The 72,089-nt window shown below is 34.3% G+C and overlaps 1 protein-coding gene across 1 annotated transcript; it reads right to left on the bottom strand.

Moving 5' to 3' along the window:
* Window positions 1-30,164: 30,164 nt before the first annotated feature.
* On the bottom strand, window positions 30,165-58,986 carry LOC127860394 (uncharacterized). The gene is made up of 3 exons (XM_052398448.1): window positions 58,546-58,986; window positions 32,668-32,936; window positions 30,165-31,975 (listed from the first exon to the last, which is right to left on the bottom strand). Exons 1-3 carry the CDS (start codon window positions 58,844-58,846, stop codon window positions 30,512-30,514), a joined length of 2,034 nt encoding a protein of 677 aa, XP_052254408.1. The 5' UTR covers window positions 58,847-58,986; the 3' UTR covers window positions 30,165-30,511.
* Between the last annotated feature and the right edge of the window lie 13,103 nt (window positions 58,987-72,089).

Below are 72,089 nucleotides of genomic sequence, written 5' to 3'. Positions count from 1 at the left end.
TTCGGTCACCCTTCCGAACGAATATTCGGATATTCGGTCAACATCTGTTGGAAAAAAGTCAACTTTGTTTACCGTACCATTACTCCATGAATTCTACTTTCGTTTTTACCGGAAGTTCACCGGAAGTGTTAAATATTGACACAGCGTTGCCGTCGTTAATTCGAGGCTGATGTTGTTGATTACTTTTTATTGTTAAAATTGAATGACAAAAAATGTTTTTAAACTATTAATATCGTACATCAACAATAGAACGAGAAACATATTATTACATGACGACAAAATAATTACATGACAAAACAGTTAGATCTACATATAATTAAAGCTGAACTTAAACGAATTACTTAGTATGTACATAGCCACAACACACTTTGAACCTGTTTAAAAGACTAAACAGTCAGTCTTTTAAAATTGCCACATTGACACTTGGATCGGCGACTTCTTATCGGATGATGTCGTGAAATACTTCCAAGCAGCGGAAGGCGTAGGTGGCATTTTGCTTGGACAGATATTTACTTTATGCGTGTAGCAATAATAATATTTTCAATTAAATGAGGGTGAAATACCAAAAACATTTCTTTAAGTATAAGACCTGATTGAATATTGAGTAATTAATTAATGTTTGGACCATACGATACGCAAATACTCATTAGAGGTTGAGTAAATTATTTTCTAAAAGCTTTTTTGATTGGACAACGTGATTATAACCATACGATCTAATTTGTTTTTCACACCAAGTCGGCTCTTTTTTAACTCGTGTAATCTTTGATAATTTTAAATGTAGTTCGAGTTATTAGATCAATACGTGTCGGTGTTGTCCCGTAATCGTTCATAGTTCATGGACGACACATAGTTACTGGCAATGTTCATTACTCTAAAATTACCGGTATGTAGCCTATCATTCGATATCTCGTCATGCGCGAATTGCCAAGATGACGAGATTTGTATTAACTCCCATTTTCTCGTGCCGCGCATGGGACGAGTCGGCCCTTCTCTAGTAATATTAATTTCTCTGCATAATGAAGGATAACATATTCAGCAACACCATATATCAGTTTCTAGTCCAATTTAATGTCTAACATACTTAATATTTTCGGTTTTACAAATACAGTCTGATAGCTACATGATCGTATCTTTCTCGATCCGTACACCTCCAAGTCTAAACGCTAACTCTACCGCGGAGTGCCCTCTCCTTCCAAACATCCCCATTTTGTCCCCAAATTAATTTGCATATTTTTCCTTTAAATTTTTGATTGGTCCTCAGCTAGTATGGTTATTATTCATTGGTTGATTCGTCAGAATATTCTAGAAGGAACACTTTTTCATGTATTCACTTGCTTGGCGGATATACTAAAATTTAATCAATATATATTGGTACTAATCAATTTTTATTGATATAGAGTAATTCTGTTACTTTCGTCAGTACTATAACTTTTGTACCCCAGACAATAGGTGACCTTTTCATCTGTGCTGTTTATTGACCATGAGTGTTACTTATAATCTCGTATATATATGCCGACTCTGGACTCAATGTGTTCTTATTTGAAATTTAATCAGGTCTGACTTTCCATGTTATTGATTCCAATTATACCCCACCCTGAGTGTGTTTGCTACTTTAAATAAATCTTAACCAGGTCTTAGTTTTGTAAATACCTCCCATTATTAATTGTTCAGACTTTATCTTAACATTGCATATATACATTATTTGAATATACATATTATCCTTTTTAATTTCTATCGTAAGAATAAAGTCATAAGAATAAACGATAAACGATATGTTTGCATACTCGCTACTGATATACTTGTCAATATTTCGTACATAAAGAAAACCCAAATATTTCACCCAATTTCTCATCATTATTTGACACAACTTATCCTCTCAATTTGATTTTTATGTATTTTAGGATACAGAAAAATCTTTAAGAATGTAAGTATGGAAGTAAACGAAAACATATTAACACATACGATGTAGAAAATCAAACACGCAAACATGAAAACATCAGTGACTAAAACATATATATGATGAAAATCTGCAAATTATTAATGAAATTTTTATCGAATGTTTCTGCTGAAATAATAAAACGTCGGAATATTTAAATAGTCAATGTCAATCACAATGACGTGGAATGCGTCACTGATTTGGGAAATCCGATACGAATAGTGTCCATTTTTGACATCTTTGCTGGAGGCGATGTGGCGTCTAGGTGAAGAGATGAGACGTCCGGTATGTGACATCTGGTTGTAGATGGTAACATGCCGTCGATTGAAGACGTCGGCTTCCGAATGAAGACGATGATGGTCGGTCGGAGAAGCTGTTGGTCCTCGGCTGTTGCACGATTTAGAATACTTCAAACGTTTATTATATATAGTTCTGGAGAATGTCTGCATTCATGACTGTAGTATTATAATTAGTGTTTATTTACATGTAATAAAGGTAACACACATATATATATAAGTTCATAGACGATAAAATGTTCACCTAATATATGTACAAAGTACGCGCGATTTTTCATCATCAAGTCCATTCATATCATCGTATCTTTAAAAATCATTTTCGACGACGCGTGAAATGTCCATTAACAGTCCACTCGTTGTATGGTACTGATGCTGGTTCACAATTTGGATCCATGTCGACAATGTTGGATCCTAATTGAAGTCGTCTGTTAAGTCATCTGATTCTCGACGGATACATCGTCGTCGAAGATATCTGCATGTCGATGACATATTCGTCTTCTGTGTCGGGGTGTTAAGATCTGATCACGATCTCAAATGCGTTATGAACGCATGTTGCTGCAGGCAAACCACGCCAACGATGTCAGGAGCGCTGCTTTTCTCCTTAACTTGTATCGCATTGGCAAATCTTATAGGGTCAATTACATGAAATGATAAACGGGCCTTTTATTTACATATTAATGGAATTTGCTATATAAGCACTCAGATTACTATTCACACCTATTATAAGATATACCCAAATAAAATTAATGTGCTAAAGGAAAAACTATACGCTTTTGTCTATTCAATGAAATGCATTGTGCTTTATTATGTTTTATTTACTTTGAGAACAAAAATTTACAAACAAAATCCCTTGTCTTAATGTAGTTATTCTTATAAAGAAACGAAAAAGAATAAACTACATATTCGATCAGTATCAAATTTGTAATGAATCATAGCAATATAGTTGTATCTTTTACATTATACTAATAAAAGGTACACTGCTTTGCTTTTAAGGATATTTACAAACTGTATTAAAATGTTATTTATGCCTAAAATGTTGTTTACTTGAGCGCTGTAGGGCATAAGCTAGCGTTGGTTAATGTCGTTGTCAAGTGCGTTGTCATAAGCTTGTCATGTAATCGAACGTACTTAGTGAGTCCGCCTATTTTGAGGGTTATTTATACTAATTTCGTTACGCACTCGTCTAATTCGTGGCCCACGCCTGTCATCAAGTAATGGGCGTCAAACGTGTGTATCTTTTCGTTGATAGACAGATGACAGACCATCCCTACGTATTGTACGCTTTCGGTATTCGCGGGTCTCCATTTAATTTGACAAGCCAATTTGTATTAACACCTGGAAAACGTATCGGAATGTCGCTCTTTCTCACTTAATGTACGTACTAATTGTTTATGTGCATTTTGCGAGTCACGATTCTTATATTTTCTGTTTGTTACATATTACTGAAATATATCTATTATATCACCCGTAGACTTAAATATGACATTTTCATTTCATTCTAAACCCGTAAATCAATGCTAATGACGATACATTATCAAAATCGGACGATACCGTCCTATATAATCCTGTTTTTACATATATACTACATATACATTCCAAACATATTTCTCTATATACAAAATTTTTGGGGTCTTTAAGTCTCGACATCTATCTCGCTTTATTTTGTAGTCCATTCATTTACATGTGTTCAGCCATTGTCTGAAGGCACGTGAAAATTGCTTTCTTCATTGCGTTATTTGAACGTGAAGTCCTTTTTGTCAATTTTCGTTTTTTGTGTTTTAACGCTACCGCGTCAATTTGCATCTGATCGTCTGAAGAATCATTTTCAAACCTACGTACAGGTGAGTTTTGTGAATTACCGTTATTGTAATGCATCGTATCTGATTCACTGGAGCTTGACTGTATATCCGCGAATTGTTTGTTTCTCAAATGTTTTTGCAATTCAGCGAGCGGTATGTTTTCCTCGTCATCCGTGTTATCTCTAATCTGTCGGGTCTGTTGCGTAATTACAGGTAACCCATGTACTGACGTATTTGAATCGCTATCAGAAGATAATGTGTCGTCCGCAAAGGCTAAATTTGCTTTTCTAATCGGGCGCGCTAACGGTTGATTTATCACTGGCCATTCATCGATATTTGCGTGTCTTATTTGATCAGCGTGAACTTTAATAGTTGAGTTGTCTAACTGATTTTTTATTACGTATGTTAACGGCGACTTTTGTTCGATTATACGATAATATGGCCTCCATTTACTGTCTAATTTATTTGTTCGTTGAAAGTTTTTGTAGTAAACGGGGTCATTGATTTCGAATTTAATATCTTTCGTATTTTTATTCGCATAATCAGCTTGTCTACGTTTCGATTTTTGAATTTGGGCACATACCTTTTTAAATGATTTGTGTTGTTCTTCTAATATTATTTTATGATAATCTTCACCGTGATATTTACGTCTAGGCTTTAACAAGTTGTCTATTGGAAGAATAGGGTCTCTATTAAAAAGTAAGAAGAACGGTGTGTGCTTCGAAGTCTCGGATGTACAAAATCTCATTGCCGCTAAAGACATGTTTAAATGTACGTCCCATTGTTGTACATTTTCTTGAACCCGTTTTGATAGTATATTATTCATAGTCCCATGTGAACGCTCGTTCATGCCATTAGACGCGGGATGATATATTGTCGTCTTTACGTGGTCAATGTTCATTGATTTTAATGTTTCCGTGAAAGCTGTGCTTGTGAATTCTTTTCCGTTATCAGTTATAATTCTTATAGGACAACTATGACGGCAATAAATCTCGTTCATTAACAGGTGTATTACGCTATCAGACGACTTATCAGGCGAAGCGAAAGCTTCTATGTATCCTGAGAATTGATCTACGAAACATATTATATATCTATTTCCGGAAAGCGTTTTCGGATATGGACCGCATATATCTATGGAAACAACTGAAAACGGAAAGGGAGGTATTGAGGTATCCGACGATATGGGAGCTTTAATTGCTTTTAAATTTCTACTTTGACATATAATGCACTTAGATACATAATCATTCAATTCTTTGAACATTTTAGGCCAGTAATATTTCTCTTTTAGTGTCTGGAAAAGCCTTTGAGACCCGGGATGTCCGTTTTCATCATGGTATTGCTTGACAACTGAATCAGTCAGGTGTTTAGGTACAAACAGCCTGAGAGTAGGTTCCTCATCTACGTTTGATATGTAGTACAGTATGTCATCAACCGTTAAATATCTATCATCTTCACTCTTGTTCTGTTTCCCTAATCTTAATCTCGCTTTAATCTCAGATATATGAGGGTCTTTTTCTTGTTCTATTTGCATATTAAGCCCTGATATGTTATCATTCGACGCTGTGTCGTCGACTGGAAGTGGCCGCGGGGTAATAATATTATCGATTATTTGCTTGTGGTCAATGTTTGTAGAGTCGATTACGTTAATTTCGCGTGTTTGGTCTTGTTCATTTATTTGCGAATTGATCGTAAAATGTTTATCGTTAATATCTAATTCTATTTCTGTTTGATCGCATTGATTATTCCTTATTTTGGTTTTTGGAGGTCGGCTTAAAAAGTCGGCAATAATATTCTTTTTTCCCGGTATGTATTCAATTTTGCAGTTGTAACCCGCTATACTTAAGGCCCATAATTGTATTTTCTTGTTTTGCATCGGACTTTCCAAAAGAAATTTCAACGGCCTATGATCCGTCTTGATAACAAATTCGGCGTTGTGTAAATAATGGTGCAATTTACTTAGACTGTAAAATATGCTGTAACATTCTTTTTCAATGGTACTATATTTGCATTGCGTGGGGCTTAATCTGTGCGATATGAAAAATATCGGCTTTTCGTCCACATAATCCCCGGTCTCGTTACTGTCGCATTTTTGAGTCAAACAGGCTCCGACGCATTTATCAGATGCATCCGTATACAGAATATAACCTTTTTTTTGGATCAGGGTATGAAAGATAAGGGATTTGCGTAAATGAGTCTTTTAATTGTAGGAAACTATCTTCGCATTGTTTTGACCATTTAAATGGGACATTCTTTCTCGTGAGATTAATGAGTGGCTCGACTACTTCTGAATACGACGGACAGAATCTCCTATAAAATCCTGCAGCACCTAAGATAGATCGTACATCGCGCACGCACTTTGGCCTAGGGAATTGTCGGATCGCTTCTACCTTTAACGGATCCGGCCTTATACCATTTTGATCTATGATGAAGCCTAGGTATCTAGTCTCTCTTTGTAAGAATTGACATTTTGATAGTTTTAGCTTTAGGTTATGTTTACTGAGACTCTGTAGTACTGTATCTACGTGTGATAAATGAGATTGCAAGTCAGGTGAAAATATTAGAATATCGTCTAGATACGCCACAGCGAAGCTCTCACAACCTTTGAGTACTTTATTAGCCAATTCTTGAAATATAGCACCGGCGGAGGAGGCACCGAAGGGCATAACATTAAATTGAAATAGACCCCTGAATCCCGAAGCGAAAGCCGTTTTTTCTCTGTCCTCTTCCTTTATAGGTATTTGCCAATATCCCGATATCAAATCTAAACTGGTGAAATATTTACTTTTACCTAATAACGCCAATATATCATCTATTAATGGTAATGGATAGGCAATTGGTTTTGTAATTTTGTTTAATTGTCTAAAATCAACACAGAACCTTTTCTCATCTTTATTATCTTTATTTGAATCATGGTTATTTTTCTTTTTATCTACTAAAACAATAGGGAAGCTCCACGGACTTCTTGATGGACTTATTATGTTTGCGTCTAGCATTTCGTCGATGGCTTTATCTATGAATACCTTATTGTTTAATGGTGTTCGATACGGCCTTAATTTAATGGGTGGATGATCCCCTGTGTCTATGGTAAATTCTATTGCTGAAGTTTGTGTTAATTCTAAATTATTTCTTGCGAAGAGAGTTCTGTGTTTTAAGAGTATCGGTAGAATATTTTCTTTTTGATTTTCATCTACACGTAAATCTGATAAGATTTCATCTTTAGATAAACCTGATTTCGGCTGATTATTTTTAATAACTTCTTGTACTGAGCATATTTCATTATCATTTACCGATTTTATTCGCCCTATGGCACAGTGTCGTCTAAGCCTTATTGTTTTGTGCGTATTGTTTATAATTAAAATGGGAAATTGTCTATCACGCGTTGTCTTGACGACTGAATTAACAATTGTTAAACCGGGTTCATTATCAAAGAAAGAATTGCTTATTCCATTGAATTCATAATTCGTATTTGAACGTATGCAGTTTCTTTTAGCTTGAGCAAAGAGTCTATATGCAGTTTGCGGTTTTAACACAGTATGCCTAGTTAATCTCGCTATCGTTGAAAGATGTACATCTTCTTCTAGAGGTACATAACAGTTATCAATCCTCAAACATCCTAAATCAAAGTATAAACGGACACCATTATCTTGTAAAAAGTCTCTTCCTAAAATAACATTTCTATTAACGTTACTTACTACAAAAAACATGTGCTCTTTATATATGCTCCCTATTTTGAATCTCAATTTTACACTTCCGTGGACATGTAATGAATTTCCATTTACCGACTTTAGATTTACTTTTTGAAATATCAGTGCGGGTTTTTGTTTTAACATATCATAAGTACGTTTACTCACGATGCTGACTTGAGCGCCCGAGTCTATCAAGCTCCTAAATTGATAACCACCTGTTGAAATAACACAAGAATTTGGACTACCACACAAAGCAATATTATATGTCTCGACTTTTTCATTCTTACCATAGACCCCTTTTTGGTAAGAATTTCCTAGTTTTTTCGATTAATGTACGTTTTTCTTTGAGTACATTCTCTACTAAAGTGTCCTAATTTACCACAATTCCAACAATCAATTTTATCTTTCCAATTTTTGTCATATTCGTTATTGCGCCCGTTACCGTTTTGATCTATCGTATGACCCTTCCGCCCTACCGTATATGCACTTATCTCGCGTTGCCTACGGCGACAGATTTCAATAGAATGACCGTGTTTCTTGCAATATGTGCAAACAATAGATGACCTAATATAATCGATATCTGTCTGAATATTATCGGTCGTAATGTTATAAAGTCTATTTACCTGTGATCGCAACTCAAACCTAGCTCTGACACTTTGCTCATGTATAGCGCTTTTTAAAGCATTTGATAACGTTGCATGATTTTCGCGCATTAATTTAAGTCTCAAATAATCGTTTGATAATCCGTCGATAAAAATTTCTACTAACTGTTTTTCTTTACAGTCTAAATTTCCTTCAATATTTTCGTATGCGTCAGTCGCAAGAGATAAAAGTCGCTCAGCGTATATTTGAACATTTTCGTCGGTCCTTTGTTTAGTCGTCTTTAATAATGAGAAAGCGTATTGTGAGTCTTGAATTTCTGCAAATCTTAATTTAAGCTGTTCCTTTAAATCAGTCCATGTCCCTGTCGGGTCATCAGTCAAAAAACGATGTATGTAATCACTAACAAGCCCTTTACTAGATTGGTAAGCAACAAATTTTAATTTATTCTCATCTAAATTGGTAAGTGTTCCATATTTTTCTACATTTTTAATCCAATTTTTAAATTCTTTTGAATTTCCATCAAATGATTGTACCACCTGTGAAATAGTCTGAGTGCTTATGGCGGTTTTAACATCTTTAATTTGTTCATTTAAATTTTGAAATAATTCAGGGATTATTTGATTTGCCATTTTGATACAAGCGTTAGGAAATAAAACAGTCACTCACCGGAAGTTGCAGAATGTGTGCGGTCTGATGTCGTTGTTCCCGGCTCACGGTTGTTGTTACTGGTTACAGAAGTTGCCGAAACGGAGTTTCTTCGCGTTGTTTTCCATGGCTTCGTAATTGTAAGTGGTAGTATTTCTTTGTTCGAATCCTTGGTTCACGAGCACCATTTAACGTCCTGTGTCCCGTAATCGTTCATAGTTCATGGACGACACATAGTTACTGGCAATGTTCATTACTCTAAAATTACCGGTATGTAGCCTATCATTCGATATCTCGTCATGCGCGAATTGCCAAGATGACGAGATTTGTATTAACTCCCATTTTCTCGTGCCGCGCATGGGACGAGTCGGCCCTTCTCTAGTAATATTAATTTCTCTGCATAATGAAGGATAACATATTCAGCAACACCATATATCAGTTTCTAGTCCAATTTAATGTCTAACATACTTAATATTTTCGGTTTTACAAATACAGTCTGATAGCTACATGATCGTATCTTTCTCGATCCGTACACCTCCAAGTCTAAACGCTAACTCTACCGCGGAGTGCCCTCTCCTTCCAAACATCCCCATTTTGTCCCCAAATTAATTTGCATATTTTTCCTTTAAATTTTTGATTGGTCCTCAGCTAGTATGGTTATTATTCATTGGTTGATTCGTCAGAATATTCTAGAAGGAACACTTTTTCATGTATTCACTTGCTTGGCGGATATACTAAAATTTAATCAATATATATTGGTACTAATCAATTTTTATTGATATAGAGTAATTCTGTTACTTTCGTCAGTACTATAACTTTTGTACCCCAGACAATAGGTGACCTTTTCATCTGTGCTGTTTATTGACCATGAGTGTTACTTATAATCTCGTATATATATGCCGACTCTGGACTCAATGTGTTCTTATTTGAAATTTAATCAGGTCTGACTTTCCATGTTATTGATTCCAATTATACCCCACCCTGAGTGTGTTTGCTACTTTAAATAAATCTTAACCAGGTCTTAGTTTTGTAAATACCTCCCATTATTAATTGTTCAGACTTTATCTTAACATTGCATATATACATTATTTGAATATACATATTATCCTTTTTAATTTCTATCGTAAGAATAAAGTCATAAGAATAAACGATAAACGATATGTTTGCATACTCGCTACTGATATACTTGTCAATATTTCGTACATAAAGAAAACCCAAATATTTCACCCAATTTCTCATCATTATTTGACAGTGTTTTAATTGCCATACGGTCTTATTTTTTTTTACACAAAGTTGGCTTTTCCTTTACTCATTTAATCTTTGATAATTTTAATTGTAATTCGAGTCATTGGATCAAGTGCAGGTCGGTGTTTTGATTGCCGACGCGATTTGCACCTATCATAATTTTGACACAAAGTGTCCGGCTTTGTTAGCGGGATTTATGACCGGTATACTGTCATCACCATAGCGACGCATTAACGCGCCTACCGGAATAAACATTATGACACGAGGAACAACTTTTTTGACAATGTTTGAAGCAAATTTTACGAATACAAAGTCTTTGAAATTACTCGATTTTTTATTTTTTTCTGCCGAATATTCGATTCGGAAAACAGTATCCGAATATTCGGTCCGGGACCGAATATTCGGATATTCGGATATTCGTTGATATCTCTATTAATAACTTATGTATTATGCTTATTCATTCATCATCATCAATCCTTTGATCGATTAGTCCATTGGAGGGAAATGAGTGACGACGATACAGAAATCCTCCTCCAGTAAGGTCTATTGTGTGCTGCTGAGAGTAATTCATAAATGGGAATGGATGTCAACTCTTTTATATAGTCCTTCCAACTTTCCTTCTGATCGCCTCGACGTCGGCCTCCCTTTGATTGAGAACTGTCTTGCACAGAGGGTCGTGACTAATGACTTGTCAAAACCAAACCAGCTTTCGTCGTTTGACGGTCGCCAGTAGGGGCTCCTGTGGACCAACAAGTGTTGCAGCCGTGCTCCAGACGTACTCGTTGGTCGTTTGCTCCGTGTATGAGATGCGTAACAGTCTTCTGAGACATGTTTGTTCAAATGCCTGTATCCTGAGTTCTGTGTCCACAACCCGTTGGTCGTGCTGTTCACCATGATTCTCCGTACTGACTTCCATCCCGCATGCACCTGCTCATTCATAGAAACTGTTGGTGAGATCTGGAAGTTCACTGCTTGTGCCACCTATGAGGTCAATGTCATAAGCGAATCTAAAGTTGGAGATGGGTCTTCTACCGATGGAGAGGTGCTGTGGTCATTGAGAGTCTCCTGCATTAGCGTCTCAAGGAGAAGTCCCCCTTCTGCCCGTTGAGAAGTAATGCACTGCTGGCGTTTCCGTATAGTTATTGAATGACTTGCACAAGTCCTTCGTCAATGTTGAATCCTCTCATAACATGTCATAGGCCATCATGCCATACGCGGTCGAAAGCTTTCTTAAAGTCAATTAAGTCATGTAAAAGTTCGCGTTGATGTTGCAGTTGTTTCTCAATTATGATTCTGCACTTGAAGTTGAAGATCTGTTCCACTGTGCCCTGAATCCAGCCTGCTCTTCGGCCAGCAGTTCCTCGGCCTTACTTTTCAATCGATTAAAGATGATGCGTATCATGACTTTGCTGGGATGACTAATGAGGCTGATGGTGGGGCAATTCTCGCACAACATGAGGTGAACCTTTTTCGGTAGGGGTATGACCAAAGACTGGATCCACTCATTGCGCCACTTCTTGTCCTCTCATCCCAGATCTTCTGGCATAGTGCCGTCATTGCCTTAGTCGTTTCCTCTCTTCTTAGCTACATCAGCTCGGAAGGGACGTTGTCCACTCCCGGAGATTTTCCTGTCTTAAGACTACGCACTGCCTACCCCGCTTCTGCCTTAAGTGCGCATGGACTTTCGTCGTCCGCTTCTGGTCTGGGATCGTTCTGAAAGAGACTCAAGTCTGATCGAAGCGGGTAGTTGTAGAAATCACTGCAGTATGCAGTCGACCGGGTGTAGGACTGCGGCAATCTCGGTGAGAAGATTTGCGTCTGATCTAACACTGGACTTGGGCTGACTGTTCTTCGTGAGGGTCTTGGGGTGTTGTAGGCCTTATTACTGCTGCCTGCAGGCATCTCTTTGTCGATGATGATACATCGTTCCTCAATCCATTCCTCCTTGGCCACTTTCATCTTCTTCCTTGCCTCCCGGTTCGTTTTCTGGTAAATTTTCCTAGATTCCAGGCCGGTGTACTTCTCATGCCACAGCTCTCTTCTTTCGTCACATGATTGTGGTCGTCACACACGGCTTGTTCGTCCTTCTCTCTCTCCCAAGCACTTCTTCGGCCGATGACAGTAGGACAGCATTGATCCTGTTGGTTATGTCGATGCCATGGTCTAACATTTTGAGGGCTGCAAACATTAATTTAAAAGATATTGAGTCGTTTTAGAATATGTATACATTATAATCGTTGATTACTACTAGAAGATTATAAATGTACATTTAATGCTTGTATAAATTTGATGGTGTAATTTCAAAAAACATAAATACAGATATTTCTGTAACTTAAGATCATGTTAATATATGTCTTTTGGTATGGCAAAACTGGTTCAGTCAAAAGATAACAAAGTGCGGTATGGGGACTGAAATTATGTATGTCGAAATCGAACTTAAATGCTTCTGGAATATAATTGTGTTTCATGTGTTCTTACCGCTAGAATGCATACATTAAAACTGTAAAATACACTTGTATATTTGTCAACATTTATTTGGATACGATTTGATTAACTCAATAATAACAACAAAATAGATTTCAGTAATAGTCGAACTAGTATCTTACAAAGTTATTCAGTATCGTTAACACAAACGTTGGGTATTGATTCACGTAAAAGCAATAAAAAACAATAGCACTTTTGTTCGACTGACTTAAATACAATAGTCACGTGCTTCATTTGAGACCTTGAACATTGAATTGAAATATTTCATATAATAGCAGGTAAAAAATGTCATGATTCCGTGGAACATGTGAAATTTGTTAAAAATTATCTTATTATTTATCATTTAATTGATTTTCTGTACCCATACAGATAAGAAAAATTCAAGCGATATCGTCATAGTAACAACAGGGAAATAAAACTTCAGTGCTCACATTATGAACTAGTTAATTGAGTTTCTTCCCTTTGTTCAATATTGCATGTATAGAATGAAGAATTTCATAGTAGAAATAATAGTTATATTTACGTCCTTTTTACATAAAAATAATAAATTATGTGTTTAATCTTGATGTCGTTTCATCCTACTGCACACAAGTTAAATATACGGGTATGTTTTACCAGCTTCAATTATAAAAATACACATTGAAATATAAATATGAGGGAAAAAATATCATGTGATCAAATATTCGATTGACCTCTGCTATTTTGACAGAAGAGATCGAAATGAGAGGTATTTACTGACGTTTTCTACATTGAACATTTTGCAATTTACAAAAAGAGATAGCGCACCGATATTTCAACTTTTTATCGGTATGTTAGTTGTGTTCTTATGTACTATACTTACTATTCTAAGGAACTGTTTAAATTTAACGATGTTAAACGACCACACTTTTGAGCATGTATGCATGTATTGCTTTTGACCTTGCAGTCAAGGATAACCCATGAAAGTGCAAGCACTTATTTCCAATGGGGTCCTTTGGTTTATGCTGAAGACACAGCAAGCAGAAGAGACAGTATTGAGATACAAGGAATCCGGGTGCGATACCCTAGCTCTTTGCGAATAGATCCCTTGGTTCTTTTACGTGCTCAGTGTATAGCACCGATACACGCGAGAATTACCTGGGTTTCATACCGGCACATATCTAGTTGGGTAGGAAACACTTGAAGCATTTCTTAAATTGCCCAGTGCCCCGGCCAGGAATTGAACCGGGGACCTCTTGAATGGTAAACCAGTGTGTTATCACTCGACTACCACACCACCCTAGCATATTTGTTGGATTTTTCCACGTGATTGATTACATATATAGAGCAAACGCTTCAAAACGTCAATTTTGGATCCAATAAGACAAACATAAATAGTACCATGACTGTCTAGTTTGTCTTTTGAAATATGTGAACCACCACACTCTGACGTTTCCTGCGAACAACCTCATGTTTCACCTTAAATGTACAAGCCATTCTTATTAAAAGAAAGAAAATTACATGTTTCAGATGGAGCATTCCAATCCGCATACTTTATATGTCAGTTTGGTGACAAAAATGTCTTGCAAAAACGATACTGCGTAAGTATGAAATCAATTTAAAAGGGACACTCGTTGGTTACTGTTGCACTCATAACCACGAAGGCAAAGCCGAATACCGATGGGTAAAGGTACGCATATTCTGCAAGAGCTGTGCTGATATTTTTCTCAAAAATATGATTAATACAAATTGTCTTAATAGTTTGTTTAAAAAATAATTTTACAGCAACATACTTTTTGTTTGACGTAAAAGTTGTCGTACTTTTATGTATTTTAAATAAATAGTTTAAAAACACAGTGCAATTGTTCTTTCGTGTAATACACTTCCTAATCGGTTTAATAATGAATAAAATATCAAGAACGGAAAATTCCATGGCATTATTACTGATAAAGATATTTTTCAAGTCTATATTACATACAACTCGTATAATGTTATGTACGTGGTTTTCAACAGCTGCAGAAACCAATTGCATTCCCGCCGTATTATCAATGCCGTTCGTTAAAGGCAAATGCGTCAGGAAAGTGAACAAAATGGATCGCTCTATGATATATAAGCTTAACGTTTGCACAGAGAAGAATAATGTATAAATATGATTATATATAGTAGGGAAACATTGATGATTGCAGCTACAAACACATTTTTTTGTCTTTCATGTTTTTTACAAAATTAAAGCATTTCAACCCGATCGGCATTTTTTAGTTTTTTTTAACTGTAATACATATGTGTCATTTATTGCATGTTTCGAATGAATTTGTTTAGAAATCTGACAATTGCATCGAATGACTTGATTTCTACATCTAGGCCCATAAACTTCGCACACGTTGTTCAAGTGCATTTGAATGCATTGTGTGCGATATAATTATAAAACACACACACACATGCACTTAAAAGATATGGAGAGAATCAGTATTGAAGAATGCGATAGAGATGTCGGAATGCTTGATTCGAGCACTTCCTGTGAGATGGCATTATAACATTTTATTTTTAAATAGGATTGCAAATAAGTTTTGAAATAATATTTTTTATCGAATTCCTATATTGATCAAAGTCAACTTGAAATATAAATAGCAAACATTTAGACCAATAGTATTTTCTGTATTTCGAGTATCCTTAGCTTCATTGTTTGACACAAAATCAATTTTGAATTTAATGTACTAGTTTAAGTTTCCAGCCGACATTACATATTTATCAAAACACACGTGCTAATAAGGGCAACATGTTTTGAAATGTATCATAGTTAATAACATAACGATGTGTGTGGCCAAACACTTACGTAAAAGGTTTCAAAATTAGTTATTTATCAATTCAAACAAGTGTTTGTTTTTTAAGGCTTGTTTTACGCGAAGTTTCAATCGGATTGAGTCAACTTTACATCGAGCTTTCTTCGAGAATGTTCTCGAACGCGTTAACCCATTTATGCATAGCATGTAAATAAAAAAAGGCATTGACAAACAGCGTAGACCCAGATGAGACGCCGCATGATGCTAATGCTAATTAAAACACAAAAATAAAAATGTGCAGGAAAAAATCAATAACATAAGGCTTTATAATACAATAAAAATCTAGCTAATACTATTCAAAAATAAGAAAACATAATAAAAGTTATATTGGTTACCATGGAAACCCCATAACTATTCAAATTATTGAAATTCTGTGCATACAAAGAAAATTTAAATAGTTTTGTGTTAAATAACTGATATAAGAAAAAAATACTTCTAATCCAAATGCAGATACAAAGTCAAATTGTCTCAATAGATATTGACCCTTGTGTTAATTTGCTCTAAATTAGTGTGCAGTACATTTGGATCAGATAAGATAACAAACAATTACCTCATTTTAGCAAAGGTGATGACAATGCAAAATATAACATAACATAATATAACATAACTTTATTCTGGCATAAAATAACACAATGCATACTTATAGCCAACAATACAATTATAGCGTGAAAAGTGTACATGTATGTAGGAACATGAAATATTATAAACATTAATCTGAGAAAGATTAACAGAGATGTAAGTGTCGTGCAAACAGAATTTGCATGGTAAATAGTATATTTATTCACAACAATAACAACAACATTTATTTGCAAGTAGGTGACTTTGAATTTCAAAACATTTTAACAGTATGTATTCTTGTGTGAAATAATATACGTATACAACATCATATAGGGGTCCAAAATAAACTTAAATATTCTTTGTAAGGTTAGAACTTAAATGGAGTAAAATTTAGATAAATCAAAACAATAATTATGGAGACAAAATGTTGTAGTATAGATATAAAAGGAGCTACAAATAGTTTATTACACATCAATTAGAGCTAATTGTTTGCGTTAAAGGTAATGTGATCTTAAGAAAAATATGTAAGTTAGTTGCACATATCAATGACGGGTTTATTATAAATAAATACGTATATTCTTATACATGATGTAAGAGACAATAATGCGCTATTAACTAGGGTACATTCGATGAAAAAAGAGTTCGTGATCTTGTTGCATAATATATGTATTCCGATAGATTTATAGTTTATTACGTTAGTGGATTTTGACGACATAAGTGAACGGAACTTGTTAATTGATGGCCAGTGACAGTAATATGGTTTCAAATATTGTTTTCTCATTGTGGTATAAGCTGGACATACAAGTAAGAAGTGGTATTCACTTTCGATTACTTTTATATTACAATATGTGCACAATCTATTTTCTTTTGGGATATTTTCATGTCGTCCTTTCTCAATCGCAAGATTGTGTGCGGATATTCTGAACTGAGTTAAGGCGATTCTAAATTGTGTTACGTTTATGCGATTAATATATGCCTCAAATACAAAATCTTCCTTATAGGTGCTATAGGAGGCTAGTCGATTCGAATTATTAATGTTTGAGCACCACGACTGTTTAAAGATATCATATATTCGATTTGATATCATTTTAAGGTCGTAATCATTTGGTAAAACTTCATTTTGATTCCACCAGATATGTGCTAATCCGATATTTTCTAAAAGAGATTTTATTTCAAAGGCCCAATTTTTATTTCCGTATGTGATATTTTCATCAGCGTCCTCTTTTAACATATGATACATATTTCTTGTTAATAATTTGTTATTCGGATTTATTGTTTTTATCCAGTATTTAATTACTTTTAGTTTTTGTTTTATAATCATAGGGAACCTTCCTAATTCTCCATATAGACCATCTGAATTTGTTTATTTTCTAACTGTAAGAATTTTTCTGGGAAATTTTCGGTGTAGTTGTTCTATATCGTTACTTTCTTTTAAACCCCATATTTCCGCTGAATATGTTATTTTTTTACCTACTAAACTATCAAATAAATTGCATTTTTCTTTAGTGCTTAGTCATAACTGATTAAAAACGATAAATAGGTAATGGAGCGCTGAATGTAGTTGTTTTGCAATAGTTTTCTGTGTTCTATTCCAAATGCCGTTTTTGAAGAGCTGTACACCGAGATATTTGAATGAGGTGACAGTTTCTAGTGTAACATTATGTCTAAAATACAGTACCATTATATTCCAAAGTTTGCATTTACTTTTTTCCAAATATGATCATTTATTGTTTACAAGATATCTCAAGGTGTAAGTTGTCCTGTAACCATGGAAACCAATGCAAATACACACAAAAATTTATTTCAAAGAGGCGAAACGAAAATAATTTATTTAAAAGAGATGAAAGTAAAATAATTTATTTAAAAGAGATGAAACTTAAATAATTTATTTGAAGGATGTGAAACTTAAATGTAATGTTGATTAAACCTTGCAAACAATAATACACAACCTAATTGTACATTGCCTTTTTCAATCTCGCAGCAATTCAGATAATCATAAAATAGTAATTTAATGATACTATAAATTTATCAAGAATTCAAAACAGATCCCAAAATTAAGTACATATATAGACAAACATACTTTTCTCAGTTGTGTTCAATTTTTATTTAATTGTTCAGTTGATGTTACACATTGCTGTCTTAAAACCTATCACACAACACTATATTCAGGAATCATTTATGTTAATAAGTTGGTTACATAATAATTATGAACTGCGTGGTTACCATGGTAACCATTTTACAATATGAAACAATAATGAAGTTATTTAAAGTCCCTTTTGCACACTTGATTATAAATTATTAAAATAAAACTGCATAATAAAATAAGTGTAGGTAAAATGTATTCTATATTCAAACATAAATACGAGGTTTTGTGGAATTTAACTCTAAAATTCGTCATGGTTAAATCTATCATGGTATAGCACATTATCATATGACTGCTCAGGATTTTAGTATGTTACAGCACCTGGCTGTAATATGAGCTGTTATTAGTCACACATTGTTGGAAATGTTACATCTGCAAATATGATAGACGGGAACTGTTTTTTGCACAGGGTTCTAATTATTCCTCTAATATCAAGGCATGGGGCAGGGAGGCTAAGTATTTTCAGTTAAGGTAGCGCACCCGTAATGGGCACCTATCCAAATATAATCGAATGTATTATTTTCTTAATCAGCATATTTCACTGAACTACATGCAAATTTTTAGGTAGGTTTTCCGTGCTTTTTCAAAACAATATACTGATTTTTTCAAAACCACCCCATGCTCTGCTTTTGTCCAGTTTATTTGCACCCCTGGGGTATATGAAACTTCCATAATTCATCAAGATTTCCAAATATGGGCACGCAGTTGGTGTGTACAGATGCAGTAAAGATGCTTCAAGATTAAACAAGATGAAATAATTATTTTTTTTATAGACATTTACTTTTTATAACTTCTTATCTATGGAAGAGCGCCATGAAATGGAAGTGGTTTCAGCCAAGTAGAAATTGGGTTTGTTGAGAACAAAGTGTCATAAAATTCAAAATGGTATCACATAAGTAATAGTTTGAACTTAGTTTTTATAGATACACTATTTACAGAAAACATACCAAGAAAAAGACAGATTTACCGTTTACTTTTTGAAATGAAAATAAAAATGCAACATGCATGATTCGTATTTTCAGAAGTTAATCACCCAATTTAGCCATAATGTTGTTTTAATTTTAAAAATGGAATAATGTGCATAAAAATTGCAACATATTTAACAAAAAGCATAGCTTATATGCTATATTAAATCAAATTACTTTAGAAAAGAAATAAAAGGCGTCGCAAAAAGTATGCGTTGTCCGCAGGATTCGAACCTGCGCGGGAAAATCCCAAAAGATTTCAAGTCTATCGCCTTAACCACTCAGCCACGGCTACTTTTCACAGGCTCTTCAATCTTCAAAGAAATCGCGGGAAATCATTATGGGTGCGCTACCTTAAATCTTCAAGCTGGCATGTCTAATGTTATTTTGTTTTTAAAACAAAGGTGTAATCAGTTGTCATGAAGTTAAGCAAATTGAGGTAATTATACTGACAGACAATGACTGATTTATAATTTCCCTATAAGAATTTCTCCAAAACAAAATTGTGATTTATTGGAGAAAAATTTGGTAAATGTATTTAATTAACAGACGGAATTTCTCTTTCAATCATAAGAAACTTTGACAAACTTAATTTATTAAATTAAAATGCAAACAAACTATAAAAGGAACTGAGAAAGGTCACGGTTGCCATTTTTACATTAGGTTTTAGTTGTTTTTGTAATTATGTTGGGAATTTGAAAATAAAAAGTAAAATTTATTAAAATAATAACACTGACCTTGTTGAAAGACAAGTTCAATCCAAAAACCTAAAATCAGTATCAGCATGTGTTTAAGTATTGTGTGTGGCTATATATCAGCCATGGCCAACTTTGGTAACAGGGGAGTAATAAGTCAGCTAATTGAAATTTAAAGGTCAAAATCAACTATTTGTGTGATAGAAAATACTTTCGATGACCAGTCTATGTCCATTTTATATCACTTAAATACGATAAACGGTAATATCACAGAAAACATAAAGCAATTTAATCAAAATTAAGCGCTAGTTAAGCGACGTCATTTCAATGAGTTTTCTCATTATGAGGCTTGCCGAATTAGCACCAAAAGTCTTAGAACACGCCACAATGATATTGTACTATATTTGTATGCGATATACATATATTATCAACTGCAAACCTACTGTTACATGGAAATTTATGTTCTACATTTAAAAAAAAGTAGATTATGTGAACGAGCCGCTGACAATGATAAGTTTGTTATTAATATAACTTAATTAGTCAAACTGGGATAAGATAAACGGCTAATCGGTAAGGCATTTTTCACGTTTTTATCAGGATGTCTTTAATATGGTAATTTACATTGTGAACAATTTATCAATGAAATAAAATAAGTTCGTAACAAAATAATCAGACAGTATTTCTTTTGCATCACGCTGTTTTTAATATAAGAAAACATTGTTAAATAAATTTATATATGCGCCTATTCCTAATTTTGCAAAAGTAGCTACAAGTCGTAGTCCGTTTGTATATTTCTCTTTCATTGCATGACGACACATTGTTGTGTGGTATGGTGTGAAAGACCCTAGCCACAATATAAGAGCATTAAAATACTACATCTGAAAACACAAAATAGTGTAACATTAGTTTTCTTTTCTTTACACACATGACAATAATGTGTGGACGTTTTTAACATTTCAGAGTGTGCTAATTAACGTATTAAAATTAGTCCCCATCACAATAAAATTGCAGTATTGCTTAGACGAGTTTATTAACATGTCCACACTTTAGTCATTTAGTTTGTTATTTAGTTAGTTGTAATAAAGTCATCTTCAAGTTGGCATTTATATCAAAACATACACATTTAAACAAAATATGTAGTTGTTGACATTGTCAAAGGGAAATGTGTTATTGAATGTTTGTAAAATGTGTATTATCGAAGGACACAAACAATATACCGATAGATATTGGAGATAAAGATGCAGTCGGTGCATAGGTCTGTTGTTACATTTTTAGGTTCAATGTGTTCAATGTAGTAAACGTAAATAAATATCTGTTTTAGGTCACAATACTTTTGTCGGGAGCATTTACGGTAACGTGAGATTTTTTCTCTCGAATTGAATATACAACATGGCCTTATTAATATGTCGATTCTTTCGATAGCTTTGCTTTCGCCTAAAAGGAAATGAACATGAATCCCTTCTTGCCATAAAAAAGCACCGATGCCAAAACTGACGGATAATGTTTCAGATTAAAATTAAAATGATATTTCCCTACACATTGTATTTCACTTGCTTCTGTATAACACTTGTTTACGTTTATATTTTCTATTGTCATGCAAGAATGCATGCAGTATTAAGCAATCGAATTTGGTACATGTAAAATAAGACCATGTAGACATACTGACCTTGTTTAACGTGTCTTAATAACTGATGAATTCCTGCATAGGATGACAATTCAAAAAGTCGATAACATTTATCTGTTCAAAAAAACATATATTGTTATCTATAACACACACCTTAACATTTAACCTGATTTCGCTCAATTGTACTTATTTTGTACTTTTTATCAGAATGTGACATATGGTCATACAGTCAAATAACTATTTTATTGGCCCATGTAATTGCGGTACGAACAATAATATCGTTGCTGGCAGACAGCCTCAGTTCGATCATAACATTTGTTTTTTCACAGTGAGAATACTATTCATTTCCTGTCCATTACAAGACAAAACCTTTGGGCAACCAGGGTAGGCAAGTCAGTGAATGCTATGCCTTGGCCAGTAAATTTGCCGCCAACCACGGAATAAAACGTGAAATGTGCTCACATACTATGCATTTTAAATTTGTTAAAATACCAAAATGTATAAGGTAGATCTTGTAATGACCGAGCTTTGTGAAGGGAGCCTTGGTCTACGTAAACAAGATTTTGTGTGATTATGAAATAAAATATTGACTTTTTTTTTCGTTGACTTTGTGAAAACCAACTTGCTATAGAAAATAATAAGTACAATATGCTCCACGACATTCATTTAAGTTCTATATGTTTAAAAAAACAAAAACATAATGTCTAAGGTAGTTAAGAGCCTTACAACAAGAGCCGTTGCATCTGTAAATTGGATTAAAGATGATTAAATAAAAAGAACAATATGTGCAATTTTAATAAATTAGGTAGATATTGTTATGAATAAGATGTTATGAATAAGACAAATGACAAGTGCTAATGATTGAGCCTTATGAAAAGAGCGAAAACGTACGATTTAGATTATGTGAGGCATATTGATGCATCATCAATAAAATATGCCTCACATAATCTAAATCGTACGTTTTCGCTCTTTTCATAAGGCTCAATTATTAACACAATGTTTTTTATGAAACATAAAAATGGCAGCATAATAATTAAAATAACAAAATAATTCGGGCGGTCAATAGCCTTGTATATGAAAATGCGATTCAAGTACACCTAAACACACTCCATATCAAAACACGCGGACAACAAAACAATATATTCAATTAGAATCAGATGGGGACTATCATATTTTAATATATTTTGTTTAAACTGCTATCTTTAAACAATTTTAATTTAGCTTTAAGTGGGAACGCATGTTGGACTATTCTCCATCCGCCGACGATTGATTGTAATAAAGACCGTCACAAAATATTTAATAAGAAATCTTATAACCCCAAACATGTGTGTTTAATAGTTTGCCATGTGAGAATATCGGATATTTAGTTTCCGTTTACGTTGCAAACAAGTGTCCAATGCCCCTCATACACTAATGTTCTTTGCAAAATAGTCATCTCTAGGTTCTCTGTGTTCTCTTTCGTACCTGTGCATAGGCAGTATTTTTGGTTGATATGTTACCTTGATACGGTCACAAGTTAGGAAAATCGGAAGAAACATATTTGAACCATTCTGAGGTTCAGTTTGTTAGCCTTCAAACCTGTTAAAACCCCTTTGCTTTGCATTTACTGTTCCAATGCGGTGAACCCAGCTTAAATAAGGTATGTCTCGTGTTGTGCTGTGTGTATTGACCTTAATTGTTTGGGCAATGAGAACATGTCTTAAATAAACGAGTAACGGATTTTGGAGGTTCATTATTCATACTTTCCCCTATAACGTTAACACAAATGAAAATATGTGTGTAAAACAGTAAGAATAACAAATATATGGAGTATAAAAAAATATCCATACAATGTTTGTATTATATTCTTTAATCTGTTTTAAATTTATGTTCGTTTCACAGACAAAAATAACGATGCGGTTTACTGGTACCATTATTTTCTGATCGTTTAAAACAATAGTTATTTCCATCATGTACATCTGGATAAACTAACTAACTAAACCAACAACAGTAATTTTAGTCTTCAAAAATAAATTTCAAATAGAAGCAAGTTGTATAAAGACAAGAATAAGACTTACCTGTAGTTTAGAGACGATTTTCATAGAAAGAGTGTGCATTTCGGGCCATGTAATGACTTTTGTCAGGACTGGTTCTAATTACTAGTTAAGTGGTGTGTTGGTAGTTTTTGTCGTGTATTTCGTTTGTTTCCTTTTCCACTTGTATATCTGCCGGCAAAAAGGTGCCTCTTTTTTATGTGTTCCATAAAGAGGAACATGTATTTTAATCTCAATAAAAAAAGATGTCATACTATCTTTGATAATTGCTACAAATGTGGTGATAGGTGCATAGCACTGAAGTAGAAAAATTAAACAGGTTAGTGAACGTGATATCTTGTTACTGCCTTAACCAGATGGAAGGCTTTGCAATCGCTAGGGGCCTATATAGCATTGCTCTATTTGTTCGTTGCAAAGCAAGCGGATCTTTTAATGTTCCTCAGTCTATACTGGGTCTATACTTGTATTTGCACTGCCTGTCTGTTGGTTTGTTTGTTGGTTTGTTGGTTTGTTTGCGTCAAACTTTAACATTGGCCTTAATATTTGCAATATTGAAGATAGCAACTTGATATTTGGCATGCATGTGTAGATCTATCTCATGGAGCTGCACATTTTGAGTGGTGAAAGGTCAAGGCCATCCTTCAAGGTCAAAGGTCAAATACATGGGGGGGACATAGTGTTTCACATACACATCTAGTTTTAATCTGTAATGCGCTAATTGAATGCAAAAATGTTAACTTTACTGTAACACAGGTGTGTAGATAACGGCCAACTTGGGATACATAGTTGTATTGCTGCGTCTTTATATTATGTTTCCTACTTTGTAGACAGATGTTTTCCTAATTTTTAGACAGGAATGTACATACAATACAAAACAATACCGAAACTAAGTGTTTAAAATGTTGTGCCACTGTCATTGATATGTTGGGAGGATTTATCCAGTTAAAATGCAAAGAACAAAATAATTTTTTTTTAAATGAACGCATTTTAAATGAACTTCAACTGTCTAGAAATATAATTCAATTAAAAAAATATGATATAAAAATGTAATCGTTTGCTTAATTAACTTAGCTGTTTAATGTGTGACACAAACCTTGGATACTCATGCATAATTGAAAGTGAAAGAATTTCTAATCGCATTCACGTACATTTAATAAGTATTTGGTAAGTATGTAAGTAAAGCTAGCTTACTTAGATATTATAAGAAATGAATTTGTATGTCTACGAAGCCATTTTGTACATGTTATGAGTAGTGTATGTATATGTCAACAAAGCTTATTATCTTTTCTTTAAAGTTGTTAGCAGTGTAAATGTATGTCAGTGAAGTTTATTTATAATACGGACATGTAAAAAGTAGTGTATATGTAGCTAAGTTACTTTATATCGTTACAAGCAGTTAATACGCATATCAGTTAAGTAAATTGTATTTACTGTATTTATGTTTAAAGTGCTAAACATTTATTGGTAAACAAATTAGAGTTCCTTAACTTACGTTTTAAGTAGTTTAGGTGTATGTCAAAGTAGCTAATTTCCATTACGTATAATATTATGTTATAAGAGGTGTATATGTATGCCAGTGAATCTATTCTACTCCAAGTAATGTGAAGAGTATATGAGGATCAATGTCGCTAATTTAATTACATTATATGTATACCACATTAATTCTAACAGATCAAATATTTTAACTGCATTAAGATAAGTGAACATGTATTTCATCAAATAGATTTAACTTACATAAAATAGATATCGTGTAAACTTCGTTGCACACATATGACTTGTACCGGGTTAATATTTGACTGTTACCGGGTTAATATTTGACTGTTCCGGTTTAATATTTGACTGGTACCGGTTTAATATTTGACTTGTACCGGGTTAATATTTGACTGGTACCGGTTACAGCTCGTTGTCGACTTACGTTTGGTAAATATTGGATTGAGGTTCTTTGGTATTCAAACATATATGGATACTTTAATATGATTGTATTTTGTTCAAAACGTGCATGTCCATATAGAATTTCTTTAACAGCGGTACTAGACTTCAATGTGGTCAAACAAATAACAACTGCAAGGTAAAAACGTACTAACACATGTGTAATAGAAGTAGTGTTTTTTCCGCATATTATTACTATACCACAAGCTTAATATATAGTTAAGAAATGAAAAACGGCGAAAAGTTTATTTGTGACTCGGTTTTTAATACCTTATTCTAATACAAAAGCATTCAATTACAAAATACGAACGATTTTAAGTCGGATAAATATCTGCCCTAAAATAGGCATCTTCTTTGAGTGGTACTAAATTGCACAAGCAATTACACATTTGAAAACACGTGTGCACTAGATAAAAAACACTTGCATTATCGTCATTTCGTACAAAGATTACTTTTACCCCATCGCTATATTTGTTGTTATTAATGACATTACCCTTTATTTTGACATAGATGTGTCAATAGAAGATACATTAAGTTAACATTTGCCTCAGTCGCTTTATACTGTTTATCTCCCTTTGATTATGTTCAAGAAGTAAAATGCGTAAGCCTGTTTTTCTTCAATTCAAATGTGTTTTGAACGTATGCCCCCAATACTTGGTGTTTAATTTTCATATCGTGTATGAAAATACTACATGTACATGTTTCATTATTTTAGTTTAATACTTTTGTGGTTTATAACCTCCATAAGGCCATGATTTCGCGTTTGTAGTATTGTTGTGTATATCATAATTTTAAAGGAACTCTTGAGAGCTTGCAGGGGCGGTCCCAGGATTTCTGGTTGGGGGGCAGGATATTGAAAGATTTGCTGGTGGTCCAGGGGGGCCGCTAGGGTCCCTTGTTGGTGCATGGCAAAGCCCTGCTAGGGGGTCCAGGGGGAGCCCCTCATGAAGCTCCACGATTTTAGTGATTTTGAAGGCTTATACATCCACTTCTCGAGCAGCCATCTTTGTTGACATAAAATCAATTTGCAAAAAGAGGGATACATCAGAATAGCAAAGTTCGACTTAAAAAACTGGGCGACAGAGAGTCTAAAGTTAAAACATTTAGCTATTGTCTGGGAAGTTGTGTACGAAAAAAGAAGAAAACTGAGTTTAAATAGGTGATACAGTTCTATTTAAAGGGGCCTTTTCACAGATTTTGGCATTTTTTAACTTATTCATTAAATGCTTTATATCGATAAATGTAAACATTGGATCGTAAAAGCTCCAGTAAAAAATCAAGAATAAAATTAAAAAAAGGAAAAGAACATTGCCCGGACCAGGTTTCGAACCAGTGACACCTGGAGTCCTGCCAGAGTCCTGAAGTAAAAACGCTTTAGCCTACTGAGCTATTCCGCCGAGTACATAGTCCTGAAGTATTTTATACCTTATATAAGCAATCTTCGTAGTTTCACAAAATTTAACGACAAAAACAGAACTCTCCAAATTATTAAATCGTTTCGCGTTGCAACGCTTTATAATTTTTAGGTTTTAAAATCGTCAAAAGATGCATATAATGGCTATATTAGACCATGGTTAATGTTCAGTATTACTGTTTCCTCACAAATATCATAACTAAAACGAAAATTTACTAATCTGAAACAACTTTTTTCAATTTTGTCAATTTACCAAAGCGTGAAAAGATCCCTTTAAGTGAAAAACATCAAATGAATTGACTTTACTTCGGCGATTTTAGGGGGGGGGGGGGGGCGTACGCCCCATCAGCCCCCCCCCCCCCCTTTGGAACCGCCTATGGCTTGTGTTGGTAATTGTTGCCGTTATTGTTCGTTTTGCACTACTAAGGTTACCCGCTGTGCATTGTTGAAGTTTTTTGTTGTGCTGTTTTGTCTTTTGTGTGCCAATTTTCGAGTGTTCATTGCGCAAGAAACAATACATTTATAAGGCGTCGGTAAATTATCATATAGTGGCACACTTGATAAAAACATTATTTAAACAAGCTGTTCTTGCTTAAAGCGATATTATTTTTCACTGTTGCATTGAGCTGAAAAGAATTAACAGGTCAAAAGAGTTAGTTAAAATGTGGTTAATGACCAATTATCTACAACTCATCTTGCAGACAGTTTTTTATAAAAAAATATATATTATATTCGATATTTTACATGACTGTGCAAGTCCTCTAAGCCGAAATGATCCGTGAAACAAAATTGTGTCTTTATGTCGAATGAACGAATCTGCACTAAACTAAATTTAGATTTACATCGTACATCGAATCATTTCTTTCGTCAGTTGTCAAAACGAAAGTACGGATGATATTCAAATGCATTTTTTTCTTTTTCAGGGATATTGTTTTAGTATGTTGATGCTGCATGAAAAAATATAGCTGTATATGAAGTGAAAATACCAAAAATAAACAACGGTTGCGATAGACACCTAAAAACATGGCATATACTGTTAGATGCACATAATACACTTGATAGCGAAAATCGCCGCAAACACCAAAGGGAGACAATGATGCTGATGTTGTGTGCTGCAGATATAGCGGTTACAGTTCATTGACCATTAATGAACCCACACTTGCGAACTAAATGTAAACACAAAGATGGAGTAACAAAAAAACATGCGGTTATTCTACGCATAATTACTCATTTTGTAGGTTTACATCTCAATGAGAAATTGATTTCCGACATAAAAATACCTTAAAATATAAATATATTTTATATTGTTCTTTTCCTTGTCGGCATTTTTGGTAAACACAAACATTTCTAGAAGTAAATAATAATAATAACAATAAAATAAATTAATAATAATAATAATAATAATAATAATTTATAATAACAATCATGTTTAAAAGGTAACTTGCATCTCGACTTAGTATTTATTATGATTTATATATTAAATTAGAGTATGTATTAATCAATTGGAATTAATTAAGCATCCAAGACGCAACCAATTATTCCTTCCAAATATGAAAGTTTATTAGGCACAAACACACACCATTTTCACATTTGCCGACAAGTCCCCAGAAAAAATTCTTTGTGAGAATGTGCTCTACAATTCTTTACACAAAATCAAGTTTTGGTTTAATAGGTGTTTTATTCACATGTCCAGGTATTACAAATGTTATCGAACAGTAGTGTTTGGATATAATTTTGATTTTTATTCAGGTGCAATTTCCGAAAAATGAAAAAAAATCAAATGCCCTTAATCAGCTGTTCTTAAAATTTATGCACAAATCCTTAAACGTAGCCTATATCGTTCAATAATTATAGTCTATTTGAATTAATTAATATTTAAAGTTTCCAATAAATAATGGAAACCAAATTAATTCATTATATTAAATTTACCCTGTACGATACATACAATATATGACAGACCTTCACATATTAGTTTTGTTCTGGGTTCTGTTTTCAATAGTACAATTCTGTTAAGCATCAATTATGACTATTAAGGTCGAGCAAAAATACTATTTAAAAATTAATTTTAATATTTTTATTCCATAATTAAGTCTAAACATTATTTCCTAATAAATGTGTTTGATGTTTTGTTAATAATTTATTAATTATTAATAAATTAGTGTCTTATTAAATGTATATGTACCACAATGCCTTTAATAAATATGTGTATTTTATCTTATCCCTTTTAGCCTATTTACATGATATATTTGTTTAAGTGTAAGAACTTATATTTTCATATAAATCACTTTTAAAAACATCGTTATTGCTATTTTAAATTTATAAGTTTTCTTCTTAGTTCACTTTTGATCTGAAATTTTAAATCGGAGTTTTAATACGAAAACGTCATGTGATATGCATTTATTGGCGACAATTAAATGGGAATAATAATGATAATTATTATTATTTTATAATGATAATTGAAAAAAATAACAATAATAATAACAACTATTATTATTATTATTATTATTATTATTATTATTATTATTATTATTATTATTATTATTATTATAGTAATAATAATAATAATAATAATAGTAATAATAATGCATTATTAAATGCATGCAGAAATAAATACAGTTGAAATAAATATTTACGAAACATGCTCAAATAAACGAGAATTAAGATAATTTATTCAATACAGATAAACAATTCAACAGTGCGTTTAATTTATAACAATCATCGAATATATTTTAATAAAAATAGTGTTCATTAAAAAAAATCTTATATGATATGCCACAATAGGATCCATACGAATTTCCGCGGGTTTCCAAAAAATACAGTAGTGTCATGTACTTTTTTTTCAATTTAAATGTTGGGTAAAGACATTGTTTATAGAAGTACTTTTTCCACGAGGCGATACTTTGCCTGCATATCCGATAAACATTGTTATACAATTTCAAAATACACACAAACCTACAAACACATTAACCATCACAACTGGTGTAACAATGTTTTAGTTCAATTCAATCCTGTATTTTGCTGTGAGTTTGTTTACGTGTACCTTAGTATTTGCAATAAAAACAAACTATATTGTTTAATAAATACACGCAGATGCTCATAACACGAACCTCACAGTTATGTTGGTTTTCGAATAAGAATATAACTAAGCATTATAATATGCAAAAGGTCTTAGTATAAAAAAGCTTCGGATATTTTGCACAACATAACTTTATTTTAAGCTGTTCTAAAAGTTTTTATTTAACGGTAAAATAAATGGGCGATTTAAAAATATAGTTGTATATAAATAAAAAAGGTTAGTTTTAACAATGACGAGTGGTTTTATAACATCTTTCTTTAAATAATTTATTAATAAGCAGAAAAAATCAAAACAGATAAAAATATTGTTGATTTTCACTATTATTTCATTTAAAGTATAAGTTCATAATCTTAATTTAGCAAAATATATTTTACAGCTATAAATAATGCAAGATCGTCAATACCCGGTTAAATATTTATGGCAAAACATATTTCAAACAAGTCTCTCAATAAACAAATACTTATTGTATTATAACAAATGCTCGGCGTTAAGTTAGTAAACGTCAATATAACTGTCCAATAAATATAAAACCCTGATTTATTTTTAAAATAACAATTGTCAATAAAATTCAACTTGACAGTTTCACGTCTGGAAACCATGGTGAGCAGAATATCCAAAATACTCGCTGAAAACGCTTCCAAAGTCACTGGAGGTCGAATTAATGGCAGAGTCGAGACCATCACACTGTTGTTCAAAACTCCCGTTATTGTCCGCCATATTGGTACCATGTGACGGCGGTGACGTACTTAAATAACTTTGTTGTGATAACAGCGAATTGGGCATTGTTCGGCTGACACCTTGGGTATAGCCAGACCCATAATTACCACTGTAGTAGAAGCCGTTCTGATAGGCATTTATCGGACTCGACGTGAAAGAACCTGGCTTTAATGATAGGTTTTCGCCATCAAACGTCTCATTCTGAACAGGTCCGTGTAAATTTATATTATCACCGTGAACTCCATTATTGTACCCAGAATAGCTTCGGGGTGGGGAATAAGTGTTCGAATTCATGTCAAAATTAGAGTTGTAATGATACTGGGTGTTAATCGTACCATTTTTATAATCGCCATCGTTTCTAATAGCCAGGTCCATTCCGTATGAAAAATGTTTCTGTGGCGCGTCTAATGAACTTAGCTTCTCCATGTACCCTGGCTGATTAGATTTGGGGCCCCCAAAGTGCTGGAGACCGTAGTGGGTTTGTAAATTGTTCTTTGAAGTTCTCGCCATCCTTTGGTCACCAGGGAATGCCGGAGCGTAATTGTCGGTAAGAGGAAAGCCTGCGTTGATGCCACCGCGTGATAAGTACTGCGCCGGCCCGCCGCCTGGGAAATCTACGGTCCCCGGTCTGCAAGAGTAGAAATTGTCACTAGCGTTGCTCACCGCACTGTGCGGGGAAACACGCGTTTTCGATGCCAAGTTGGTTTGCACTGACATAGATCCGTGACTGATATTGTTTCCTGCCATTTCCGTAATTCTGTTTTGCACATTGGGATTTGTGTTCAACTGGTTGCCAAAACCGTTTGAGACAGAATATTCAACGTTAGCATTAAGAAACGCGTTATTCACAGGCGAGTGTCCAGTCATTTCAGTATATGAAGGTTTGGTGTTGGAACTAATGGTTCGATCGCACGGGGAAACGTGTCCGTACGAATCTGGGGTACCACCCAATGGTGACCGCAGAATAGGAGAACCTTGTTTAGACCCCTTAATTGCGGAACTGTTCGATTTAGGAGAAAACGCGTCTAAATCATTTAACTTTCCATCTTGAGAAGGTATTTCCGAGTTTTCTTTAGTTGTTTGCACATCAGAATTTACATTAGCATTTTCCCGTTTTACGTTTTTAGGTTCACCAACTAATCCAATATCCGTCAACGGTTCACATCGCACGTCGGAATCGTCCGAAGCATTGTCCGGACATATTTCGGCATTTTCCGTATCGTTCGGGGATGCGTTCGGCATGTCCATAGGATCGTCCTCGAAGGAATTCGGACTTCCGGGAAACGAACTCCCGGACCCCAGCCGGGCTTCCGTGCTTTGTCTCTGCAACTGAAATCACCAATGATTGAGTTCAAGACGAGAACCAACAATATGAATACAAAAAAATAAGATATTTTATGCTAGATGGGAGTCTAACAAATTGGTGAAAAAAATATCTAGTGTCACACCTCAATCATAAAAATTACCAGGCTTGTATTATTTAAAAACATTAATTCACAAAGGACAGCGGACTTGCTAGCAACGGTTTAATCTAGATCCGATTGAAGAACATTTGAAATTAACAAACCATGTATACAATTAAGTGTTTTACAATTATCATAAACATAATTTTGATTCCAATTATTTAAAATATGTTTGCCGAGGCTTATTTACATAAACTATGCTATTGACTTGCAACTGTCAAGCACACCCGAAAATGGAAAAAGTGGATTGTATAAATGAATTGCGTCTTAAAATACTTTACCATGAGACTTAAGCAACTTTTCTAGCCAAAATTTTAGTCCACTGCCACACTTGTACATTGACATGCAGGTAGAAGTATTTTGAAAGTGCTTCACTAAGAATCTATCCAACGTTTTGCGTTGTGTACTTGACTTTTAAACAACGATAGCTTTGATCTTATTTAATAAAATGTTCAGGAGTTAATCGTCAAAGGAAAATATGGATAGATGACATGTATTAAGATTATGTGTATAATGGTTTTGTTTTAAATACTTTTTTTTAAAGAATCACATGCTCACCTGTGTCTGACGCTTGTATTTCATCCGTCGGTTTTGAAACCAGACCTTCACTTGCCGCTCAGTGAGCTCCAGGGACGCTGCAATCTCGATCCGTCGGGGTCGGCACAGATATTTATTAAAGTGGAACTCCTTCTCCAGCTCCAAAAGCTGCGTATTCGTGTACGCGGTGCGCAGGCGCCGGGAGCCGCCACCACTTCCACCGCCGCTTCCGGTTTTGCCATTACCCCCGCCGGAGGGAGTATTATTCGACGGCGTAGTAACGTCGTAATCTGAAAGACAGACGGTGGAAATTGTTGATTGCGAGACAAGAAATTGAATGCGTAAAACAGACTGGCAAAATATTGATAGTAATGCCAAACACGTTAGCGTTGGTACTCATGTGAAACAATGTGTCGGCTGCGCAGAAAGATACGTTTGTTTTTGCATGCACGGTATGTCAGACTGTGATCCGACGGACGCTGCGATGTGATACAGATATCGCTGAATGTCGGTGAAACAAAAAGGAAGCGTGTTTTGTCAGTCTTTATTTTTTCATTGCAGCCCATAAAGCATTGTACTTTTGTGTTTAATTAGGTCATGTCGGTTTGTGTTGGACGATGTTTGCATCGAATCAATCATATTGGACGTTGATTTTTATACGACGCACAAAAACAAGTTCGTGTGCATTTACATATAAATGTTACCATTGGAAAAGTATTAGATTTGATTTTAATATGTTTAATTATATCAATCCAATCGAGATACACTCGTCGAAGTAAAGGCGATAAAATTGTTTTGTATTTTAAATTACTCATTTTGGAAATTCAGTTATTTATTTGTTTCAAGGACTCGTATTTGTGTTATTTTATTTATTTATATCTCTGGAGAGAATGAAATGTATTCATTCCAAACTGCAAAACTTACAAATATAATTATACGTATTATTTAGATGTATAATTTCGTCGTATAATGATTTTATATTGAAGTGTGTATATAACTAACAAATGTGATAAAAAAATAATTCACGGGCACGAACTACGAACAGTTATGACATGTTTTAAAATCAACTGTATAACAATGCATATACTTTGTGTACGTTGTTTTTAAAGAATAATCCACGAATCTTTCATATTCGATAAAAAATGAATTTAGTATGCAATATATGTGAACAACGTCTAAATAAAAATGAAAGGTAAAACAACACTTTTCAAACGTTATCGGCGAGTGGCTTTCGGCAATTTCACATTTTCTTGTTGTTTTAGTCATGCAAACATTAATCATTTAGCATTTCACCAAATATTATACGCCTGTATCTAATATTCATTATTCACAAGTTCGATATGATAGTTACTGAGTATACCAATTGCTCGTGTTTGTAATCGAAAGAAATCAACATAACGTTCTCTAATAATGTTGATCTTGAAACATCTCCCTGGCCACTTAATTATTTTCCTATGGATTATATCATATGGAAATTCTACTATTTGTGTATAATATAATATTTCTTAAATATTAATAAAAATAGATTTTTATTACTACCGAAATATTCTGGTTAAAAATGTCACTTGCTAGAATTTGTGTTGCAAACGAAAACAGTGATTTGTTTTCTCAATCGAATATGTAAACATTTATTCATCTAATAACAAAATACGTAAATTGCGATGGCGATTACTTCAAATATATTCTGATTTACTGAGTTTTATCACAATCCGAATCAGGAATATTATTTAATGCGTATGTACAGATTTTTGTGTAAACTATGTTTTCTCCCCCAATGGGTAAAGTAATCAATCTTTCCAGGAATTTATCGCCGCAAGCCCCGTACCGGCTGTGCATTTTGAGTAACATAGCTGTAGTGCTACTATTACAGGCCGTAAGAATTGTTTGAAGAACACATCCATCTTTTTCTTGCATTCTGTGAATTCTCAAGATTCGTGCACGAGCTTTCGAAAATACGAGACACCTGTGCGACGGTGTTTCAATAAAAATAAAATGAAAAACAACGTGTCATGGTTCATCTACAGTTTGTTGTTGTTGTTTTTATAGAACTTTAGCAGTTCATTTATCATGCTCAATGAGAGGATAGCGAATAAAGTGTTTATTCGCGTGCATATTTGTAGAAAAAAGGTTGTTTTTTCTACCAAAACAATAGAAAATTGAATGTTTTTGTGATAAATTATTTGCAGCTGATTGGTGCCGATAACTTCAAATGTTTTTTGAATATTTTCATTTAAATCTGATTGTCATGTGATTATTGATACCCTTAAATTTCATTAAAAATAATACTATTATAGTAATAATGGAGTGAGTATAATATATTGTATAATGCATGCAGTATACCATTCCATATACATAGACATGTATCATTTTAAACAATTTGACATTCCTAATGAAATTAATTATAGGGATAATTAACATACAGAAATATATTATCCGGAGAGTAATTCTTATTGCCCTCTTCTAGTGTTTTAAATAAGGAAATTTATTAATTGACAATATTATACAGAACAATACAAATAACACAAAATTCGAAAAAAAATCATGCAATCGATACATCATACATTTGAAACATCACACATACAAACATAAACAATATTTAAATTTCATTAAACAACAACTCTCATTCTACCAGAGCGTTCGCCTCTGTTTTAAACTATTGCTGTAGCTCGTCTATTCTAACTTTCAGATATGAACATATTCCATTATCTTTTAAGACGTTCTCTAATAATTCCTAGAATCGCATGATTGTTTAAACACGCGGAAATATTTATTGAATCATGACAAGAGCATGTTCTATCTCTCTTCAGTTTACACGCCCGTCAAGATTTGACCGCTCGGACTGTCAACACCATCCGTCCATTGGGACCGATATGACCGATGGGCCGCGATGCCTTGTTATGCATCCAATGCTCCGTGGACGTCTTCTCAACCTTCTGGAAACTTTGAACGGATTGCACGCAAAGGTAGACTATTTCGTCTACAGCCAGATACCAGATGGGCGGGTTTAGCGATCAGGCTCAAAAACAAACCAAGAATGGTTTACAAGAAGTCTGACAGAAAGCCGAGATAGACAGATGCGTATAACACGCTGTCTGTACGAACAAGAAAAGCGGAAGTCATCAACAAACATGTCAGTCAGCGAACAGAGTGTGCAGATCCCGATGTGGTTCGTGATTGTATTTACACCGGTTATGTGATTGGCACAGCCACTGTGAAGTTGTAAACGAACATATTTTGCATTCTTCTCTTCAAATTACCTTAGGGCCTACATGTTCCACGTGCACGTGTTTGTGCAACCTTTGCACATGAACTGAGTTTATTATAAAAAGGACATTTTAGCATAAACCTTAACCACTAAGAATCGTATTTTCACGCATAAGTAGTCCCTCACAAAGTTAAATTTTATTAAAGACATTCCTTACTAGATTCAAGTTGTAAAGGCTTCATTTCCAAACCTTAGATACTTATGAACAGCATAACATCTTAACAGACTGCGAGTTTCTCGCAGGCTGTTCTGGTTTTATGCTGTTTGCACATAGCCATTTTCACTTTTCTTCTGATTGGGAAAGGGATAAACCATGTAAATGTTGTTTCTCATTGCGTTGTCTTCAACAAAGATGAATTACTCCCGATATGATCCAAATATAAATAGAAACGGGAAACGTTGTCGATACGCTGTCTTTTTATATTGTTTATTTCTAAAATGGTTAAAATTTTGTATCTTAATGTAGTTTACAAATTTAGAAAGCTAATAATTTAATGCCTATACAATAAACCAGTATTTCTGTTGGATAACGTTAGTCGCTTTTCCTATTTAATTAAAAGCGATACAATTTTTTGTACGTGCAATACCATATCAACTTCATCCATATGTAACGGTATCCAGCTTTGTTTATACACACATATTGGAGAGTTTTTCCAACATCTTGCCAATGTCGAAATATGTCTATGTACGATGCAATGTGCTCAGCAGTTGAATTGCTAAGCACCAACGTATATGCTTATCAAATTTCAATAACGGTGTTGGCTTCTCTCTGAAAAACTGCGCTTAATGTATGCGCGTAAAGTGTCGCCCCAGATAGCCTGTGAAGTCCGCAAACCCAAATCAGTGACGAAACTTTCTGCTTTAAATGAATGTTTCGTTCAAATATAGTCTGTTCTAAACGAATTTCCAGTTAAGACCTTACTTCGAATGGGGCTTCACGAAGATAATTTAAGCCCAGTTTTCATAAAGCGGTGCTCACACGACTTTATTTCTCTCTTTCTCATGTCTTAACGTTGATCATATTTATCATAATTTGGCTATAAGTATGCATTGTGCCATTTTATGCCAGAATAAAGTTATGTTATGTTATGTTATAATTGTCTTAATGGTGTGAATAAAAAAATACTCACGACTTAAGTGTTCCGTTGGTTGTTTTTAAGACAAGACCCAGATTTACTTTAAACATAAGTGATTTTATGCAAATTCACAATTCAGTACACGCTTTATTATGAATTTGAATTTTTAATTTTGTAATCCATGTCCTGAATCGAAATTTACGCTAATAAATTAATTAGGAAATTATATGTCACTCTGCTTTTCCTTAAGTGTTATGCTCAGTACCACTAGAAATACTCCAATATCGAGTCCTAGAACAGGTAATAGTTGTTTAAAGATAGACAACTCTGTACATACTATTGGTGTCGAAGTCATTGACAATTGAAGGTCAGGTGCGAATTACTTGATAACGCAAAGATTTGTATCACTTATTGAAACAACCACTACACAATCAAAGCCTGGGCCGTAAACGTCAGCGTATTGGACGACTTTAGACTAAGAATGTGCTTGAAATTTTATCGTTTTCCGTATAACTATTTAATAGGATTCCACAAATCACAAGTATAGTTCTATCAGATCTTTAGATTGATTCGAATTCTTAACTTAAAAGCTGTTTTGACCCAGAATCTTCAAGGCTAAGCCTTTGTGTAATCAGTTTGCTCTTGGCTTTTATTTGGTGGTGCTATATTTCCTGATTTACAGTACATCTTATGATCTAGAAAAATTCCAATCATTTAATTTAAAAGTGCGTTCCTACCACAATACGCGGTGTGCCACTACTTATGCAAAGATACTGCTGACTGGTGCAGATTCATCGGACTGACAACATTAATAACCAAGCTCTTTATACGTTGTTTATTGATATCAACTCAGAATGGCTAATATATTTAATGCCGAGGGAAAAATCCGTAAGTGCTTTAAAGTCAACAACCATTGTGCGCATTTAATACTTTCTAATCCAATAAAGACGACGGCCACAAAATCGTGTATTATATTGTAAACACACATACAACATATTGCTTTTACATTTGTTGATATACATACACTCTTTATAAGTATATAGTTCTCTTGTAGTTTATAGATCTACAATTATTGGTGTGGGAAGTAAACTATATTTTGTAAAGTTTATGTCTGCTGCCCTAAATTCAAGTCGTCTGCAATGTTTGTAACCATAACCGCCGAGTCGAACTAATTCTGACACAATGCTTTATTGTACTTAGGTATAACCCCGTACATGATATGGGCAAACACAAAGGGCGGGGTCGAGGGGTCCGCGTTGATTGAAAGGCCGCTGGCACGAAACGCGGCGCAGTTTGACGCACTTAGTCACTCCGAGAGCTACTGTACGGTTAACGCAAATGTTTTTAGATCATTTTAAAAGTAAGTCGTCGTTTATATTTGTTTGGTTTCTTTCGCACGTACTTACTCAGCGGAATTATGTGTCAATTGAACCAAATCCCGGGTATGAATTGTGTGTGCATACTAATTGTAAACTCATTATTTATGGGACAGGGAATATATATTTCGTAGGTTGACCGAATTTCACACTAACATACCGAAAATATCCGATGCAAAATCATTTTTCTCAAAGAACTGTCATGCCTGCGAATATAAACGATTTTACAGTATTTGTTTCAAGCTGTACTCTCATAAAAAACAATAACACACATACATGCATTAGTTTTCACAGCATAAATATATACGGTTAAAATGTGCATTTTTGAAATGTTGATTAACCCATTTATGCCTAGTGTCCTGAAAAAAGGACTTCGCAAACAGCGTAGACCTAGATGAGACGCCGCATGATGCGGCGTCTCATCAGGGTCTGCGCTGTTTGCTTCAAGAAACTTCTGTAAGAAATATTCGAAATATAGAAATAAATAAACTAGACATCCCTAATTTTGGAAATAAATTGATCCAATTTAGAAGGATGGGAGAGTCCACTAGACATAAATGGGTTAATATGTAGTTTTTATGTGTTTTACGTTAACAAATAAAGAAACACATTGCGAAGATTATGATATCATATTAAAGATAGCATAACACAAAAAAGCGACGCGTGTTTAAAAGGTTATGGTTAAGAAGAAGACGATCATGATTATGTTGATGATTCTGTGGGGGTCAACCGAACATGTGAACGCCTATTTTGGTATAAGTTTTTTTGCATTTCTTTGCGAAAGGGTTGATGTAACGTTTTTAAAGCCTGTAGTTGCAAAAACGAATTGATACAAAGCAACAATTTTCATTAATGCGCGTATTACTGAAGCGAGTGGAAGAATGTCAATACGAAAATTGGTACAATGTGTTTTGCACGTTACGATAACCATAGAATCCCAGGTAAAGCATATCGAGTTTCTCACAGCGCTGCTCTACGCATTCTACTTAGCATGGTAAGTTAGTAGATAAATATGTTTGCAGGTGAACGAATTCATTAATAAATGCACGACAAAACGATGACTTGTTTTTTTTTTGTAAGAAACACATGAAAACATACACTCTGTTACCCGTGAAGGGGCATTGCATTAAATTACTAATAGACGGTGGAAAGGTCAAAGTTACACAGGGAAGCAATTAAACGCACTCAAAGGAAAAAAAACTGGACACTTTATGCAATGAAAATTTCTTTTTTAAATAAATTCAATTTACTTAATCATATTAATTAACTTATCAATAAATATATATTTTATACCATTAGAAATCGAAAAGTACAAATGCGCACATGTCTGGAAAAAACATCCGTAAAAGGGTGTAAATCTCATAACGTTGGAGCCACACGAAGAAACAACATTGATGCCTCTTTAACAAACGGCGCTATCATTCTTGGTAAATAGATAATCGATTCATTTATACAATACTTAAAATTATGAGGTACACTGTGAACATATAACGGACCAATCAAACAGACCACGTTTTATACAATGATTGTGTAATATATTTTTCATAGGCAGGTTGTATCCGTTATTATATGGCATAATGTATGCCTTTTTTAAAATATTTTTTTTAAAGAAATTGTCCCTTTAAAGTTCTTTTAAGTAACAATTCTTTAAGTTCAGTATACATTTTACGCGATGACATGTCGAAACTGTGTACAGTATTCTAATTTTCGATCCAGTGTATTCCAACAAAAATAAAAGGATTTTTATCATATTGGCTTAGTTTTCATCTCAAACACATCTAACAACGCTTACATTTAAGGTCGTTAGATGTACACAGTACAATCATATTGTTAATGTGTATTTTGTACAAATAACGTTTCCGTAAGACATATGTCATGCAAAATTGTGTCTTAAGTCATTGACAATCGCTCAGTTGTGTTTAGGAACTACCTTGTCCGCTATTAAGCAACGAAAGGTTTCGTACTCTCCGGGGACCCGTTTCATAAACGATCGTACAAAAATTGTAACTTGCGAGAGAATTTTATAATCTTAATAAGTAGACGAACAAGCTCGCCATGCTCGTCAAATATATACGGCGATTGAGATGCCAATGTAATTAATTAAGTACTGAACATTTATAACCATATGATATGGACTTTAGCAAGTATGTATCTTCGAAATATGCATCGTATCGTAAATGTGTACTACGATGTTTATTGAAACAGTCCCCTGAACAGACAAGGTAGCTCCAGACCATACTGAGCGGATTCAGAGGCTGGTCCGGAGCTTCGCATACGGCTAAGGACCCGTTGTCATATAACGCGGGCATTAAAATGCCATGCACTCGTCTCTGACAAAACTTGGTTTAAATATTGGTGAACCTTTACAAAATAGAATAACTAAACTTTTTGGGTTGCTTTTGAAGCGTTCGACATCGCACAATATCACACGTCAATATCAATATCTTAAACAAGAGGCTCCAAAGGGCCCTGGGTCGCTCACCTGTTAGACTAAGACGGAAAGAAACAAAGATTAAAACTCTTCAGCAAATATTTCAAATTATTGTTATGAGAAGAGTGCCTTTAAAAATAAGATGTCCCAAGTATTCACAATAGGCCTATATAGAACATTACCACACCCGCCCTGGCGGCGATGTTTTTAATACCCAGATTTTTTAAAATATATATATATAAGGAAAATGCGTCTAACATGCATATAGAGAAAACTGCCCCATCCCCTGGCGGCCATAATTTTCCACTGATCACGACCATTTTCAAACTCATCCGACATATCAATAAAACCAATGTTTTGACCAAGTTTCATGATGATTGGCCAAAAAATGTGACTGAGAGTGTTCACAAGCTTTTTAGTATATAAATTTAAGGAAAATGACCCCCCCCCCTCCTCTGGCGGTCATGTTACTAGATGGATCAAACCATTTTTGAACTCAACCGTCGTATCCAGGAAAAAAATGTTCTGACCAAATGTCATGAAGATTGGGCAAAAAATGTGTCTTCTAGACTGTTCACATGTTTTCTTACATACATATAGACAAAATTGCCCCGCCCCCTGGCGGCCATGTTTTTTCACCGATCTTGACCATTTTCGAACTCGTCCGAGATATCTATAAAATTGATGTTTAGACAAAACTTCATGATGTTAAGGACAAAAATGTGACTTCTAGAGTGCTCACAAGCTTTTTTTACTATATAAATATAAGGAGAAAAAGACCCCCCCCCCCCTGACGGCCATGTTTGTTTACCGATCCAAACCATTTTCGAACTCACCGACGTATCCAGGACACAAATGTTCTGACCAAATTTCACGACGAGTGGACCAAAAATATGACTTCTAGAGTGTTCACATGTTTTCACTATATACATATAGAGAAAACTGCCCCGCCCCCTGGCGGCCATGTTTTTCCACCGATCTGGACCATTTACGAACTCGTCCGAGATATCAATGAAGCCAATGTTTTGACCAGGTTTAATGATGATTTGGCAAAAATTGTGACTTCTAGAGTGTTCACAAGGTTTCTCTAAGCCATATAAGGAATACTGCCCCGCCCCTTGGCGGCCATGTTTTTTTCAATGGACCAGAACCATTTTTGAACTCAACCAACATATTATTAAAACGAACATTTTGGCAAAGTTACATGAAGATTGGGCATCAAATGTGACTTCTACAGTGTTCACAAGGTTTTTCTTTTGTTTGCCCTAGTGACCTAGTTTTTGACTCAGTATAACCCAGTTTGGAACTTGGTCGAGGCATCATTAAGACAAATGTTCTGACCAAGTTTCATGAAGATCGGAAATAAATGTGGCCTCTAGAGTGTTCACAAGGCAAAATGTTGACGACGGACGCACAACGCACGACGCACGACGCACTACGCACGACGGACGACAGACAAATAGCGATCACAAAAGCTCGCCATGAGCACGTTGTGCTCAGGTGAGCTAAAAAACATCTTGTCCTTCGACACTCGGATATTTTGGGTGTGTGCTTGTTCTCATTTCCTAGCGTATGTTCTGCTATGGTATGTTAACTAGCATTTATATTTAAAGTTTGTGTTTAAATTTTCTCCCGAATTAATAGCCATGTTTGGATGATATGTTCATGAATGATGATATGCGCTTATTCTGCAAATGACAGTAAAAACGATCCACTGTTTTCTTACACGAGAATACAACTAACATAACTTAAGTTATGAAAAATCGTTGTGATGCCAGGGTTCCTTCCAAACGCTCGACGTACTTCTAAAAAAATTACCGCATTTATTTACACCTTTGGATTTGTGTACAAACTTGTTCGAATTTCGCTTCATTACACAGTGTTCATGTCACCAAAGACTTAAGATAAATATATACAAGACACGTGCGTATACATGTCCGTTTAATCTCATCTAACGGTATGTTACAAAGAATTATGATACAAATGCAAAGCCTCTGTGACCATATGGTTTGCTCACTTTTTTCCCATGGGATATTCTTTATGCCTCATTGACAGGCAGTATACCACAATGACAATTCTTAATGCAACGTCATAAAATTGAGTACTTTCTTACAAAAGCATCGTAGAACGTAAAGGAGTCGTTCATGATAAGCCATCGAATTCAAAGGAAAAGTGATTATCACGAAAAAAACAAGGCTGTCGACTCTTTAAAGGAATCTCAGTAAATCTTGCCATTAAGTTGATATGTTAACGATGCAACCGTATAACAGAGTGGATATGCAGCGATGGCAACATCTGCTTCTACGGAAAATACACAACGTTGTAGAAAAGCCCTCTGTACGTCATCTTGGAAAAAGTTAAAACTCAGGTAACAAGTTAATGTACCGCGCTGAGCCTCTGTCTAATTCCATAATACAACACGAAACCGACCGCTCAAGGTCGTAAGCTTATAGCTTAGTCCCCGGGAAAATACTGGTGTCATTCCTTTCCTTGTAAATTTGAAATGTTAAATACAAATCAGGACTAAAGCTGGTTTGTAAGTTGTTGGAAAAACTGTTAATATAAATTCTGAACGTAGCTTAAAATTGCTACGCTTTACCAAATACCGTAAAAATCGATGGTTGAATGTGAACTGTTTTAACTTCTCAACATTTCATTATCAGATACAACACTTTCACACTAACCTACTGTAAACAAAGCGGGACGTAAGCTGCACAAGTAGGAGAAAAAAGTATTTAAGAAACATCAAAAAATCAGCTTAATCACTGAACACTAAACAAAGAATATTTAAAATTAAATATATTATACAAACTATATAAATTGAACAATTGACAGGTAGCCTGTTTGCTCGTTAAAGACGAGTCAAATATTAAATTGGTAGGATATACATACGTTATTTTATATAAACAACACTGACGCAGTGTGCTAAAATAAATTAAATAATACATATTCGCGCTTGAATGATGTAAAAATTATTAATTTAGGACTTATACAAGTTATTGAGTCAATGCTGTGGTGATGTGCGTTTCAATTAATTGTGTCGGCAAACCTCTAAAAATTTGATCGTTTATACAATATTGAGCCCTGTTGCAAAGCTTTATGGTGTAAACCAAATTCGGCCATCAACACCATAATGCGTTATCGGAGGAACGCACATTGATGCCACTAAATCTTTTGAATTTAACAGCGTGCAACAACGACGAAGATGGCGACGACAACGATGACGATGGAGATATAAAATATCTATATACGTAGATGGTTGACACCAAAGTACAGTACACAATGAAAATAAACTGCATTAACTGCAGCGCTTTAATGAAGAGAAAAGATCTAATTCAGAAATAATATATTAAATGCACGTGTATGCAATGTAGAGTTGATCTACTGGAAATACCCCGAAGTAATTGCAAGCGGTCTTTATATGACATAGAAAACAACAACCACTAAGAAGCAACTTTTACATTGTCATCAATATTATTGTAAAGCCTCGACACAAACCCCCATATATCACATGGCTGTATACGGTATTAGAAAGAATAACACCAAAGCCCGGTATAATCATACATCCCATGTTACTTCGGGTCAGTGATCCACGAAGAATGTTCCTAACTCCTCAGGAAAACCCCTTCATAATTCAACATCGTCTAATCTTCAAGAATTCCAGAGGAGGGTTTCTTGAATCCTCGTGGATCCCACCAGGTTCTTATTTGTCACAATCAAGCTCGCTCTCTGCTGTAAATTGACTGCTAGATCAGGCTAATGGGTATTTGATGTTCTTTCGGGGATGAAATGCTCCAAACGTTCTCAAAGGATGTGTCATGCGAAAAGTGGGGGCCTTTGATATGAAATATTTAATAAATGGGCACTAGAAAGGATTAAACGTATTTCACAAACGCCGTTTGAAGTGTTACAACAACAATTTAATGGGAGTACTCAAAGATTTTTTTGGACGTAAGTCTATTCTTCGCGCCTTCAAAAGTTACAATAATTGATCACCGTTGATAAAGTCAATGAAACTTTACTTCGAGTTCCAGAACCGGAACTCGCACAATTTTTAATTATTACATAATGCTATCGCACTGCACGTTTTGCGATATTGTTTCACGGTTTGGCATTGAAGCGTCTTTTATTCCCACAATACTCTGTATGATTTTATTCTGGCAAAATATTTTTTATAACCACTAAACCGAAATAGAAAACGTTTATAAGAAATAAAAATGAAATGAAATACTTTTAGATACATGCCCTTAACCCTTTACCAATTTTATACGTATTTAACCCTTTACCACTTAGATATGTATTTAACCCTGTACCATTTAGATACGTATTTAACCCATCACCACTTAGATATTCATTTAACCCTTCACCACTTAGATACGTACTTAACCTTTAACCCGTCACCACTTAGATACGCATTTTACCCTTCACCAATTAGATACGTATTTAACCCTTTACCACTTAGATACGTCTTTAACCCTTTACCACTTAGATACATATCAAACCTTTGCCACTTAGATACGTGTTTAACCCTTTACCACTTTGATACGTATTTAACATACTGCGTCGCTGTCGTTCTCAAACCTCGTAGCTACAAAATGCCAAGTTTTCAGGAGAGAGAAAAAACCGTCTCATTTTTTTATAACGATGTTTTAGAAATTGAAATTCTGTAAAAAAAACAAAACAAATGAAGCTGCAAAATACGGTATAAGCCGTAGACGCGTAAGTCATACTGATAAGTCATACTGATGTTCAGAAATGGTAGCTACGATATTTTGTCACCACAGTTGTGTCATGTGTATAAGCACGGAGCGTCCGTGGTATGAGGTACGACAATTCGTCCTGATAGGAAACCTCGTAGCTGCAAATATAAAAACGTTTTTGTCAAACTTGTCCAAACGAAATGACGTACCTATAGGTGAAATGACGTCGCTACGACTTTTCGCCGGAAAAAAAGCCAACAATCAAGCTACAACATTTCGTCACGTGCATTTTTCAAGGGCTCTGATTGGCGTAGAGCTACGAGATATAGCACAAAACACGCGCCAGACTTCATATATTCGGAAAAGACGAAAAAACATTTTTGAAAATTTTGGAGCTACGAGGTTTAAGAACGACAGCGACGATATTAGGTAGGTTCCGTATCCACCGTAACATGTGAACTCTCGCGTACATAGATTAGTATGAGTAAATCATAATTCTAATTTCATTGTTTTAATATTTTAAATAATAATGAGCACACGATTGTAGAGCTCATAGTTTCGTTGATGCTGCCATTGCTATAAAATATATCGAAATCACATATATTAAAGGGGCCTTTTCACGTTTTGGTAAATTGACAAAATAAAATGAATATGTTTCAGATTCGCAAATTTTCGTTGCAGTTATGATATTTGTGAGAAAACAGTAATACTGAACATATGCCATGCTCTAAAATATCCACCATGTGCATCTTTTGACGATTTACAAACCTTGAAATTATTCAGCGAATAATTTGGAGAGTTCTGTTGTTGTCGTTGTTATATTTTGTGATACTACTATTACTTGTATAAAGTATAAAATGCATCACTCATTGTGTGAGCACGGGTGGTCGAGTGGTGTAAGCGATAGACATTTACTCCAGGGGTCAGTGGGTCAGTGGTTCGAGCCCAGTTGAGGGTTACTTTTTTTCTTTCTTGAATTGTATTCTTGTTGTTTACTGGAGCTCTTTAGACCCAGTGTTAACATTTATCAATATTAAGCTTTTAATGACAAACTTCAATACAGGCCAACATCTGTGAAAAAGGTCTCTTTAAGTCACTTTGCGACTATTTTCGTCCACATGCTTTTTTATCATGGTCAAGACAATTTTTTCAAAAACTTTTCGAAAAAATAAACCTAGGTAAGGTCAAACAAGAACAATTTGTTGTCGACCTCAGGCAATATAATAAAAAAAAATCATTTAAGCATATTGTTTAAAGCAGCTTCAAACTATTTTATGGAAAAAAATACCGAAAAAAGAGCAGAATATGGGTTTTAAATTTTGGTCTGATGATGGCAGTTAATATAATAAGAATGATGATAAGTACGCATAAGTATAAGGGCGATTACGGTGTAAAGAGATAGTGATGATGATCGTGCTACGCATTCTGTTGATTATGACTGACGCAGGTGTAAGGCTCAATTGTGGTGATAGAGATATTTAAAACGGTCGAATGGTAATGATGGTATTTAAGTTTTAGGCGAGAAAGAGAATGACATAAAAGAGAACGCCGCATTTTTTGGTGTAGTTAGCCATGTCGTAAAATTGACAACCGAAAAGGCAGGTAAACTTGTCAAAATGATCAGCAAGCTTAAACCCGATGCTTAGAGGGACGATTTCAATACAATAAAACTGTAATAAATGTCACCAGGGCTAAGGATACAACAATATAAAATAAACACATGACGACGGGAGATGGGGATTACAATTTTAAGGATGAAATAACTACTGAAGTCTAACCCAGACTTTGAACAAACGTTTTGTTCTTCGGAAATTACTTTCGAATTATCTGCGCTTAGTTGCACGTCCCCAAATGGTTTCAACCGCAGCAAGATGTCATCGTAATTACACGACAGTTCAGTTACCACATGTTGTCACTCGCATTGTGTAAATAATCTGCTTTGCAAAGCAAGCGTTGATTTACAGTTGTTGCGATTTCATTCTTATCTTACGAAAGCGTGGATTGAGAGGTTTACGGGCCTGTGAAAGAGGTTTACGGGCCTGTGAAAGAGGGTGACGTTTTTCGTAACCTAAACGTCGTTGTTGTGACATTTGACCTTCTGGACAAGAAAATCAAGCTCATTTAAATAAGATTATTGCCTATTACAACTTGATAGAGCTCCAACATGTGTAATTAGCATACTCTACCGTCATCTTGCTTATCTGGCTTTACGACTGCAAACACTTAGGTTTAACGTAAGCATACTTCCATTATATCTGATACAACATAAAATTAAATGTTATTTGATAAAAATAAATTCTTAAACAGTTTTATTATTATATGTTTTACATTTCATACAACATGCTAAATCGATGAATGCCATTGACTGAAGAGAACACAACAGTTGTTTTAATATTCAAAGGCACGTCACCACCAAATAGGTGAAAATACAATTGGAACAGTCCCTCTTTTGATACTCTAAACGTTGTTTGTGTTATTTACCGGTATATCGTACTGAGGATCAATAAGCGTTAACGTTCGCCTGTTGTGTTGAACTTTGTTTAAAAGAAGTAAGATCGACGGAAATATGAACATAATATTTCTGAATGAAATAGTTGATATGTATTTTGTATGCTTATGCTTTATCTTAATATCAATTGATAATTACATGCAAAGTTGAAATGCTTTAAAATAAATAAATACTCCATGTTTCACAATTCTACCAATACACAAGCAATAAACTCAAAGCAATCCGCATTTTGAAAATACAACTGTGCATATTTCGAAGGAACGGTCTGCCACGGTTTAAAACGCGAAATCGTGCCAGACACTGGCTAACACCGAAATAGATATATCGGGAAGATAAGTTTCATAATAGTCGACGAGGTATTTTTGTCGACCCGGTCTCCGATCAGATAACTTGCTTACGCTATACCCAGTTTGGATTTCAATCACGCCATTTCTACGAGTATGGACATAGTTATTGTAAACTGGGGGTATCAATATCGCCTTTCACAACGACGATCTCACACATTAATTCTGCAGACTTGTTCTTAAAGAAGCAAGTCAAGTATAGCAAATGATGTCAAAAAGTTCTATCCTTCACAAACTGATACAAAATCTCTCTTGTTTCAACATCTACATTGAATGTTACATCCAATCCGTTGACCCGTTTAATTTAATCTTAAAAAAACTGTCTTCATCATCTCCCGCTGTAAATGTGACATTTATTCAGACATGAATAACTAGTGGTATATATTACTCGTATTCGACGATAAAGTATCCTGATATATTGAGTGTTTGTCTTGAATCAATATTTGCTGTATCTTCTATGTTATAATGTTGCATGTTCCATCACTTGTAAGGTGACCTCAATATAGCGGTTTCAGCAAGATGACCTCAATATAGAGGTTTCAGCAAGATGACTTCAATATAGAGGTTTAAGCAAGATGACTTCAATATAGAGGTTTCAGCAAGATGACTTCAATATAGAGGTTTCCATCGGCCTTTTCTACGTCTCCGTTCTGTTCGGCCTGACTAAAGAACCCTTCTCTGCCCGTTCCATGTTGGTTTGCTATTCTGTGTTGTGTTGCCTTTAACCCTTTCCACGTTTAAAATTGTTCTCATGTTTTGTTTATAATTCTGTGACTTCTTACACGGTTATATCGATAACATCATCGTTTTATTCTTCCGCGCCTCTGTTACATAGACTTTGGCTTACGCTGGGTGCACATAAACAAAAGAGTTTCGTAATCGGATTAATGGTCGCAAACGATAGTGTCACGATCCACAGATATTCTTAGGCGTACATGTTTTTGTTATGTGGGGGAACTTCGGTCCCTATGCTAACTATGCAGGTTTATCTGTATACTAGTATTGATAATTGCTTAATACGAAAGTAGTGTGATTTACCCGTTGTGACGTTTGTAAAATACTCTATATCGCTGCGTTTGTTAATACTATTCATACATATTTAAAACCATTTAATTTTAAAATTCGCGCGGTCCGAATAGGAGTTTTCCAGTTCTCAAAAAGGGAGCTGTTCACAGACTTTGGCATGTATTGAAGATTGTCAGTAAATGCTTTATATTGATAAATGTAAACATCGGATCTAAAAATCATTATTAAAAACAAGAATACAATTAAAGAAAAAAAAGCAACCCTCAACTGGGCTCGAACCAATGACCCCTGGAGTAAAAGTATATCGCTTAGACCACTCGGTCATCCGTGCTAATACTATGATTGTTGTATTGTGTACTGTATATAAGAAATCCTCGTAGTGTCACAAAATATAACGACAACAACATAACTCTTCAAATTATCAAATCGTTTCGCGTTGCAACGCTTTATACTTTTCACGTTTTTAAATCGTCAACAGACGCATATAATACTTATTTTAGAGCGTGATAAATGATCAGTATTACTGTTTCCTCACACATACCATAACTACAACGAAATGTTGCGAATCTGAAACAAGTTCTATTCAATTTTGTCAATGTGCCAAAACGTGAAAACGTCCCTTAAAAGGGGCCTTTTCACAGATTTTGGCATGTTTTTAAGTTTGTCATTAAATGCCTTATTTTAATAAATGTAAACACTGGACCTAAATAGCTCCAGTAAAAAATACAATACAAAAAAGATAAGCTTCAGCAGGACTCGAACCACTGATCCCTGGAGTCCTGGAGTAAAAAGCCCCCGCATTTGACCACTCGACCACCCTTCCTTATACAATTGAAGTTGTATTTTATACTTTATATAAGCGATCCTAGTAGTTTCACAAAATGTAACGACAACATCATAACTCTTCAAATTATTCAATCGTTTCGCGTTGCAACGCTTCATAATTTTCACGTTTTTAAATTGTCAAAAGACGCATAAAATACATATTTTAGAACGTGGTAAATGATCAGTTTTACTGTTTCCTCACACATACCATAACTACAACGAAACGTTGCGAATATGAAAGAATTTCGTTTTATTTTTTTCAATTTACCAAAACATGAAAACGTCCCTTTAAAGTAATCTTAAGTTGCGTGGCCTCATATGCGGACAACTCCTCATCAGAGTATACTGATACATAGGGATTTCTGGGGGCAATACGGGTCTACGGAATTCCATAAACGACAGCTTACTGTATACAGCCAACTGCCAACTGCTTAATGTCAACTGTCTACTGCTAACTGCAAACTGCTTACTGCCAACCGTCTACCGTCAATTATACTACTATATTTATATAGTCAACTATCTACTGCCAACTGTCTACTGACAACTGTCTACTGACAACTGCTAACGGTCAACTGTCTACTGCTGACTGCCAAATGCTTACTGTCAAGTGCTGACTGCAACCTGTCTACTGTCAATTAAACTACTGTAATTATATAGTCTACTGTCTACTGCCAACTGTCTACTGCTTACTGTAACTTTTGAAAAAAATACAATTGATATTACAAAAAATAATGGTAAAAAATTACACCTTTGAGGAGTAAAAGACGGTTCTGGCTAGAGAGCATGGTATATCGTACAGGTACAGTACACGTATATAGCAAAGCGGGATGTCATGTCCCTATTTCTATTAAATGTTTGTCTTGAACAGTCCTATTTTATATAGCTTCTATGTTTTCTGTGCGATGCTTTTGACGCTTGTTTGTGCGTTTTTGTCTGTGTCTACCCGTCTGAAGGCCACTTAGGGGGGTTGTCCGTTTTTGTCCGTCCGTTGAATTGCTGGCATAAAACAAAACCGGATATATCCTATGTGAAAAGCATAAATAACATCTAGAACCCCACTGCCTCTCATGTCATTTAATAGATCTATGCCAATTACCATAGCATTGTACTTAACCTGTACGATATACCATGCTTTCTAGCCAGAACCGTCTTTATCTCCTCAACGGTGTAATTTTTGGCAGTTTGCAGTCATAAGTAGACAGTTGACAGTAGACAGGTGACAGTTGGCAGAAGACAGTTGACTTTTTAACTATACTATAGTAGTATAATTGACAGTAGGCAGTAAGCAGTTGGCAGTAAGCAGTAGACAGTTAACAGTTAGCAGTTGGCAGTTGGCGGTAGACAGTTAACAGTTAGCAGTTGGCAGTTGGCGGTAGACAGTTAACAGTTAGCAGTTGGCAGTAAGCAGTAGACAGTTAACAGTTAGCAGTTGGCAGTTGACGGTAGACAGTTAACAGTTAGCAGTTGGCAGTAGACAGGTGACAGTTGGCAGAAGACAGTAGACTATATAACTATACTATAGTAGTATAATTGACAGTAGGCAGTAACAAGTTGGCAGTAAGCAGTAGACAGTTAACAGTTAACAGTTAGCAGTTGGCGGTAGACAGTTAACAGTTAGCAGTTGGCAGTAAGCAGTAGACAGTTAACAGTTAGCAGTTGGCAGTAAGCAGTAGACAGTTAACAGTTAGCAGTTGGCAGTAAGCAGTAGACAGTTAACAGTTAGCAGTTGGCAGTTGGCGGTAGACAGTTAACAGTTAGCAGTTGGCAGTAGACAGGTGACAGATGGCAGAAGACAGTAGACTATATAACTATACTATAGTAGTATAATTGACAGTAGGCAGTAAGCAGTTGGCAGTAAGCAGTAGACAGTTAACAGTTAACAGTTAGCAGTTGGCGGTAGACAGTTAACAGTTAGCAGTTGGCAGTAAGCAGTAGACAGTTAACAGTTAGCAGTTGGCAGTAAGCAGTAGACAGTAGACAGTTAACAGTTAGCAGTTGGCAGTTGGCGGTAGACAGTTAACAGTTAGCAGTTGGCAGTAAGCAGTAGACAGTTAACAGTTAGCAGTTGGCGGTAGACAGTTAACAGTTAGCAGTTGGCAGTAAGCAGTAGACAGTTAGCAGTTGGCAGTTGGCGGTAGACAGTAGACAGTTAACAGTTAGCAGTTGGCAGTTGGCGGTAGACAGTAGGCGGTCGTTTACGGAATTCCGTACGGATCGGATTTGTGGTATATAGGGACAATTTTAGCCCGACCGAGCGCATATTATGTGGGATTTTTAGCTAACGTTTTAAAAGGCTCAAATGTTCTGAATTTTATTGTTTCTATATCGGTTATATAAACATACATTTATTTGTAAGACGATATGGCATTCGACTTAAAAAAACGCTTTAAGTTTGATGCATACAGATGTTTAAGGTTTATGTTAAACCTATGTAAGAATCATCGCAGATGGCAATTATGACACTCTGAACTGAGAAAAACAGTTAATTAAATTAGGTATTTCAAGCTCGGTGCCATTCAAAACCACAAAGAAAACATACGTGATACGTAAAATTGTATGGTTGAAATATTATTAATGTTATCTTTCGAGTAAACTTCTAAAATTCTCTGTGATTCTGTCCACTTATACGTATTTTCATACATTGAATGAATAATTGGTCATTTAACCGAAATAAAAGACTAGGGCGTGATAACATGCTTCGCATTTGGACATGAGCACCACCGAACGCCTGGTCTGGTTACATTTGGCCAACAATCCAGAGGATTGCTTTAAATTCTTAATTCTGAAATTAAAGCTATGATGGCCCTGACCTGGTGACCTAGTTTTAGACAAATGTTACCCAGCTTCGAAACTTTACCCAGATTCGAACGGACATGATGTCGCTGTTTTGCCAAATAATCCGACCGAACCTAATTTGCTGTGCCGATATAAACTGTGTGTGGGTATTGCAGTTTTTAATAATGTTGACTTCATTCGATAACATTTGCTGGATTAAATATTGAGATTGTGATCACGAAAGCTACTTTCGATAATAAAAAAAGTGCGTAATAGAGTATGTTTTTTTTAACAAAAAATAATAACTAAAGAGATAATTGTTAATGATGACTCTCTGCACGTCATTGCATATTCTTATTAAAGTGGCGGAAAAAACGTTTTTCGTAAAATTGATATCGAAAAACAGTTTTAAAAACCTATCTATTAAAGTTTTTAGACAAATAATTTGTATGAAATGTGAAAATATTAAGATTTAATTATAAGTGTATACTGTATGCAATTATATAATAAGGGAACTTTGTATTGAATGAGTATTTAAATTGCACATGAATATAATTCAGAATACAAAATTCAAAGAAGGAGAATTTTGTTGCATGTTTTATCTAAACACAAACGTCTAGCGTAAATTAGCCGGGTTTTTGTGTGTGTGCTAATTAATAATTTAACACAACTTCTTATGGTCACAATTAAGAGGAAAGTTATTAAAACATAGTTTAAGGTTGACAAATTGCTAACAGCATTTACAATTCGGTTAAATGTCCATTCGATTTCAAACAAATAATGATAGCTTGCGCGTTATCAATCAATTCAACATCGTGGGTTATACAAATAATTATAGTGTAAATGCATATCATTCAGAAATCTCAAAACACATCAAGAAACCTCGAGTAGATGTTGGAGCTATGCATGCAGTGTTATAAATGGACACTTAATACTGGGATTTTTGGTCAAGAGAAAATGACAAGTGACATACCATTTTTTAAGTCTAGCCGTGCGTATTAAGTCAGTTATCAATTCTTAAAATGGTTACACATACGAGGAGGACAATTTGATATGTTTTCTTCTGACAACCATTTTGTTGACCAATCAGAGTATAACTTTCATGTTTTTGAAAGTAAAAATTAAAGGGAAGTAATAGCTCATTGGCTCCGGGTATCAGCTGATATTTTTACGTTAATTATGTACATGTACTACTTAGTATGTTGTTTGTACTCATCACTTGGGATTCTATTATTGTCTTTAGTTTTACGTAGTTACGTTTCATTTATAATTGACACGTTTATTTTTGCACATTCTTGTACATTTATATAGCAAACTTTGAGATCATATGTTTTACGTCAAGTATCATGGTTATGCATTAGGATGGAAGGACATTTGTATCATTATAACACGCATCATTGTCCCCAGTGTATTCTGAATATTTAAACATATATTTTAGCGCACTAAGATAAAATATTCGATATCCTGTTTTGAGAAATACACTTTATGAACCATAATGACTCATATTGTAAACATTAACATTAATATAAGAAGATCCAAATAATGCAAACAACACCAATTAGTAAATGTCCCAGTGCGCAAAATATGTCAACTCTGAGGTTATGGAATGCATGATAGATATATCAAATGTACGATGACGCTGAACACATTCGTGACCCGTTTTCTTGAGAATCCGAGAGATTCCGACCGCCAGCGGGCAGGTTTCGCGTGCAGTGTGGTGGTGTTTTGATGAATCGCGCGCAGACGAACTGTCACCGCACCATTTCTCACGTGATATATCATACGGTAGACGGTGATGTCGCGCTTGTCGAAGATCATGACGTGCGTCGTTCAAACGCTCCGTTTGTGTATTGTGTTCTACTAGCGTTGCAGACGAAACGTCGAACTGTTGTTGATATCTTAATACCTTGTCATACGTTTGTCATTCCATAAACGTTTCGACAACAAAGGGGCTCGTGTCAGGGATGTCGAAGGGGTCTTGACTTATTTGATTTATGTGACCACTTAAGAAAACAAATTGCTCAATAACTTGCAACCGTAATGCAATTTGACAGAATTATCGTGTTTTTCTACAAACATCGATATTGATACCGCGGCGGATTTTACGTTTAAGTTCTCCGCTACTACTACTACTACTACTACTACTACTAATAATAATAATAATAATAATAATAATAATAATAATAATAATAATAATAATAATAATAATAATAATAATAATCATCATCATCATCATCATCATAATAATAATTTTAATAATCATCATAATAATAATAATTATTATAATAATAATAATAATTCAAATAGTACAAAGCAAACTTTTACATAATTTCGTCGACACAAAATGAGCCAGTAAATATTGAAACACCTAACGCTTTTAAGGCTAGTTTTTCATATTGCAACAACATCAATAACACTGAAACCCTTCACTGACATATTTGATGTTAACCGGGGGAATTCACGCGACAAATTCATCTTAATGGTGATCGGGATGAGATTTTCGAGTCTCATTTTCATATTTGAAATTAATAATAAATATCACAAGATCTGTGTATGAACATTGACAGTCATGCCGGGATTTTAAAGGGGCCTTTTCACGTTTTGGTAAATTGACAAAATTTAAAAAAAATGTTTCAGATTCGCAAGGTTTCGTTGTAGTTATGATATTTGTGAGGAAACAGGAATATTGAACATTAACCATGCTCTAAAATATCCATTGTATACATCTTATGACGATTTAAAAACATTTAAATTATAAAGCGTTGCAACGCGAAACGATTGAATAATTTGGAGAGTTATGTTGTTGTCGTTATATTTTGTGAAACTACGAAGATTGCCTAATTCAAGTATGAACTTCATCGCTCGGTGTATGAGCACGGATGGTCGAGTGGTCTAAGCGATAGACTTAGACTCCGTGGCTTTAGGAGTCAGTGGTTCGAGCCCAGTTCAGGGTTACTTTTTATTCTTTCTTTAATTTCATGTTTGTATGTTTACTGGAGCTTTTTATACCAAATGTTTACATTCATCAATATAAAGCATTTAATGGCAAACTTCAATACATGCCAAAAGCTGTGGTAAGGCCCCTTTAATACGGATGAATCACTCTTGTCAGAAAAATCATTTTGAACCACTGAGACAAGCGTGTGTTTTATAAATTATGTACAAACTCAATGCACTCTTACTTTTAGAAATCGCTGTTAAACCCATTTATGCCTAGTGGACTCTCCCATACTTCTAAATTGGATCAATTTATTTCCAAAATTAGGGATGTCTAGTATATTTATTTCTATATTTAGAATATTTCTTACAGAAATTCCTGTAAGCAAACAGCGCAGACCTTGATGAGACGCCGCATCTTGCGGCGTCTCATCTGGGTCTACGCTGTTTGCCAAGGCCTTATTTTCTAGACGCTATGCATAAATGGGTTAAAGTTTTTTATTGTATTGTTATTTATTATATTTTACATTATAAGTAATATGAAAAATGACTTCAACTGCGTTGCTTTAGTTTATAATAATGTATGTGTACGTATGTAAATGACTATAAGCTCAAGTCTAAATAAATGATTATGTTCTGTTCTGAGAATTGTGAGTCGTACTTAAGTTGAATATATTTGCTCGATACCTGCGTGGTTTACATGTACTTTAAAAAGTTCATAATTCATTATGTATGTGTACTTGAACAAATATTATATATAATATTAATCAGATGAATATTAGAACAAAAACCATTAAGATTTAAACACCTTCTACATTCTAATATCATACGTAAAACATTAATTTTGAAATTATGAAGAAAAAAAAAAGAGAAAAATAAATTCACGTTTTCATTTTGTCCACACGCAATGCATATTTAATCTTCAAAGCTTTTACATATATAGTTGGTTTTCATTATTTTTAAGCCAAAAAGTAATTTGTTTCCACTTGCATGGCCAAAATAGTAGGTTTTATATCAGTTAAACATTTGTGCCACTAGCTCTTTCAACGATTACGCTTAATAAGAATATGCAATGACAGAACGAAATCTTAAAAATCCTCTACTGAGTAATATTTTTTATGTAATTTAAATTAAATTAAAGTTAACTTCGCGGATATGATTTTTTTACAAGGAGTACAGAGTGTTTATCTGAATTAATAGATCATATATTTGCAATAAAATTTATTGCCATAATACTCAGGGTTTCAGCTTTTTTTTTAATTAATATATTTATATAAATGTGAAATTTGGTTTTCATAAATAATGGGGTTGGGGGTTTGGGGAGCTTTAAGAAATCATATAAACAATACAACACATAAGTACTAACAGATATATGCCATATATCTGTTGCAATTTATCCCAAAAACATAGCAAATTTTCTGCATTCGAACATGCTTGTTTTAAATGTATTCATGTTAAATCAGTTTTAAGTGTTCAATGTAATGTACAAACAGAAACATTTAATATTATCTTTCAAACTAAAAATGGTATTTTTATATAAGTAAAATACTAAAATGTAGCAAAAACGTTTATGAAGGCTAAATTCTTAGGGAAGGCAAAACTAGATCTATATAACTTTACTTAACTGCTTGAAAACTACTAACACCAATGTCAGCCCTACATATAACGCATACTTTAATTGAAACTCGACAAGTTATCCGAAATACACAAGTTCAACATGTTTTCAAGGTTGTCCGATCACGCTGTTTGATTTATTATATTTGTTGAGTTAAGCAGAGGTAAGATCATTTTTTAAAGTAGCCCAGAATAAATAAACTCCTATCATATGTAAACCCAATTTGTCAATTTCTACATTTGTTGGATGTATAAAAAAAGTAATGGAATCATATATGAATTTTGCACTGGCATAAATTATGTGCGAAATATATTTGAAGAAATAAACAGACTAAAGAGAGCATGTACCTGTACAAATAAAATCCTAAAAAGAATCAAGTTTGTTATTGAAAACGACGGTATTAGAAATATAAACGAAAATAACATAGCGAAATATTACAAAAAGGAATGTCTGCGGTTTGTGTTTATCGGTATGTATGCATGGTTAAAAGTAAATAGAGTTAAAATCTAGGTCGTTATTGTTTAACTTATTGTTTAAGTAATCCACAAAAATGAGCATGCTTCAACAGGAAACGTATGCATTTTATTCGTTTTTATAACGACGATCCGCGCATTCTTTACCGCATTTGTCATAAAATAAAATATGAATTTCTTGCGATTCAGATCGCTTCACGTCGGGTGATTTAGCATACTATAATCATAAAATGATGGTAACGACGTTTGACACTAAAACGGCGACACTTCGTTTCACTGATAAAAAATGACTACAACTTTATTCTGAGTAACATCAGATTACCGGTAGTTTCAATTATCATTATAAGTTGATACTACATTAAGGTTTCGACATCTTTTAAAAAAATATATAGATCTCTATACCATAAGTTTTAAGAGTATGATCGCTGAATTAAACCTTTAGCGTCACCACGATAACATCGTTATTTATGTATAACTTATCAATGGTGCTATACCGAGTTGCACAAAAGAGAATCGACCGACACATGAAGTAATTGACAATTCTTACCTATATCTGGAACCGTCTGAGGCGCGTCGCAGTTCCGGCCACTCTTCTTCTCCTTCATCCAGTCATATCCGGTACCGCCGCCCTGCGGATCCGCTGGGTCGGGCGTTCCCGCTAGGGCGAGGTCACCGCGCGTCGGTGACGCCGGCAGCGCACCCGGAAACGCCTGACAGAATCCCGAGCCGTCGTGCTGCAGATTAATTGATGAGCTCACCATGGTTTGATTAATGTGAGGAACGTTTGTCATAAATTCCGCTATGCAAGGTTCGCTGTTGATAAAACCACTTTCTCGGTTGTCTCCCATTGCTTAGTCAATAATTTAGACTCCGAAGTTAAATGATTTCAATTGAGATATGTTTTATAACAGACAGAAATTCTACACCGTTGTCAATTAACGTGAGTCGTAATCGTATGATATCCGAGTTTCGCGAATGAAATTAATTTCCTGAATAAGAACGTCGTTTGCATCAAAATAGCCTTTGCACGATCTCCATTTTAACACGGTAGCGTTCTTCATAGCCCGTTTTAATTTATGCATTTTTCAATCGCCATTTCGTCGATATCATGACGGCAGTACATTACAAAACTACTCGACTGTTTTGCAATGCAATCGTGGCCATGTTACGGTAGACAGGTCACGTGATAAGCGGGAGAACCAATCGCTATCAACATGTGGTTTGGTTTGACAGGTTTCCGATAAAATAGGCAGTTACATATGGTGCGTTGTAATTTTACACCTTTTCCTCAAACGAGATTGGTTCAGTAATAGATATACCATTCAATCCTTTTTTCAGAGACTGAAAACAATGATTAAAATAAAAATATGTTTATTTAAAAAACAAAAACTATTTTGTTGTTGCTTAAACAACAAATCGGTATATCTTAAGAGATCACAACAGTGTATCAATCAGCAGTATTCCCCAGGTCGTTGCATTGTATGAGTAATTAATGGGAAACGATGAATGCTTCATAACTATTCAATCTAATTGTCCTGTCAGCTTCAACTCTTGATAGAAAAATTATCGCCGTGTCATACCCATTTACAAGTAGCAAATTTTATTGATGTGAAGTGTTAAATGTTAATATGGATTCTTAGCTAGAGGCAAAAGGTATATAATTATTATTATGAAAATATAAGAAATTAGTACTTTATTTTTCAGTTCAACATAACCGCAATGGTGATGCAGCAAATTATTAAATTCATATCTCTGTTTTAAAATCAAATTCATAATGCAATTTATTATATTTATATCTATAAATATTAATTTATTTGCATTAAAACCTGCGAATATTAAAAGTGTCGAAAAGACGTACAACTTAGATGTTGACGTTGTTGTTTTTTTACGAGAAGTTCTCGTGGAAGCTTAACGAACTTTTATTTTTAAAATCTTGTTAAATCCTTATATAGTGTACATGCATTTATCCAAGTAATTTGTATTTATCTTTAAACCATGTCGTTTATATTACAGTAGCGTTCCCTTTATTCATACGTTAATTTGGGCTCTTCACTGCCCATAGTCATTCTATACCCTCGGTCGAAATTAAATCACCCGACACGACCCCGAAACCCATTATTCAAATTCGTGTTCCGACATACATTGCCCGCGTTGGCGATACAGCTTTTGAAGGACGTAAATAATTGAGAAAATTTTACATCGGTATCATATACCTATGTTTAATTTAAAATTAACACAGGGATTTTATCCACGAAATTGCTTTTTTCTTTGTAACTTCAAAAAAGCGTGAAAGTTTCGAAAATTGCCTTGCAAGGACGAGTTTCGATTCAATCAGACACTTTGGACATAAAAGCCGTTATTTTGAAGTTACCTATTTTGTGTCGTTGTCAAAATGAACCATTTCGAGTGTGCATGTTTTGTTGTGAAATGGAAAATAGGAAAACAACTTTTTCCGTCGAGTGAATATGATGGACAAAATGAATTAGTGCACCAAAAAGCAATCTAATCTTCTTAATGCTTTCTGATTTAATTTGCCGTGACTGTAACACTATTTCGGGAAATCTGGTCGCCATTTACGTATTTCAGGATACATACCGCCGGTTCACAGCAGGAAATAAGCGGTGTGGTGTTTGTTGGTGTTTCGTGATAAATAGATACTCATTGGTGCGATTATCTAGCAACACTTGTTCCAGATTGTTGTCCCTGCGCGCATTGCAGGGGGGTTTGGGGCGAAAGGATTTTCGTGAACCTTATCGGGTCCTGTTTTCTTTTAAAAGGACCATACGCTTATTTCTAATATTTGTTGTAGATATGTTAATTAATTGTCATTACAGACCAAAGTACTGTCGGGGATTCACAACAATATGGTGTACTTTTGACATGTGTTTTACGGAGATTGGAACTGAACCAAACAATTGTAACCAATTGTGTTAATAAATGACTATTTTGGTGAACTGCAATCCGTGTCGTTATTATTCCAACAAATATTTATTTAGTCTTTCTTCTTTTTGGTTGTCGTTGCAATAATGCGGTTGACAAAATAATAAGTAATCTTAACTGTTTGCTGTCAAATTATTTTGTACTTTTGTAAACCATTAAAGGAGATTTATGTGCATTTTTTTCATTGTTTATTTGTTGTCAGTTTTACATATGAAATCATATATATGGGAGACTTTTTTGCACGAAAACAGTAACAACTTACTTCCGTTTCAACGGAAATAAACTACATGTATACGCACTTTATCTATTTTTTATTAAAAAAAATCACACTTAGAACCATGATAAATAAAATGAATAAGAAGTGAAATATTACGAAGAATCGTAAAAATTGCATTATTATGCATTTTTTGTATTGAATTTTAATTTAGTCCTTGAAATAAATTATATATGAATTTGTTCATATATTTTTAGAAATAAAAACACAATCTTTTCAACAGCTGGTGAAAATACAACCGCTGTTTTTCAATCAACATTCATTAACTATTATTATTATTATTATTATTATTATTATTATTATTATTATTATTATTATTATTATTATTATTATTATTATTATTATTATTACTATTATTATTATTATTATTATTATTATTATCAAGAAAGTCTACAATTACAATTAAATTCTATTTATCAATACTCCTGTAAATGGGGACTAAAAATAAATGTAAACAACCTAAAATTTGCATATTTGAAAAAAGGAAAAGTACATGTTTGTATAGTTGGACTATTAATCAACAGGCTCTTGAAATTGTTGATGAATTCTGCTACTTGGGCCTCAAACTTCACTACACTGGTAATATATCTAAAGCTATTAAGGCAAATAATGAACAAGCCATAAAAGCTTACAATCATTTATTGGCCATTTTTAGTAAAGTGAAGCTTAGAACTAAAACAAAATTCTCTCTATTTGACTCCCTAGTTGTTCCAATTATTCTATATAGATCTGAAATATGGGGAATTTACAACATTAAAGAAGAAGATAACTTAATTTTAAATTTTGTAAAACTATTCTTGGTGTACGCTCAGAGACTTCTAATGCTGCTGTTTTGGGTGAATTAGGCAGATTTCCTCTTTCTATAATTCTACAACGTGCACTCAGTTATTGGGTTAAAATTAAGCAAAACCCGAACTCTTTGATGCACACTGTTTATAACGAACAATGTAATATTTACAATCAGAATAAAAATAATAACACAAATATGTGGTGTGCATTTGTAAAACAACAATTAGATCAAATAGGGCATGGTATATTTTACAATAACTTAAATGACAACTGTAATTATTCTTATGAAATTAATCAAAGAATAAAAGATCAGTTTATACAAAATTGGCAAATTGGCAAACAAAACTGTTTATATCAGTTTATACCAAATTGGCACGATACAATTAATGACCAACCGAAATAAGAATACTACAAAATGTTTAAGACTGAATTCGCTTATGGAAAATATTTAGATTGCATTAATAATAGAAATAATAAACATCAACTATCCAGATTTAGACTAAGCGCTCATAAATTAGATATATGTACAGGAATATAAACTAAATGTTATACATTAACAACGAATACTTAAACACAGAAATGAGAAAACGCTGTCATATGGCTGAAAATGACAGGTAGTAGTTTGTTTACAGGGGCAAGATATGATAACATATCATTAAGTCCGTTTAGAAATTGCTGCTGGTGAATTATTTACAGTTCAACATGTTCAATTATAGGTTTCATTTTATGATAAAATTTGTTGTGTGTATGGTTCTGTTAGTGAGCAACAAATATCATTGTGGAAAAAGAAACGTCTTTTATCTGACATCAAATATTTTAGCGACATTTACATAGTGCGCACATAAACTAATTAACAATCATTTTTATTATTATGAAAGATGTTAAAGCATTTGAATGAACACACATACAGTTTTTTAGTATTGTTAAGTCTTTTAACCGGAAAACAAATGCATTTTATTTTATTGCTCATAAAATACTGATATTTTATTCAATTCAGAATTTGATTTAAATATTAGTGTACGAAAAAAAAACGACTATGACATTATCCCTGAAACAGCATAATATATAGAATTTTAGCAGACGATCAAAGCTTAATTTAAATAATTGAAACGTACATCGAGATAAAAACAGAGTAAAAACAACATAAATAAAACTTAAAAATAAAAGACAGATTATTTAAAGAAAATCTGGCGCATTACTTAAATTTTATTTTATTTCAAATAAAATAAAATAAATATTGCAAATGCAGCGAATACTAACAAATATAGAATTACAGTCACACATTAATTAAAAAAAACACATCAAAGAAAACATTATGAATAAAATAATCATGAAAAAAGTGATTTTGCAATTTCTCAAAATATCGGAATAAAATGTAAAAAAAAAATCAGACTGTCTTTCAAAAGGAATTAAAATAACAGGAAAGGAAAGGAAAATGAACCAATAACAGTTTACATGCGCTTAATAGCCATGGTAACACTCATATCCACTAACTATTCACAGCATCGAATATCTTCCAGGAACATAGACTTTAAAAATATAACACAATACACGTGACATTAAGTTATACACGTAAAAAAAGTATCATACCCGTTAGCAAACACATTTCATAAATAGACGAGGTAATTTTAAAACGATATAACATATTAAACACAATAATGAATTGTGTGTATTAATATATGAGTACACACAAAGTACATTTTACACCGTACAGAACGCAAAAATATGCTTATTTACAGTAACTGATGTTCGTTTGAGCTCTATGTTCCCTTATAAAAAATCCGAGTATTTTTATGGGGCCGTTCCAGCAACTTGCCTTTATAACGAACAAGGGAGACACTGAAAGGTAGAAAAAAAAGGAAGTTAACCACATTGTAATGAGTGTGCATCTCAATACTCTTTTAACAGTTATCCTTTGTATATTGCTATTAATTTTTAGTTCATAAGTATTGCTTAGTGTCACCAACGTCTGTTACTTACTCATTAAAAAGGCTAATCTATGTGCCTGTTTCAAAATTGCATTTAAGAATCTCCTAGGGTGTGGGAACAAATTTACGACCCCCTATTATAATGAAAACGCTGTTGTTTTGACTCGTGTTGAGGAACTTGTTATACAGGCAAATCCGCAGTACCGGGCGGACACCGCCCATTTTAAAACCTGTAAATATCCCACAAAGGGAAGATTCAAACCCGGAAACTTGGAGTAAACAAGCGCCCGTGCAAACCACTGCACGAGGTAGCTGGGCTGACTAATAAAAACTAAAATGTCTTTCTTAACTTTTAGGCACACCAAGTATTTAAATGCCTGTGAATCCAATAACCAAGAACTAATTGGACACAAAACACTCACTTCATACGTGCTTGCAAATATGCCTTGTGTTGCAAATAGCTGCAAAATTGGTAGTAGTAGTAGTAGTAGTAGTAGTAGTAGTAGTAGTAGTAGTAGTAGTAGTAGTAGTAGTAGTAGTAGTAGTAGTAGTAGTAGTAGTATTAGTAGTAGTAGTAGTAGTAGTAGTTTAGTAGTAGTATTAGTAGTGTAGTAGTAGTAGTAGTAGTAGTAGTAGTAGTAGTAGTAGTAGTAGTAGTAGTAGTAGTAGTGTAGTAGTAGTAGTAGTAGTCGTAGTAGTAGTAGTTCGTAGTAGTAGTACAGTAGTCGTCGTAGTGTATGTAGTGTAGTCGTAGTCGTAGTAGTGGTGTAGTAGTAGTGTGTAGTAGTGTAGTTGTAGTGTAGTCGTAGTCGTGGCAGTGTTGTGTGTAGTAGAAACAGTAGTAGTGTAGTGTAGTAGTGTAGTCTAGTAGTGTGTCGTAGTGTCGTAGTCGTGTAGTCGTAGTTCGTAGTAGTAGTAGTAGTAGTGTCGTGTCAGGTCGTGTGTCGTCGTGTAGTCGTAGTCGTAGTAGTCCGTCGTCGTCGTCCGTCGTCGTGTCTAGTCTCGTACTATAACAGCAGCAGCAGCAGCAGCTGCAGCAGCAGCAGCAGCAGCAGCAGCCGCAGCAGTAGTAGTAGTAGTCGTAGTAGTAGTCAGTCAGGTAGTAGTAGTAGTAGTAGTAGTAGTAGTAGTCGTAGTAGTAGTAGTAAGTAGTCGTAGTAGTAGAAGTAGTCGTAGTAGTAGTAGTAGTAGTAGTAGTAGTAGTAGTAGTAGTCGTAGTAGTAGTAGTAGTAGTCAGTTAGTAGTAGTAGTAGTAGTGTAATAGTAGTAGTAGTAGTAGCAGTAGGTTGAGGTTGTTATTGGTTTGTCGTTGGATGAAATATTACAATTGATGTACGCAAAGGACACACATAAAACACGGTGACGTATTACCGCTAAAGATAACGTGTGGAAAAGTACAAATAAACATCGTGTGCGCGGCATTATTGGATAAGTGCACTGGTCTGTATGATATAATAAAAGTAAACCGTATTTAGCTCATTTTTCTAGAAATGTTTCTTTGTAGCGGTTCTTTCAGAAACATGCCTACTCCAGCGTATGAAAATTTTAACGCTGGATGGCGTATGAAAATCTCACCACGCCAGCGCATGGAAATAATAAACACATGCGATGAATAACTGTGTAGGCCATCATGGAAATTCGATCCTTTGTTTACATTTAAAAACCTCCGCTATTGGCGAATAATGGCACGCTTAAACCACGCCTTCCCGAGTCTGTGGCATTTTGATTTATCGGATATGCCGACGAATTGTGGAATATGAGCAACGTATATTATTACACGGACTGGACTATTTTAATGCATGGTCTTACAGCAGACTGATATGCTTCGATTCCTTCGTTGCGGTATTGCGTAACAGCCGCTGAGAAGATATAAGCATTTAAAAAAGTGCACTGCTCTTTTGTACAATATAAATCCAGCTTTATTATTATTATGACAATTTTTTTGCGTGTCTTAAGTTGTTAGCAAAACGTGTCGATTCAAAGCCAACGTTGCGATTTTCGTATGCATATATTTTGAGAATTCGTCGTCAAAATGCACGTACAATAAGAATTAAATATATAATTACAACAAAGCATAAATAAGAACTGTAATCAAGTGTTTTTACTGACTGAATAACAGTAAATAGATGGGCATATTGATTGGTTTTCATCTGATTATTGTTCCGTACATGTGCATATTAACCCTTTGCATGCTGGGAAATTTGTCGTCTGCTAAAATGTCGTCTGCTGAATTTGTAAAATAAGCATTTTCTTCATTTTTTTTTCAAAGAATACTATCAGAATAGCAAACAGTTTGGATCCAGATGAGACGCCACGTTCTGTGGCGTCTCATCTGGATCCAAACTGTTTGCAAAGGCCTTTAAAATTCGGTTCCCGCACTGAAAGGGTTAATAAAGATTGACTTCCATTGTTTATAATGTAGGCTGAGTATGAATGAGTATGACCTGTTATATTCTAAACATTAAATAACAACTGCAATCTAAGATAAAGATTTACTTTATAAGTTTATATGAAAAAGACCTGTCATGCTTCAACTAGATTTGCAATAATCAATGATTCCAAGACATTGAGGAAAACATGGAATTATCACACTGATACATTAGCAAAAATTCGTGAACGGTATATTGTTGTCTATGAAGAAACGTCGTGCTTAAAAAGGCGTTGTTGCTGTCACACAAAACATATAACATCCTGGTTAAACGTGTCTTCATTCAAACTATTCTACATTCTCTACTCTATTGGTCAAACAACGAGCAGCAAATTATATCAATGAATATTCATATTTTATGAAAATAAATAAGCGCCTGCCCATAAAACCCGTTATCAGACATATTTACATCACGAGCAGCAATAAAACTGACACCCATAACGATTACTATGGCAATAAAACTCTGTACAAATACTCATCGCGCATTCATATCGAGTCTGCAGGCAAAACGAACAGGCTCTCTCGTCTTGTTCGGTTAGCAGTAAAGCAGAATGTGTGTTGGCTTGTTATGTGAGAATCATCTCGAAACGGCAACTATACCTAGCGTTAAAATATTTCTGGAAACGGGAAACTTATTTGGATTCTTTGCGAGTTACTCCATAGTTTTGTATGTTGCTGTGCACCACGATTCTTCTTCGGAGGAGTTTTTTTTATGTTTTCGAACAATATCAAATTTAGTAACATTATAAATAAAGCACAATTGGGTTAACGGTTTTAATCCTATTTCTCAAGCAGTGCAAATGCAAGATGGATTTCATTTTTGAAATTAAAGACGAATTTCGAATGTCTCAAACTTTCGCTATTTTATTAAATCGATAATATTTCATTAATTTTGCATTTCCGAGTTTTTATTTTATCTTTTATAAACGAATATGAATGTAGACAAAACCCGACGTTATGCGAGAGTAACGGTTTTCTGTAATATTTGCGTGTATATTGATTCTTGAAACGAACCTTTGAAACGAAGCTTTTATATGAGAAATCGCATGTACTGGTGTGTGGAAAAGCAAAACAGTACAAGTAAACGCACGTAAGCAAGTTCATCGCGACTCCTGACTTGGAGTTGAAACCAATATCATCGCTATCTCGAGCTTTCACCTGAAGGTTTTTACGCCCGGCTTACCAGGCTGATAAACGCAGGGCACTTAGATTGAGTGACGTTATCCCGGCGATCTTCACACCTCAGCTGTCGCCGATGTTGACTTTTGTCAATTTTTGCGTATCAACCATGTTGCTACCGACAACACTTATGATGCCGTCGGCAATCCAATTTAACTTCACCTGTACCGTATAATAATCTGGCTCATTATCTGACAAAATATTGCCCCACTGGTGCAAAAAGTTACCATGTGACATTGAAATTAGAAGGCACATGGTACCTTTTTGCACCAATTGGGCGAGTTATGTTTATGAAACTAAGAATGTCCCCAATACTTAACATGTTCATCATTAGAATTGCGACTTCAAATTTAAAAATTGTATTTTAAGTAATAATAAATCAGTAATGATGAATAATAATATATAAGCAATACACCATATGATACAAATAAACGCATGGCAGTATAACTTTCACACGCATGTTCCTAAAATAGCTAATGTTGATGAAAGGTTATTAACCAACTTTGTAGCGATTATTTTTCATAGGTAGCAATTAACATCACGATTAAAATCCTTAAATATCAGGAACAATTCAATGTTGACACGTTTGCTTACCACTTAATTTTCCACATTAAGCGTCATTTCATATTTTGTTTGAAGTAAAAACATATATTAAATCTTTATTAAACTCAGTATAAAAACAACATGATATTATTGGATTATATGTGCAGATATGACCGGAAGATTCTTGATATGCCGAACATGCCGTGTCTTTAACCCATTTATGCCTAGTGGACTCCCCCATCCTTCTAAATTGGATCAATTTATTTCCAAAATTAGGGATGTCTAGTATATTTATTTCTAAATTTAGGATATTTCTTACAGAAATTCCTTTAAGCAAACAGCGCAGACCCTGATGAGACGCCGCATCATGCGGCGTCTCATCTGGGTCTACGCATAAATGGGTTAAATTCTTATTTCCACGATCTTACATAAAATGCAAAGCAAACAACTTTTAATACAGCCTTTACATGTGTTTGTGTGTGTTTACAATGTCGTTTCAATATTGGTGTCAATGATATGTTCAGCAAACTTAGGCACATTCTCTAAAATATTTATGTTTTAAGACCACACAAATACTGAAAATCAACGAATATTTCGTTAAATATTTCGTAATATAAAGTTAACTAATACAAAATCAGTGTTCCATATAGCAATAACCAACATTTCAGTGCTAGATGTGGTGTGGTAACATAGATTTAACGAGATACAAAATGCTCGTTTTTATTTTTGTACCAATATAACCCATGTGAATTTTTCGCGACGACATCCGAACATTTACGAACGATATCGATCGAATTTGATCGTAAATGTTCGGTTATCGTCGCGGAAATTCAAATGGAATACAAGTGGGTCCTTAATTTCGAAATCAGTAACAAGACTTTGAATTGTTTCCACCACTATCAGGTAGGTATAAATATCGATTGCAAAATGCTAAATTCGATAGTTATAATTATACATTATTATTAAACAACAGTCCGTACATAAAATGTAAAAGCTTACAAAATGATCAAATTTGGCAAAAGGTGCAGCGTATTTTTTACAAAATTGTTTACGAGTCCTGTATTTGTGCGTATATGTATACACTGTGAACAGTTCAATCCGATTTATCGTTACTTTACTGAAACGATAATTAACGAGTTATTTGTAATATTCTTTGCTTGAATTGGCATTGATTTAAACCAACCTAGATGAATTAATTGTTTCTTTTCGCATCATTTACTAGTCCTCATTCTCAAGCCAAAGGGCATATTACTAGCTGATTATTCCCGCTTAATGTTTCTATTTGTATGTGAAGTCAGCAAATGACAAAGATGTGTGTCTTGCAAAACATAATTGTCATTTGCGATAAGTTTTAACATATTGATCATTGCAAGAATATTTTCCAGGGAGTTAAGATGATCGGACACGTTTCATGAGCGAATGTTATACTTTAACTTATTATTGTAAGTGTAATTGCAATCAACATTTGGTTGATATCACCACATGCATTTTATTAGGTATAACAAGTTAATTTATAAATGCAAATAATAAAAATAAGCTTTTTCGATGATTTTTCGTAACTGTTTGACTAATTCCGTAAATTTATTTAAAAGGAAATTTAAAAAAAAGACATTCATCATAGTTTTTAGAATATCGCTTTTTATTTATTGTTTTACATACAATTTGTAAAGATATCTTTAACGTTTATGAAGGAATTGTTGATCAATTTCAAGAGCAAATGAAAATAATTTTAATAAGGATGTGCTAGAAAATAAATCTTACACGACGCTTTTTTGTTTCAATAAGGGCGTGCTATACATGGGAAATGAATTTTGTTTAAGGATTACCGGTACACATAATGAAAACAGAAGATGCTACAAGCACCTATACGGAAGCTACTATTGCACAGCTCCAAACATTTTATACATTCCATTAAAGTAATAAAAGCATTTTCCCGTTACTTTACTGATGTTCCTCCACTGATATATTGAAAGCGACACCTAATATGCTGGGCAAAATCCTTATAGTATGCCTTTTTAAATAGCACTAAGTAGTTTCATTTCCTGGAAACTGATGTGATCATTTACGAGACCGATTATCTTCTCTATGGAACGTAGTAACTGCGCATCCAATACCGAATGAAATAACTGTTGTTGTTTTTTTAATGTTGTTTTTTTACTTTTATACAATAAAATGTATTGATAGCTGTTTCCAAAATGCACATAGTGAGTTCCGAAAATTTAGCGCTAAATGGACATTTTGTTAACGTCCTTAGCATTTCTTCTTCGCAATTATCTGTAAATTTTGGCAAAAACTATTACAAGTTCAAGAATTATGCTATACCAACTATGTATACATGTATTTACGTTACACATTAAAGTAAAAATGCACGCATTTGGAAATATTTGCACACTGTCATGCATGAGTTCAACGTTTCAGTTGTATAAAATATGTACATCGGCACAACACAAGTTGAAATTTTCACAAAAATTACAGTTGCACTCAAACTAGTGTATTCAAACGAAAAAAGTAAGAAATATAAATGGCTTCTTCACGCAGGCGGTAGGTTGTACTGGTATGATATGAATAATTTAGCAGGCAGAATTCGCTTCGAGTGGGTAGTTCCGTTTGTTGTAATTATTCCAGGCAATAATAAATATTTAATAAAAATGATACAAATGCGATGATAAAGGTAATGACTGTATCTTGTCACAATTTAATCTATAACTCATTCCATTGAATGAGCAACGTGTGGAAAAATATGTATTTTGCTATATGCAGCCTGTTCATCCGCGCAATTTTTGAAAGTACGATGTTTTAGCGAACACTAAGCGCGCACGAAATTTAAAAGTTTAACACAGTTGCAGTATGGATACACTTTCACCAGCCGAGTGGCATACCTAAACAAGCACTATATCTTTAAAATAGACACATAAATTATTGTACATATACAACGTGCCACTGCATTCATAAAACATCTGGGAGCCCATCAACCCATATGGTTCGTGTCATTATTTTCGCATTCGTTGAATTATGACCAGGAACTCCATGGAGTCATAGTTCAAGACCACCCGAGGTAACATAGCAACGATTCGATAGGTTCTGCATGTATAAAGACTGATAAAGAAGCCACCACGGGACGTGGTGATATTACGTGGATTTCAAAACAAAGTTACCCTGCTTTCCTTACCCACTATGTTTAATTGAAAAGACCTATTGTGCAAGACAAAGGTATTACTACCTTGAAATGTCATCATTACAGATGCAAAACATTTCAATCATCACCCGCATTTGACATCTTATATTACAACTTCAAAATTCTAATTGAAAAAAATATACATTATAGAATATCTCATTGTGTTCAAATACATTTTTGAGGATTGTGTTTGTCTCAATACAAATAGGTCCTTACCAACAGATTTTTTATTGTTTACTTTTTTTAACCGTACATTGCTGTATTTCCAGCCATTGTTCTGATTCAAAAGCACCGACATCTTAATAAAGAGGTACCGTAATAAAGTCGAACAATTCAGCGGAAATTCTTTCTTTGCATACATCGATAACATCGTTATTATTCTACTACATTCTTAAGAAAATATAAGCTATATCTTATCATGGAAGTTAAAACCAATTTCACACTAGGCTTGAATACACAATAATTAATACGCCTACTCCGTTGGGATATTATTTCGGAAAGGCTTCCTCGTGAAACATAGATGAAATTGCTGTATGCATTACATGATCGCGTTCCAACGCGGCACTTCAAAGAACGTCGACGTTTGGAGAACTCATCTAAAGACATACAATCTCCTATCGGATGTACATGACTAGATAATTAGTGTACCAGAAGCGAGACCTTTAGAAGATATGTGTTCTACATCGTATTGACATGCAAGTTTCGGTGGTAGAATTCTAGACTTATGAGGCTTCAACAGAGAACCCCAAAAAAGTTGTAATGTGTTAAGTAATAAATGACAAAGTAAACATCTCTGTCGAACACTTCATTCATTTATGTTGAACAAACCACGCTT

The sequence above is a fragment of the Dreissena polymorpha genome, chromosome 15, assembly GCF_020536995.1.
Source record: "Dreissena polymorpha isolate Duluth1 chromosome 15, UMN_Dpol_1.0, whole genome shotgun sequence".
Taxonomy (NCBI): Eukaryota; Metazoa; Mollusca; class Bivalvia; order Myida; family Dreissenidae; genus Dreissena; species Dreissena polymorpha.
This window is presented reverse-complemented; position numbering and strand designations above follow the sequence as displayed.

What these genes read in the sequence shown, in the direction of transcription:
- LOC127860394 (XM_052398448.1), bottom strand. Translation starts at nt 58,846, where the DNA reads ATGGGAGACAACCGAGAAAGTGGTTTTATCAACAGCGAACCTTGCATA. An exon ending in TCAGACGGTTCCAGATATAG is followed by an intron (nt 32,937 to 58,545) that starts GTAAGAATTGTC and finishes TCTGTCTTTCAG; the next exon opens with ATTACGACGTTACTACGCCG. An exon ending in AATACAAGCGTCAGACACAG is followed by an intron (nt 31,976 to 32,667) that starts GTGAGCATGTGA and finishes TGGTGATTTCAG; the next exon opens with TTGCAGAGACAAAGCACGGA.